General features: G+C 34.8%; 1 protein-coding gene across 4 annotated transcripts; it reads right to left on the bottom strand.

Annotated features, from left to right (window-relative positions):
• Positions 1–14,238: 14,238 nt before the first annotated feature.
• Positions 14,239–55,820, bottom strand: LOC145660664 (NAD-dependent protein deacylase sirtuin-5, mitochondrial-like). Of its 4 annotated transcripts, none has more exons than XM_081725985.1 (6): positions 55,563–55,820; positions 43,670–44,015; positions 42,055–42,269; positions 34,059–34,201; positions 26,942–27,092; positions 14,239–17,692 (listed from the first exon to the last, which is right to left on the bottom strand). In XM_081725985.1, exons 1-6 carry the CDS (start codon positions 55,580–55,582, stop codon positions 17,638–17,640), a joined length of 930 nt encoding a protein of 309 aa, XP_081582111.1. In that variant the 5' UTR covers positions 55,583–55,820; the 3' UTR covers positions 14,239–17,637. The 4 variants fall into 4 exon arrangements, with proteins under 4 accessions (XP_081582111.1, XP_081582112.1, XP_081582110.1 ...); XM_081725986.1 differs by having other exon boundaries at positions 55,570–55,817; XM_081725984.1 differs by having other exon boundaries at positions 43,670–44,052; positions 55,563–55,816.
• Positions 55,821–72,089: the final 16,269 nt, after the last annotated feature.

Genomic DNA, 72,089 nt, shown 5'->3' with positions numbered 1-72,089 from the left:
CTTTTGCTAATAATGTAGCAAAAGGTTTCCAACCGGCAACTGAAATATTTTTCTTACGACATCTAACAAAATCGGATATCAAATCCACTATATTTGCACCTGGAATTAATTTATTATTAATATTCACATTTCCATTATCATCCCATTGAATATTAGGATTTTGTTTCAATTTACGTAATAAAGGTCTTGCTCTACGTTTACGAATTTCAGGGAGAGTAGATATTATTTCATCCTCCTCCTCCTCCTCCTCTTCTTCTTCCTCCTCCTCTTTATCAATAGTAGTAGTAGTAGTAGTTGCTGTTGTAACTGCTGCCGGTTTTTGAATTATATTTAAATATTTTTGTAAAACCTCTCTATATCGTACCCATTTTTCTTCTGCATTTAAACTTTTATTATTTAAAATTTCTTTCATTTCATCATCAAGATTAGATATCGTTTGATAATGATGTAATTTTTCTGGTGAGATTAAAATAAGTTTTTGTGCGTTTTGCATAATTACTTAATTAAACTTGATAATATACCTCCTAAAATAGGTGCAAGCAATGCAGTAAGAAAACCACCTTTTTGTATAATTATTCGTTTTTTCTTTTGTTTTAATGACGGACCTTTTTTCACCAAATATCTCAGTTCCTTTTTATATTTTTTAAATTTATTTATCTCTGTTTTATTTAACGGAACATTTCCCTGTAATACGTTATAGGAACATTCGCAAATAGAGCGAAATCAGGATCTGCATTTTGTAAAATTGCCTTACGTGCTTTCGGTTTTGACTTTGCTAAAAGTTCTAACAAATGTGCATTTTCCTTACTAATCATTTTTTACGGCTATTATAGCACAAATAGTTGTTAGAATATAAACCATATTGCAATTATTTTTTTACAGGCACATAAACATAATTAAAAGAATCTGTTGGAAAGATATTTGTTCGAACTCGCTGCTCATCAGGAGTATTTTTTAAATCAAAAAGTAAATAACCATGTGTAATTCGAGTTGCATCTTGATATGCTTCTTGAATAAATTTTGTATTACCTGGATACAATTGTCGTGCCAGATAATTAATTTGAGCTTGGTCTCTAGGATTTTTAAAACAAACAATATAATGACAATTTAACGAAATATCCCGCATTCCCTTTTGTTGACGAAAAATATTCTGTTATAAATATTACACTTATATTTCTATGATGGCTACCCTTAGTAAAAATGTCTACAATCCGATGGTCACACTCACGCATTAAATCATCAATAGTTACAAAATGTGGACCCTCGTGTGCTTGAAATTCATTATTTTGAGGTAAACCTTCTTTAAACGTGCAGCCTGAAAGAGTATCATACAACGGCTGCCATTCACCATAACACCATACAATATTTTTAAATAACTTACTATAATGGTCAAGAAATGTTTTAACAAAATATGATTTTCCACAGCCTGTAGGACCTGCTACCATACATGTAAAAGGAATTTTCCACTCCATATTACAGATATATCACATTTATTTTAAATAACGTTTTTAAATATTTTGCTTTATTTTCTCCTTTACATAAAAACACAGCGTTTGTTGAAGAACAAATTTGATTTAATATACCTTTTACTTGTGATACTGATAGACCTCGTGATGATGATAATTTAACTAAGTAACGAAAATTTACAGTGTTGCTAGAATTTAAAATATAAAATTCACCTTTTGAAATTATAAAATCTACAAGAAATACTCGTGACGACATGCTTCAATTATAAATTCTTGACTTTTTTTTTTACAATAGAGTATGCTTTAAATCAATCCAAGAATTTTCACTTTTTGGCAGACCTAACCATTTCACATAGGCCTTATTATTTTTCTTTCGCAAAACTGTTTCAATTAAATATGTTTTTGGAAATGTCGTTACTTGTAATTCGTGTCCGTAAAATCTTCCTTCAATAGGTTTATTATTTGAGTCTACTAAGTGATATGTTGGAGGATTAGTGAAGAAAACTTTAGCAATTCGAAAAATTTCTGTACTCTAATTGCGTGTAAAACCTCTATCAAAACCAGGACGCTTAAGTTTACTAATTCTTACATATTCACCTACCTTAAATTTACTTTTTCTTTTTATCACAGAAAACTTTTTGCAATAGATGTTTGTCAATAGATGTTTTTCATTTTCTTTTTAATAGCGTCGATAGGTTTCATTTTAATAGTGGAATGAATAGTATTCCGGCAGAATGCCAATCCATTTATAATTTCCCTGCAGTGTAAATTGTCTCCACATTAAATTACGTAATGTTCTATTAAATCTTTCAATAATACTTGTTTTCACATCACTGTACATGGAATAATGTTTAATGTTATTTTGGTTCATCACCCTTCAGAAACTTTGAATTATAAAATTCTCGACCCCTGTCAGTTTGTAAAAATTTGGGGCTTTTGTTTGCTTTCCTCAGTACTGTTATAAATGCTTGTGTAATTTCTTTCCCAGTTTTATTTTTCACAGGAATAGCCCAAGCATATTTAGAGAATGTGTCTATCACAGTTAATAAATATTTGAAATTTCGATTAATGTTTGCTAGACCTTTCAATTTTCCACGATTCATTTCAACTAAATCAGCTTGCCATAGATCACGAATTCCTTTAGTTATAACGGGTATTCGAGGATAGTTTCGTCTTGCACCTTTATATAATTTTGCAACTATTTGTTCTTGAACTAATTGTGACATATTTTTGTTTACCAATACTATTACACTAATATATACAAAAACTAAAATATAATATTTACAATATACAAATCCCACATGTTAAATCTTTATTATGATACCCCCAAGGAACAATGTGTGTTACAATTTAAAATTTTTCTTCTATCATCATACGGATCTAACGCTAATTTTGTTACCTGATTTGTTGTTAAATTGTGATATTTACTTTTAAATTCAAATTGAGTTTTATGAATCGTTTCGTTTTGAAATAGACATGATTTATAATCGTCAAACGTGATTTGTTCTTTAACTACATTTTTATTGAGCCCTTTACATTTTTTCAATTCTTTATTTTCAACAGTTTTTATTGCATAATTTTTTGATCGTAAACCAACATATTCAATGATGGGAAGTCCACTTAGTTCATCTTTCATTTTACCCAAAACGTGCTTATTTTTTGTCCTATATAAAACATGATTTTCAGAATAATTTGAGGTATCAAAATACTCATTCATGTCTTTTATATCTTTATAAATATCGTCGGATTTAATGTAGTAAATAAAAGAGTCAGTATCCATGTAAGTAATACTAATCTTATCTCCATATCGAGGTTTCATTACATTATAATGGAATTCATACATTGCTAATTTTGATAATTCTAAAACTGTAGCTCCTACATAGATCGGTTTATTTAGAGATACAGATTTTTTTAACATATGGAATAATGCAAGATTGTCTCCTAATTTTACCCAATTTTAAAACTGATCTTGCGCTGCTAATTTTTTACACTTTTTTCATTATTAATTAATCTTATATCAATGCGTTTTCGTACATTCTCCATTGTCTTTCCGTATACAGAATTATTTAATAACATATAGAAATCTTTTTCAAATTCAATTGTAGCATTTGCACGACGCTTAATATTTTCTTCTATATAAGATGCAAGCCATTTAGATTGACGAAACCATAATATTTTATGTACCTTTACCAATATTAAACCTTGTTTTAGATAAAATTGTAATACTCTATAATGCAAGATATAATTCGATTTCGATTTAAGTGTTAATAGTAATTTTGAGTATTTACCATTCGGTGGAATTTCGTTAGTGGGAGCACACGGAAAATCAGAATGGTATTCGTGTAAATAATTTGAACACTCTAAGTCCACTTCTAGAAAAAAAAACATTCACTATCAGTGGACCAATTAATAATTTTATTCTTGTCTTGCCAATCGTCAATTTTGTCTTCCCACCGAAAACCACCATCTGGTAAATAATCAATCATTGATAGTCCGTACAGATTGTTCATGTCAATATACAATAAATAGGATTTTTCTTTTTCCGCATCAAAATCATGTACGTAGGGATTATTACCTTTGGCATACCTTAATACAGCTTGTGTGATGCCTCCACGAATCGATTTTTCTACAAACATATACATATTGATATCTGATAAGAGTTCAAGTTCAACTTTTGTTTTATATAACATGGCTTGCCATGCCAAACAAGGTGCAGTAAAACAATTAATTCGGTCAATACTAAAAGCATTTAAACACGTCTTTCGAAAATTTTCCAATACATCTGCTGTGAAAAGTACATCACATTTTAAATACAAATCATGGTAGTCCCCTAAATTTTGACAATTAAACGTATGCCAAATCTCTTGTGCATATTGATAGTCGGTCTGGGAAATTTGTGTTCCGTTCAATTTGCCATTAAACGCCTCTTTTCCAGGTAATTCAGTTTCTTTAAATGTATCTAAATTTGTTGTGTTCATAAGGATAAATTCCCTTACGGAGAATTAAAGGAAACTTATCGTGTGAAAAATTTTGCTATGTATACGAATTGCTCAGGTTTTAATTTTGACACCAAATTTTCGAGACTGTACGAAAGAAATTTACATAAGTCCACAAAACGCAACTCAATAGGTCTACCGTTAAAATGTTTGGAGAATGTAATGTACTTCTCAGTACTTTCAGCAATTACAGATATATTGCCAGGTGTGCAACCTAGTTCTTTCACGAATAAATGTGCATCATATGCAGGTAAATTATGAAAGAATACAGGGATAAAATTACTCTGACGTTTAATTTGCAAATTACAATTATTGCACACCGTGGCAATATATATCCCAGTTAAATGGTTATGATGTTTCACTTTTCTATTGTTACTCATATATTTACTATCGCAAACAGAGCATTCAGTGGATAGTTTATACTCCTGTAACTGAGAGTTACTTAATGGTATTATTGGTTTTTGTTGATCTAATATATTTATTTTTTTAATTCCTTCTCCATAGCAGACATAAAATTAATCGATACATTTTCACCACGATAAATAACTAGACCTGAATTTATATATTTGTTACTCCAACACACAATTTAACTAAAACTGCATGGTATATGTTCCTGAATTTGTTTTGTATTGGATCCAATTTGTTTATTTATCAGTTTTAATAAACTTTCGAAATCTGCAACAATTATGACATCATTTTCTAATAATGATTTTAGCTTACAAAATTTTAAAACATCTCCTTGTTTCGGCATGTTAATTTTGGTTGGAGTGTGTTCTTTACATAATTTCTCATGTTCATCTAATTTTGATTTGTTATAAAAAGATACTAAACATCGTCTCCAAATAAATGCTTGATGAGTACCTAATTGATGTCTAACTAAACCATTTAAATTTGTAATTAAACAATAATGAGAGTTTAAATACAATAAATCAATATGTACCTACAGATGTGTTTTCGCTTATACGTAACGGAAAAATTGTTTCATTATCATAATTAATACCATATATATTAATAGATTTTTGTTCCTTAGTAAATACTGAATTATACATATGTTCAAATTTGTTTATGTTTGCTACTTCAACGGGGAATTTTATATATTCGTTTTTTCAAATAACGGTAATAAAGTATTAATATATTGTATGTAATTATTTACACGATGTGGATGATCTTTTACAGGATGCAATGCAGCTAGAATACAATACATGAAACATCTATCATAGTTATTTTGAATATTTAAAACATTTTTAGATAAAATCCATTGAGGCAATTTTATATTACTTTTCAATAAGGCTGAGATTTTTGATAACACAATAATGACTAATGAAATTTTCTTCACAATACAATAAATCAATATGTTTAGCTACAGATGTGTTTTCGCTTATACGTAACGGAAAAAATGTTTCATTATCATAATCAATGCCATATGTATTAATAGAAATTTATTCCTTAGTAAAGACTGAATTATACATATGTTCAAATTTGCTTATGTTTGATACTTCAACGGGGAATTTTATATTCGTTTTTTTCAAATAACGGTAATAAAGTATTAATATATTGTATGTAATTATTTACACGCAGTGGATTATCTTTTGCAGGATGCAATGCAGCTAGAATGCAATACATAAAACATCTATTATCGTTATTTTGAATATTTAAAACACATTTTTTAGATAAAATCCATTGAGGCAATTTTATATAAGATGATGCCGCCAATGGATCATATTTACTAATTTTAATTTCTAAGAGATGGTTAGGTAGAGAACATAGAGACCGCCCTGATTTCTTAATTGCTGTTTTCTTGTTCAACTAAAATTTTATTAAATAGTTTTTCAATTATAGCATTCACATCTGTACTCGGTAAAATGATTTCGTTACCATTATTTACAAAGAATCTACATATTTCTAAATCTACTGGTTTTACAAAAGTTGTAGCCAAAGAAAAAATTACTTTAAAAGATGTATTATTTTGTTCCTGTTTTAATATATCTAAAGTCTTTTCTTTTATTATTTAAAAAGCAACCACTATCCTCATTTAAAACACTATCACATTTTAAAATTATTTTTTTCAAATTATTATTAAATAGAGTATCAGTTGGTAAATTGATAGTATTCGGTTTAACCTTTTTCATACCTAATTTTGCCATGACTATGATACGTTCAAAAGTGTGTTTTTAAAAATAGCACAACGTTACTATAATACGTCCAGAAGTGAGGTTTTATAATATATTATCGTTATACAGAACTGAGGTAGCACAACGTTACTATAATATGTTCAGAAGTGAGTTTTTATGATATTATCGTTATAAGATGTCTTACCTATAGACAACTAAGAAAGGCACACTGATACACAGAAAAGAAATTCAGAGCTTCACCGATAAGAAGTTTACTCTTTAAACACCAACAAGCAACTGATTAAAAAAGAGCTTCTCGGTCAGTCTTTTATACCTTTGTAATTGCATTGCGCAATATTGCGCAATAGGAATGATGTCATCGAGTCACGATCGGGGTTTGAATGACAAGATAGATCGCGAGCGATCAACACAAACCTTTGAGATTACATTGCGTAATATTGCGCAATAGGGATGATGTCACCGATCATGTAAATCCTAGAAAACAACTAGCAGCCTTGCGTCTCCAATTCCTAATTCATACCGCGAGCGATCAAATTATGTCAGCACTTTTTCATCGAAAAAAAAACATACACGAGGCTGTAGTCACTAGCACAATGTTTTTAAAATCCGGATGAATGACGTAATGAGAATTATCCACATATGGCGGAAGTTATTATGTAACTGATAAAACACGGAAACAGTTGATAAAAAGCTAATGAATATTGTCTGCCCGTAAAAGAAAATAATTTCTGTTATGTTCAAATAGAGGTTAGAACAAGTTCACCCCTAAAAGAATCTTTGCTATAGGGGTTGGAACGAGTACACCCCTGCTATTTTAGTCTTATGTAATTTCTGCTATGTTGAAAACGAACTGTTGGTAGTGTTTGCTATTTGTTGTTAAAATAGAGAACAAATACACCCCTAAAATGTTTCGTAGTCTTTGCTATGTTTAAATAGGGGTGTGCTCGTAGTCTCAGTGTAATTATTCTCAGCTAAGTTCGAATAGGGGTCGGAGTAGTTTTTGCTATGTGTTCGTGTATTCTCTGCTAAGTTCGAATAGGGGTTGAAAAATATGCTCATAAAAGAGAACGAGTTCACCCTTAAAATGGATTATGTTCAAATAGGGGTGGAAAAATAGGCCAACTGCTATGTATTCTTTTGCTATGTTAAAATGGAATAGAAAACGAGTACACCACTGCTATGTTACGTAGTCTTATGCTATGTTCAATTAGGGGTGGAACGCTCTGGTATGTTAAAATAGGGTTTGGAAAAGTGCTCATAAAAGAGAACGAATACACCCCCGTAGTGTTATGTCTGCTATGTGTTATGTGCTATATTTGGGGGTTGAAAAACCCCTGCTATGTTCGTTATGTTAAAATATGCTCTTAAAAGAGAACGAGTCCACCCCTAAAATGGACTATGTTCAAATAGTGTGGAAAGTTAGGCCAACTGCTATGTTACATAGGTATTCATTGTCTGCTAAAATAGGGGTTGATAAAAGAGAACGAGTACACCCCTGCTATGTTTCGTAGTCTCTGCTATGGGGTGGAAAAAGTGATCATAAAAGGGAACGAGTTCACCCCTGCTATGTTACGTAGTCTTATGTTCAGCTATGTGTTCGTAGTCTCTGCTAAGGGGTTGAAAAAGTGATCATAAAAGGGAACGAATACACCACCTTAAAATGTACTCATCAAAGAGAACGAGTACACCTCCTAAAAAGTGCTCATAAAAGGGAACAAATACACGCCTAAAATGGAGGTCGTAAAAGACCGTGGGTCGACGGTTCAAGGTGTTCGATTTCCCAGGGGCTCCTGAGTTGAGCAAGTATGGTCCAGGTCTGGCTCAGGTCTGGCCCAGATCGATCCATTTTCTACTACTATGATTCACTATACGAAGTTGGATTACTATAAGAAGTTTGGCTCCGTGAACCGCAATTCGACTCCCTTTCAGGAGAGTCATTTCAGACTTCGCTTGAGAGGCGCAAGAGCACCACCGATATAAGACTTTTACGTTTTGCAGTAGTATGTTAGTAGGTAATCAATTAAAGTATATGTATTCCTCAAACTCTTGGAGGGGCAATTGCCCCCTAAATGACGCCTCTGCTCCCTTTCGCCTCAGCATAGAAGGTCGGACGACTTCATCGCAAGGGAGCAGCATGTGAGCTCAAGCGAGATGGTGTGTCGCTACTTTTATCATCATCGAGAGAGTTGTTTGCTACACCGAAGTTACCTCTTTGATTCCAGGATTAGTGTTTAATTGAATCATTCGAAGGGGAAGCAAGCCCGGAGCTCCAGCAAATATACGAGTCTTAAATAGTGTGTCGCTACTTTCACCTCTGTCAATGTTGGTTTGCTATCCCAAAGTTCGACCCTTTGGCTCCTAAACTAAAGAATGTTCCATTCGCAACATACAAATCGTACAAATGAAAGCTTTATGATATGCACTTTATTTCATTTGAACTTCGTTCAAGAACGGACGGAAGGGTGAAGAAAGAATGGATTGTGATAACGTGGCATAATATCGTCGCGTAGGAAAATAGGAAATTGTAGTCTAGCTGGATGGATTGAATTATGAGAATAAAACAATTAGATGAGAAAGTAATAACTAAGAAAGATCTTTGGGTTGTTGCTAGTTTATAGCAGAATGTGGGCGTGAGTGGGTATTAGATTTGATTAATAGAACGTTCGGTTTTAGTAGGATGAGTGGTTGATTTAGACACGTTCTGATAGTTTTAAGAGGTGTGGCAGCTCTTGCGCGAAGTCATTCGACTGGCCCACGGTTTTAGTTGATGGTTTGCCGTTAGCGATGGTTTGCTAGACCATAGAAAGTGTGTGTACTGTAGAACCATCCTTTGGCCTCCTAAACCAGAGTTTGTCTCCCTCTTAGGTCACGGGATTGGTGACTGGGATAATTCATCGTAAGGATGAGCGATCCTCGAGCTGGACCGAGTTTGAGGTAACGAACTGCAACTAAGTAACTTTATAATCTATGAAAAAGCCCGGAGATTTAACGCCGCGTTCACAAAAGCTCTCCGTTGATTTCTATCCTTAACCAACTGGATCCAGTTTCTATTTTGTATTTCTATTTCTGCGAGATTCGCCTTAATATTATTCTCCCAACCAACGGCACCGGCTTCCCGAAGTTTATGTGGGTGCATATCAATGACGGGACGTATTACCTTATATGTTTTCAGGGGTCTCGATGATTGATTGGTTTATTTTTAGTTAAAATCTTTTATGAACACTGTTACAAAGAAACTGTGATGTGATAAAGAAAAAAATGCAGGTAGTATAAGGATAAGTTGGGATTACCGTAGCTTAGTCGGTAACACGGCAGACTTAAACGCAAGAGAAACGGGTTCAAACCCGAGTCCGAACTAAAATTCTTGTGGGCGCGGCGCACCCACAAGATTATTTGTATGGGTGCCGGAGCCCCGGAGCACCCACGTAGTCGGTGCACATGTTCCCAGCTGCGTCTAGGTCTTCCTAATGGTCGTTTCCCGATTGGATTTCCAGTTTAAATTTTGAAAGCGTTCCTACTTCCTTCCATTCTAGCTACATGACCGCCCACCTGCGCCTCCTAGACTTGATGACCCTAACATTTGGTAAACGGTATAAATTATGCAGTTCCTCGTTATGAAGTTTCCACCATTCCCTTTTCCCGTTCTTCTTGGGACCGAATAATCGTATCAGGATTTTATTCTTAAATACTTTCCACAGAGTCGTTTTAACGTATGATTAACGTCATACTAAAGGCCTGATTACTGCAGGAAATATGTTAGTCGAACTCTTTGGCATAACACTAATCACGCGTCAAAACGAAAATGAAATGAAATGAAATCTTTGAGTTTTACGTCCCACAGTTATGCCGGTTAGGCTAAAGGAGACGGGCGTCAAAACGACTCTCCATAAGGCCCTTTCAGTCTCCTTTCTTTCCTCAGAGTAAGCAACCATGTTTCCCAACCATACAGCACAACAGCATTATTATCGTTTTATATATTTTAAGCTTTACATTTTTCCACAGAATTCGGAACGACAAGAGATTTTGAACTGAACAATATCTCTCAAAAATTCCCTGCTTTCAATCGACATTTAATTTTTTCGTGCATATGGTTTTGGTCTGTTAATATTGATTCTAGATATTTGAAAGTATCCACTTTGTCGAAAGTATTATTTGATATTTTGAAGTAACATTTGATATTTTTACATCATAATTTGCAGCATTACGATCCCAGCCAACTTCCGTTTATTTAGATTTATCTGTATTTACCCATGTACCTGCAAGCGTTAAATAAGACCTCTGCATTTCTTCTATTGTTCTCCCATTATCTCCTATCAGATCTACATCATCAGCATACGCTATAACCTGGTGAAGACCATTCAGCTCTAGGCCCTGGTTGCTATCCTTAATTTTCCTTATAGCGTACTCCAGAACAAAGTTGAATAATAATGGCGACAGCACATCTCGTTTCAGGCCATTCTCGACGTGAAAGCTCATGGACAAAAATTTCTCTACTCGGACTTTACTTTGGGATTCATTCTTAATTAATCAAACTAGTTTCTGAGGTATTCCAAATTCTACAAGAATGTCGTGTGTTTCCTCTTAACCGAGCCGTAGACGTTTCTGAAATCAATAAATAACTGGAGTATTGTACTCCCATTTCTTTTTGAGTGTTTGCCGAATGGTAAATACCTGGTCGATAGTTAATCGGTCTCACCTAAATTCACACAGATAATAACCAATCATTTCATCTCCGCATCGGATTAATCTTGCTAATAGAATGTTTGAGAGATATCTCGATAATTATTACAATCAGTTTTGTAGCGCCTTTCTTATGAACTGGAACAATTATTGTTTTTTCCACTCTTGTTCAATTTGAGGAAATTGGCGTGTATTTCGCTCCACAATTTTACCCCTCCAACTAAAATTAACTCCGCGGGAATTTTGCCTACACCCTGGGACTTTGTGTTTAATTTCTTTATAGCGATTTCTATTTCTGTTCGGTTAGGCTCTGAAATATATGGTTCTGCTGTGTGCGTTTTCCTTTCTTCACAAACATTAGTTTTGGTTCAGTAAACAAATCATCAAAGAAATCTTTCCATCTATTCAAGATGCTATCAATACCACTGAGAATTGTTCCGTCGGCCTTCTTTAATATACACGCTTGGGCTTAATAGCCTTTCTTAAATTCATTGTTGCTCTTATACATGTCCCAAATGTTTTTGTTTTTATTATTAACTTCAAGTTAATTAATTTTAGCTTTCAAAAAATTGCGTTTCTGTGTTTTAAAAGTTTTGATGTTAACGAAATTTTGTGTAGTTATATCTTTCGAACTACACGCTGACGGTAACGCTGTTTTGCTTGTTTTCTCTCTTCTCTTCTAGTTTAGTGCATTCCTTGTCAAACCAGGGGTTGTTCCTGCGTATTTCCGCGGGCCTGGTTTTTCCTTTGCTGAACTTTTTATGCTATCCCTAATTTTAACCCAAGTATCCTCAACACTAGTGCAATCCGAACCTTCTAAAACCGAGAATCTATTCAACACTACACTCTCCTGACTCTCCTCTAATTTCTTTACATTAAACCTCACAGTCTTTAGATGCTGAATATTTCCTTTATTCAACGATAATCTCTCTTTTATTATCGCTGCTATCAGGTAGTGATCAGTGTCACAGTCAGTTCCTCTGAACGACCGAACGTCAATTATGCTAGATGTCTTCTTCTATCTATTAAAACATGATCTACTTGATTACGTGTTTCTCCATCTTGTGAGGTACAAGTATATGTACGTCGTGATGTGTGATTTCTGTATTGTTCACGATAAGGTTTTCGGATATTGCAAAGTTCACGAGGCTAACACCATTGCCGTTACTTTCCTTATGCAGACTTTTATTCCCTATAATCGGTTTGAAAATATCCTCTTGTCTTATCTTCACATTAAAGTATCCTAATAGAATTTTCATATCGTCGCATGAGAACCAGAGGAACATCACTCCATTTTTATAAGTTTACAGGCGAGAGGACAAAAATACTACTTTCTTAGAAAGATGTGTTTTTAATAAGATGGTAATTGAGCTACGTTACAACACATGATCGACAAGGAGAACAGGTAGCGTTACGTTCCATTTTAGTCCAGTCAATAAAGGCAAAAATAGGCTTTTGTCGGGACTAATTAGTAACAAGCTGAAACTGTGCCAGTTATTACAACATCATAAGGGGAGTATTTCCTCAAGAGTCCTATCATAGAAATGTGCGAGCATACCTGGATCAAAATGTCAGTCACTAGATAGGACGCAGGGAATTAATCGAGATTCCTGCACACTTTCCAGACCTTACACCGTTCGATGTTTTCTTGTGGGGCACACTAAATGATGAAGTGTACCGTCGTAAACCACGTAACCTGGACAAACTTTGAGATGAGATTCTTATGGTGTGCCCAGAAATCTCATTGGTCACGACTCATTGGAAGCAGTCGTTACTCGTATTCAGAAATGTACCGATGCTGAATGCTATTTTGAACATTTACTTTAACCACAAAAACTGAAATGGAAACTTTAAGTTCCACCGGTCTCACGATTATACCGGCTAAACTAAAGGAGATGGTGATGAAAGATATGAATAAAATGGTGGAATGAAGAAAGTGGAAGGAGACGGGAGAGCCCAAGAAAGCCCACACACACGATGTTTGTCCCCACAAAGCTCAATTGGCGCGAGCTGGGATCGAACCAGAGACTCCAAGCAACAGAGGTGAACGCTCTACCACTGAGCCACCGCGGCCCTACTTACTTTAACCACCATTTGGAACATTCAGTTTGACCAGAAAGTATATTTATTTTCCAAATTGAACTGTATCCTTACTTGTCTCAGAAATAGTTCAAAGTACATATAATTGTCCATTTTGTAAAGTGACCACAATCTTTAGCAGTTATTTGTATTCATTAGAAAACAATAGTTGAAGTTAATTTCATACTTGCTGACAAAGCCTATAAATACAAGACTTACGTTCTCTTTTATATACATAAGGAGAGAGTATCGGCTTCTATTACTTCTTTCCTCTTAGCTTCATTTGGTGTATGACTAAGATCTGAAATTAACACAAAACTTAGAAAGATTATTGATTACCTGTTATATGTTTTTCCTATGCTTTCTTGGCCACCCTAGATATTTTCTTTATCGTTTGACAATAATATCATAAAAGCATTTACTATTCCATCACCTACTCAACTTACCAGATATAACAGGACTTCTTGTTTCCTTTAGTTTACTGCCTACTTTCACAAACGTAGATACAGTATGAGGCATGAATTCACTGTTTATTGTGGATATTTGAACTATATGTATTCCCACCAGCAATGCAACTCGTCCCTCCTCCACTAAAGGCAGAAAGTTAAGCATATAGCCAGCAGGGAACCTTCAACTGTATCTCTTTTGATGTATAACATGTAACTTTATCCAGGACCAAAGCAATAAGGGGATTTCATAAAGTGGGAAGATATAGCATAAAAAGTGGAAAGACGTACCTTATCCTAAATTGCACAAGGCGAAAGCATACACTTGGTATTTCTTCCAATAGCCTCACCTCGTACAGCATTACTCAAAGCAGTATAGTTTGCTAAACAACTAATTCAAATATATCAGTGTGTTGAGGACAATTATTAACTCGGAACATTATACTCAAATTATTATTATATAAAGTATTTACACTGTACATTCACCTTTTTATACATAACATACATGAGCGTTATGAAATATAACCATCGACTGTCTTGAAGGCTTACCAATGAAATCACTTGATTTTAAAATATGCTATTGTGAATACGATATTGTGCACACGGTGGGATCTTGCATGAAAAGTGAATCAGCATCTTTCGCTTTTATTATGTTGATGGGATACGTTATTTATTAAATCAATCACGTCAGGAACAAATGAACACCCACTTTCATTTTCAAAACTCTGACTTGCGCACATAGCCATGTTTGATATGGAAGTCTGCAAGAAAGTACTCAAAGAAGAAAATGTAAGCTTAATAATTATCGATGGTTTTAGCTCACATTGCACTTACATGGGATCATGATCACAGAGATGATCGAAATATAATGAAAACAGAATGTTTGTTGATCAACAATAATGGAATTTGACTAAGCTTCACATAACCCTAAACCCTTCGCGTTACAGCCTACGAATGGCTACAGAGGACCAGATTCCTTTTCTTTTTTTAAATTGGCAATATTTGATTAGCACATAGCTATTTGTTTGTTATTCGTTGTTTGGGAATTTAGCGTCTCTTTCAGCACGCTATACAAGACATAGGACTACGACTTAACGTAGGATACGAAGTACATGAGCTCCCACCGAAAACCCAGACCTCTCGCTAACCATATAGCCACGACGAATTCAGCATTTACTATTGTAATTAATTACGTCATATATGACTTGAGTGCTTCTTAATTCTTCATTTACTGAGTTATGAGCTGAGTAAATTTGATGTTGTTTCTTTTATTTAAGTTTACACAAGATTTTCTTCACCTTCCTCTTTCAATAATTTTGTGTTTCGAATTTTCCGGGACAACCATGAATTTGAATATATATTAACATGAAATTCACTAACAAGCATTCTCACTGACTGTTCTTCGTTTTACACGAGTTTTAGAAATGTGACAAAACATTAAAATGTTCACTAACTTACCTACGTTAAGACTTCTCTAGGTACATATGACATAACAATTTGAGGTAAAGCTTTACGCTTTTAGAATTTCGACATATCAGGCTTCGTATCAAAACATAAGACAAGGAAAAGCAGTAAAACTCACGGATTGAAAGCGCATTTCTACCGCTCAGTACAACACTTTTGTAAATGTATCAGCTTTTTCTAATAGAACACTTATCTTTCATAATGCTTTTTTAAAAGCCTCATACGCTAATGGGTTAATAAATTTTAGATATTTCTTTACTATAGCTCAGCAATGTGTAACAGTCAGTTTGAAAACACTCTAGGATTCATCCTGGTCGTTCAATGTTCAGACATCGCGGATGATATTACATTTCGTCTGGTATATTCATAAAGCGTTTTAAACTTTACGTATTATGTGAAGGTCATAATAAGTGATAGTAATGAATTCCGCAATAAGAACACAACTATTTCTTAATCCAGTAGTTTTTGATCACCTTAAAATTTGATTCTCTTTCATGTTCATGCTGTATATTTATGCGCTAAAGGAGAAATAAAATATACACGGATTATTTTTTATTTACCAGACAGGTATATTTCACAAAATAAATACCTTTGACACGCATTGTATATGTACGGCATACACCACAAAAACCTTCAATCAACTCTTATTTAACTTTAAGATTCATTAGTATTCAAACTGCACTACAAGTAAGTTAATGAATCGTTTATGTTGCTTAGGAGCTGTCAGTATGTGAAACATGGCTCCACGGAAGACGTTCTGAATCAAAAATTAAATGTCGCAAACATTTATTTCTAGGCAACTTCTCTACTTTCATAACACTTCACAAACAATGCCCACACAAAACGAAACTAGATTAAAATCGTCATAATATTATATAATGGAAAATTATTAATTTAAAAGAAGATTAAAAGATTAGTGTGTGGCGGTTATCCCCTTCGACCCTTCCCACGAACTCCAATTAGTGGATTAAATGTTGGGAACAGCTGGCTTAAGTAAGTTCAAACCTATGTGTGGAATTACCTAAGACACCAGGGAACCATTTTAGTGGTTTTGAAGAAATGCGTTCAGCGCTGGAACGAACGCATTTCCTTGTTGAAACCAAGGAGATGAGAAGACGTTGTGTCTCTGAAGCGTGAACGGAGGAAGAATAGCCGTACATAATAATAATAATAATAATAATAATAATAATAATAATAATAATAAAGCAATATGATAAATTACGGGACTTCACAGAAGAGAAAGACAATGATGTTCTATGAGCTTTTAACCCAAGTGTACGTCTTAGCGATTTTCAACTGTGCTTTAAATGAGGACATTTCGCTTGTTTTCAATTTGGCAGTACTAAAACAATAAGCAACGACCTCTGTATATAATATCTATGATTTCTTCAAGCGGAGTAACACCACAGCATGGCAGAATTGTGTGTTACATAACTACCATCATTTTGATTTTAAAACGTATCGATCCATCGATACTCAATATATTTGGTCTGATTTTACTGTTTCAAAAGTGAACTATGAGTGTGAATTGTATGTTGCTGACATAAGTCTAGCATTTTGTTCCATTAGAAAGCATATTTTCAGAGTATATTCAATCGAACAACTCGCTCTAAATTGATAAACCAACACTATTACTTAATAATGGCATTCGATTCTTAATATTTGTAATTGTATAACAACTTGGATGAAAATTATTCCGCAACAGATTCGAGAATAACAATTAAGTGTAAGGTTGGTGGAGCGGGCTGCAACACTTTACATGTTAGTGGAATTAGTGCGTTTCATTTTCACACAACTTCAACATTAGTGGCGAAGCATGCTGATTACTTTCCATGCAACTTACGTTCAACATTCCGGATTCTCGTAACATTCATACATAACATTACGTATCATTGCACTATATTATGAACTTGCAATAACTTGTCATTAAACTAGCATTCCTGAATTACAGAGAATATTTGCAATATTAATTTCTCGAATGTTCTAGCCAATTCTCATTTATCGAATGTTTATCTTGAACAGCTATTCTGTCAAACTGCACCAATATCTATGATTATTTATTACCAACAATGTATCTATTCACAAACATTTTCACTGTGAATCGTATTTACTTTCAACTAGGACGCACATCTCAAATTTTCGAGTGGATTCTTTTTTCTTTTTTTTTTTTTTTTTTAATTTAAGTTTTTGTTTACCGTTTGCAATTCATTTACTGTATATTAAGCTTAATTCGGTACTCTTAACTTCAGTTCAATGAAGTGTTTAAACTGCCTCTGACTGTCACCAAACCCTGTCACCACATGCGAGCAGTAAGCTATGTATTTGCTTTTTCAGCGTGCGATGCACTGAAGGAAAGCTTTTGAGTTTCTTTCTTCTAAGGAGCTAAAGCCTGTGGGACTGTTGTTCCGCATGGACCTTCGAAGTGAAATCTGTAAATATAAGCAGAGATCATAGTAAGTTAAAGTTCATGCAATGTGTAATATACAGATGAAAGACTACGGAAATCGTTCACTTACTTGTGTAGTAATTTAATTTATTCGAGACGATGAATTTTGCTTGCATGTATGCAACTATGTGCAGGTCCTGTTCGAAAGCTTTAAGCTACAAAAATATTTATTGTATTTTTTGCAATGCCTTTATCCTCTCCAAATGCTGCTATAATATGCTTCAAATACATATCCACTGAAGAAGTTTCGTGTAGAATTCTTATGTCTTACGGAATGTTCAAAATCATACAAAACATTGAGTTATCTTTAGTGACTTTAATTTGTTCTTTTATCCTAGTTTCTAAAGTCCCACTTCGTAAACCTCTGAACTAATCACTTAATCTACGCAGTAATTTTTCCAACCAGCTGATGACTTTTCTAAGTTTTAGAAGGTTTAAATGCTACCTCAAAGCCATCCGTACCTGAGTACTATCTTTTGAAGCCTGGGATAGACTAGGGAATAATGAAAACGGTAATCATTAATCATTCCACCATTACACTTGTTTTGACATTATTGGTAAGGCCAGTTCGTATCTTGTCGGAGCTTGTTCTACCATTGTCCAATATAATCCCTACTGTAATTATTTTTCAAGCTCAAATTACAAATTTCTTCTATTGACTCTTCTTCATTGTTTCCTGTGATGCTACTTTATATACCCTTACGAAGGATTTGCCCAATCATTTGCTTCTACCATATGTATTGATTTTTTATGGATACAGTAGTTATATGCATGGTTTTCTAGGTATATTAAAAATGAAGTTATTGTTATACCTGATAACATTATATGCAAGGTTTTGTTGTTTTGAAATGAGGAGGTGTATCGGAATGGATTTTTTCTCTACATTCCGAAAATCACGTTAAAAATTCCGTACCACTTTTTTTTTTTTTTTTTTTTTAACAAATCGCGAAAATGTGAAAATTAAAAAGAAACATAACTTCTAAATAATATCGATATATGATAGCGTTTGTAACATATGAAAATATGGTCTGGAGGAACAGAATGAATGGTAACGAACAGAGAAACAAACATATTTCAAAACACACACACACCTAGCATTCACCACTAGCCTCCCCTTGAAACTTCCTATTGTTGGATTTTCTTCGGTGCTGTTCTGTACAATCTCTTTGCAACATTCAAGGCCATCATATGTACAATTCACTTTCCTTGGTATTTCTTTCCCATTACTTTAATATCCTGATAGAAGTGCTCCTCGCCATGTTCTTCTATAAAATCACTAATGAAACCAGGAAAGTAATTTAAATGGGCATGAAGAAAGTGAACTTTGACGCTCATATTGCAACCGAGCAGTTTATAGGATTCCAACATCTCGTCGATTAAAATTATGTAACTGACAGCCTTTTCGCTCCCCAACAGATTCTGTACCACATTTCTTGAATGCAGTCCATGCATGCAATTCGCACTCACTCACAGTTTTCTCGAGCATGTTAATTTTCATATTTGTGGGTCTCCAAATATGCCAGCTTTGATTTCCCTCAGACGTAATTGATGAAACCTTAACAGCAAAGCACTGAAAGCATTTATTGCCCTTGTTTAAAGCTGTCACGAATTATTTCGTTATATCTAGTTTTGTGAGTAACGTGTCAACAACATTTTCAGGATCAACCAGTGGAACTGAAACAATGTTCCATACAAATAAGATGACACTCCAACTCACAAGGTGCTGGCTTGTTTTCTTTATTCACAAATACATAACTATTCGTAATGTTGAAATGGACGTAACAACATACATATCCTTTTTATCTTTCGTATGAATTGTTACCGCTTGCCGTCCTATCTTACTAAACGACAAGACACTCCCGAAAATGTTGCAGCAAGAAAATATTTGTCACCTAGTACATTCCGAATCCATGATAAAGGATTATCTAACAATTAGAAAGGATTGAATGTGGTCATGAAATCCTTGGAAATTTGACATGCTTATCTGCACAGAAACACTGGATACAAAGAGCACCACAACTACAGTTCCACTTTCGACCCTGCCTCTGCAACTTCAAGAAGAATCACATCAAACCAGCAGAAAACTGTTACTATGCACTCTGCCCCTCCACTTCTCGAACGCTTTTCTATGCAACAATATGTTGTTGAAAATAAAACCCTGTTATCAACGATTGCATTAAATACTTTTCTTCTGCTAAGCACTCCGCCTCGATTCATTGCATAAATCAAACTGTATTAGCTACCTCTTTTCCTTTCTAGGGCACAGTCACCCTTTGTATTTAGTCTAGGCGTTTAATCATTATGTTTCTAAGATAAGGAGTGAAAATGCTGAACTAAAACATGTAAACAATGTAACACGATCGCGCGTGTAATACACGATAATAAGTGTATATACTCAGGTTATTATTTATTAATTTGGAATTTCTTTTAATAATGTCTTTCAACTCTTTATTACTTTGTATTAGTTATTAGGTTCGCATATTTAGGTATTTACAAAATCGTACTTTCCAGCAACAAATACTATGGCAAAAGCGAGCAGAGAACAACTTATTCCTTGAAAAAATAAAATCGTGTCTCGGAACATTACTTACACAGGTGAAAGAAGTCACTCATTACAAATTCGTAGTTTCGCAATTAAGGAATGCCCCTTATGGTTATTGAAAGATGAGAATTAATTGTTTTACATATATAGTTCACATTAAAGTCTAGTTTAACGTTCCATAAAGAGATAGTACTTACTGAGTTAATGATGTAAAAACGAAAGGGAAGAACGGAAGAACCACGAGGAAACCCGCCCATTCGGTGCCTATTTACCACAAAACATGTATCTCGCGCCCATGGTTTGGACGCAGGAACTTTCGCTCCAAAATAGTTCGACCGACTATGTCCCGAATTCTGTTTTTAAGTTAGTATCAACATGTACTATATTTCAAACCCACAATCTGAAATATGACCGATCACTTGAATCAGTTTTCTTCATCCAATGTAACACATGACAATGATAATGAACGAACTGTCAGTATAAAGGAACCTGCTTGCTTCCCTAGTTTCAAAACCTAAGAATTTTAACGAAAACAAGATATAGAAAAGCAATACAAGAACATGATGGAGATTTTTTTTTCTTTTTTCTAAGTAAAGGTATGAAGATGTCAATATTAAAACAAGAATTGCACATAATAAAACTTCGTTACTTTCATAGTGTAATGGAAACAAATCATTAATATTAGATTACAATAATTTGAATCGCAAATTCTGACTCTTTTATATATATATATATATATATATATATATATATATATATATATATATATATATATATATAATACAGAAATCCAGTCTTTCTTATGTATTTTTGGAAAGGAGTGCACACCCTCAAATCCCCAGAATAGATTTTGTCCTCTCTCAAAAGCTACATTGCAGATACAGAATTTTTTTTATAGTCTTGGCTGAAAAAATATTGTTTTTATACAACTTTGAACATTTCGTATTTGCATTGAAAGAGCATATAAAAATTTGGTTCAAAAAAACGATTAAAGACAGAGAAACTGAAACTTTATTTGAACTCATGTATCATACATATTGTTCGCAAACTGCTTCATTATTTTTAATGTCAGAATAATTTTAAAATAATAAAAAATATTTTTTAATTTATGAGACGAATCATTATAATTAAATCATTACTAATGTATACTAAATATTAAATCGTTACAAATCTATAAATAAATATGTGCTTATACATATATAACATTAAATATTACAATATAAACACAAAATAGAAAGTACACTTTGATGTCTTACACATATCCCATATTTCAAGATTCCGGGTCCGATTAAATTAGTCCGGCTATGCGTATTGATCCAATGCATACGCTTACGTGCAACTTTATAAGCTACTAGCAGCGTTCACCCCGCTTCGCTGCGGTCACCCCGGAACGCAATAAACTTTGTTACTTAGATAATTTTTACTTTTTCGCTTTCAAGTGATATGATAAAAACCATAGAAGATTGCAGTAAATGTTAACATTATATCGCCTGTCATTTATGTTAACCCGCCCCGCTTCGCTGCGGTCACCCCGGAACGCAATAAACTTTGTTACTTAGATAATTTTTACTTTTTCGCTTTCAAATTGCAGTAAATGTTAACATTATAGCGCCTGTCATTTATGTTAACCCGCCGAGTGACACGGTCATGCGGGTTGCATATAAATACGTTTGTTTTTATACCTATGATGAACTAACAAAGGATTTGTACGTTATGGACACTTGAATGGTCAATTATCTCAAGACACTGGTAATTAAAAATTAAAGTGATATGATAAAAACCATCTAGGGTCCAAATCCTAATAACCCCCCAAAAATAAAAGAAATTGGTTCAGCCGTATTAGCGTGATGAGGGAACAAAGGATTTGTACGTTCTCTTTTATAATATAGATTTTCGTAAACTCATACACCTCTCTGCGAATTAAAACATATTACAATGAAACAGAGAAAATCAAATACGAGTGATCGTATTCCGAAATCCTTTCATTTGTGTGATAAGCCACCCTCACTTCAAGCACAACAGGAAACTTCGATAAAATCGAAACTGGTGGGAACGAAAAAGAAAAGAGGTTGAAATTATGTGTACATTAAAAGTGAATTTCACATTGGATTATTGATCCAACTATATCTTGTGGATAATTCATCAATACGATATTCCTCTGAAGAAAAGAACGCAAAAGATACTGCGCACAACTACAGAACATAAGTATGCTACTATTGTTAGTGGAAAAGTTTCTAAGTTTTCAGTTGAAAATTAAAAAAAAAAAAATAAGCACTCAACCATATTTGAAATAATCTTAAAATTTTCATTTCAAATGTCTTTAAAATATCTTTCTTAGCGAATAGAAGTTCCCTGACTCTTACTTAACAGAATTCCTTAACTATTCTCAACCTTCTCACATTCCTGTATGTGATATACAAGTACATACCTTGGCCATTTCTCGACCTATTGAGTATGAACCTCCAGTCATTTCTGGTGGCGTGGCACATACTTCATATACTTATGTAAAAATCTGACTCCTGAGAGTGCATCCAGTCCAGAACGGATGTCTTGAGAACTTCACTGTCGTTGAAACGCTTCGATGCAAGTTACTTTTTCAGATGAAGAGAAAGAAATAAATCGCTGGGGGCAAGACCGGGGTTGGAAGGGGGATAACTGAATAAGTTCCATCGAAATCTTTGAATTGTCTCAACAGTACAAGAAGCTGTGTGTGGGCAGGCGTTTTTACGGATCAGAAGAATTCCAGAGCGTACCATTCCTCTTCGCTGATTCTGGACGGCACGTCGCAAATTATTCAGTATTTGACAACATATATCTGCTGTAATTGTTCGTCCTGGTTCCAAGAATCCCACAAAAATCACACCCTTTTGATCTCAAAACACAGTTGCCATGATTTTGTGAACTGACTGAGTTTGTTTGAATTCCTTCGTTTTCGGAGAACTCGAGTGTCGGTACTGCATTGACTGCTCCTTCGACTCCTTCGACTTATGATATCCAGGTTTCATCACCTGTTACTATATGAGAAAAGAAGTCATCCCCATTCTTTCCCCCAACAGGCAAAAAAAAAAAAAAAAAATCACGTGCAGCTGTCATTCTTTCCTCTCTGTGAGCGTGTCAGCATTTCTGGCACCTACTTCGCACTCGTTTGTGATAACGCTTGTCAGTCACAATTCGATGCACTAATTCCGCAGAGACTTCTGGTAACTCTTTGACGAGTTCACGTTATTGTGAACCGGCGACTGGATCGCATTTTCTCGTTCACACGTTCCATCAGATCGTCCGTTTGAACATTAAGCCTTTCGCTACGCTCATCGTCATGGACGTTTGAACGTCCTTTCCGAAACTCTCTGCACCATGGTCTGGCCTTCCCTTCATTCATTACTGTCGGTCCGTAAATGGCACACAGTTTCCGATGGATGTCAACTGAATTTTGTCCTTTGGCGTTCAGAAACCGTATGACAGATCTTACTTCACGTTTGGCGGGATTTTGTTTGGCAGCCACTTTATCTTACTACTACTCGCACATCCGCAACTAAACGGACGATTCTATCTCTGTTGCGTCTCGTATTACAAGTAGAACCTTGAAATTTCGTACAAATAATCTCCTTGTAGCCTAGGCTGCAGACAAGAGAGGATTTTGCGAGATGCAACCTCTAAATAGGGAAAAGAGAGGCTTCAAAGTTTTTTTTTTTTTTCTTTTTCTCTTCAAATCTTCAAAATCAGTGGGCGTACAACGTTAGAATTTTGTGTAACCAGTGGCGGCGGTTGGACGTTAAAAGTGGGGGGGCAAGACATAATCTGAACAATTGTATATCAATGTTAGATTTCCTGGTTGTTTCTAACACTGATTAAAGGTTGTATAACCAATAGGACACTATCTTTTTTCACTTAAAATACCGTATATCGTATTTTTATTTTATTAAGTAAATTCATAAGAGCAATACAGGTAGGTACTAGCCCGCCCTTTATACTCTTAAACAACGAAAGTGTAAAAAGAGATTTGAGTTCTTGCTCATAAACATCTTAAAATTCTGTCTGGAAAGTTGTGTGATCAGATTATTGAATAAATTTGCAAAACAATTAAATAGAAGGGATAATATTAATCATAGTAATGAATAATGACGCTTGTTTTGCAGAAGTTATATTGAAACTGGGAATTACTGAACAACTTATACTTTTAATTCCACACATGCCATTAAGTGAATGATTTTACTCTTAGAAAATGAAATACAGTAAGCATATATGATACTTAAAGAAATATGAAATTGCAATATTAATTGCTTTGAATTGCAATTAAAACGCAATTCCTGTAGCTTTCTTAACTCCACGGGAAGGCAAAACCAATACGTACGCAACGGCAAATATTATATGGCATCATTTTTTCTTATGAAACAGTAATACATACAAAACCTTTACCAGGGTGTCCACCTTCTGGAAAATAAGTGAAAGTCAGAGTAAGGTCAGGGAAGTAAAATGTATAAGGTGAAGTCAGTGAAATAGCAGATTGGTCAGGAAAAGTCAGGGAAAAATCGATTTAGGTCCATTGTTCAATTATTGAATTTATGAAATAGGGTCGATTTCTTTACTGTTACTGGATGCAAAATGTGGTGTTCTCAATGATGACATTGAGGGAGTCAGTATTCTCTGATATAGTTGTTGAAACTAATTTTCTGTGAGAAACACACTTAAGCATCCTGGCATATTTGCTCAAAAGGGTAGACGCTGTTCTAGAAGAATTGCATGGTGCCAAGAGGATATCTGGACAAGTGGCTGAGAACGCGAAGAAATTGTATCTCCAGCTCACAGTGAAAGCTCAGACTGAAGATTTTAAGGAACACTCGAATGACTTCATAGCCAATGACAGAGATGGTATTGGACTTGATGAGTGTCTTAGTCTTAGGAAATGGAAAGAATTTCCTTGACTTATGGTCAGTTATGAAATTGTGTTTTATCTTCTTTCACGAAAACGCATTTTTTTAAAGTGGTTTCACAATAAATAAAATTCTCATTGTTGACAACTTACAAGAAGAATCTCTGGTGGCTCATCAATGGATCATATATGATTCTGTGATGAGAATAGGTAGATTATCAGGATTATTAATGACAAGAGGTATGATAAATTCAGTGAGAAGTTCAATGAGACAATATTAGGTGTATCTGGAAAAGAAAAGAGAAATAAATGCTGGAGATGAGAGAAACAGAATATTCAGCAACAACTAAAGGAGCTGGAGGAAAAAGAAAATTAAACTGCGGAGACAACAAGAAGGATATTCAGATCAATGAGAGGAAAACTGCGAGAAAGGATGAAAACATACTTTTGCTGGTGCAGTCGTTAAATGCAACCCATTTAGAAATTTGTGTTACATTTTTTTTTTTTTTTTTTTTTTTTTTTTTTATATAATCACTAAAATCATGTATGAACTGTTTATTGCAACAGACAATATTATAATGCTGTGTAATTGGTATTACAATGTGTAAGCGTATAATGTGTAATTTTTTTTCATATCTTAAGTACTCTGTATACTGCACACTTTCGTTTGTAACTTTGCATTTTGTGTAATATGTAAGCCTAATCAATATGGGCCTAATGCACGTGTTTGTAAATTTACGTTCGTTTGGAAAGAAAATTGAAAAAAAAAAAAAAGAAACAGAAGGGGAAGAGAACAAGGCCAACTATGGGGAGTGTGGAGGCTGAGGTTTCTTTTTTCTATATTTTTATTATTCAAGAGTCAGGGAAATCTGGAACTTTCATGGAAAGTCACGGAAAGTCAGAGATCTTCTCTCCAAATTGTGTGGACGACCTTTTTACATTTCCAAATGAAACTATATAAATTAGGGCGTCACTTCAAAAAAGTGAAGGGGCAACTGCCCCCTCTTGCCCCCCCCCCCCTAATCGCCGCCCATGCATGTACCCATAGATACATGGGAAACAATAAGATGAAGTTGTATGAAAAGTGATCTCTAAGGGTGAGGAGGAGGGAAAGAGCACTTACTTAACTTCACTGAAATCAAATTTGTATCAAAAAGTATTTTAAAACCAGAAAATAATGTACATATATCTTGCAAATATTTTTCTTGAACCTTCTTCTTCCTCTGTGAATAACATTATTCTGCCTTTTATCGATTTGATTTGATTTTCAGTTTAACGTCCCTTTCAGCAGTGAGGCTATATGAGGCGTGGACCTACTGATTAACGTGGAATCCGAATCACATGAGCTCCCGCTAGGAATCGAAAACGGGCCTCCCACGCTAAAGACATGTACGCTAACTGCTTAGTCAAGAGGGAGTTCGCCTCTTACTGATGTATGTTAGAGGACAAATATTAAAATTCAAAAACAAAGGTATCTTAACATCCTTTTATTAATTTTTTAATGCAAACTGTTTCAAGACTTAGCAACGCAGAGGAATCGACCACACCGATCAAACCGTGAAAAAAGCCTTCAAACAATCTGTGTTAAAAAAATTAATACTGAGATATTAAGGTAACATGTCTTTTTAAATATTGAGTATTTTGCTCTTTCTATACTACTTTACTGAAGACTTTCCGTCAATAAATCATTCATCCTCCTATAGGGTTTGTGTAATTTTAGAGATTCGAATTTTGATACCAATGAACTGTTCAGCTTCATTCGAACGCTCCTCTTTTAATTTAAACTTAGCTCTAATCTAAAATATACACATGAGCATTACCCAAATTCGGAAGTTGCAGGGGTTTCTTCCAAATTAAACTCTGCTACTGGAACACCACGAGCGGCCACCTGCGGAGCGAACATAGCTGCTGGATAAACAACAGAAGAGGTGCCAAGTACCATACACATATCACATGCATCTAATTCCTTATCTGAAAACAAACAGAATAACATAGTGAAAACAAGTGTCTTCCATATGTTCTGCTAGAAACAGAATATATTAATGAATATGAATAATACAGCATCAAGCTTCATTGATTTAAAAACCTCCAGACATACTTAAATTAAGCACCTTACATGCGAATATCAAAGACAGACAATAAAAGATAAAAATGTTGTATGTAAACAAAATATAATGCTTGTTAGCTAAATGAGAAATGACAGGACTCTCCTTGCTCCAAATTCTCTATTGATGAGAATACAATGAAAATACAAAGACTAAAAAGTCGGATTTGGAAAAAAAAAAAAATACGATGTTGTCCACCACAATCTCGGGTTATGGTACAGTCCATATGGTCTTAATAGTTGAGAACTGACTTCAAGAGTGAAGATATGGTCGGACATTTATACTATTTAAATAGTTTGTTTAAATTTATGGTGCGTAGTGAAAAAAAAAAAAAAAAAAAAAAACTTAAATGTATGTATAAAATAATAATAAATATACTCCATAGTTTCCATAGTTCTGGATAATCACAATAACATTTTAAAACATTTTTCTGACCAGAACAAAATGAATTATTTAATAACTATACAATTTTTGTTACAGTTTCAAGCACCTAACGTCCTCTTCATCAGACATTGAGAAAAGACAGATGGCAGCAAATCTTATATCTTCCTCAGCCGTTAGTTACCATATTCATTTATATCTATATATATCATATTGATATAAATGAATATGTTAACGGCTGAGGAAGATATAAGATTTGCTGTCATCTGTCTTTTCTCAATGTCTGATGAAGAGGACGTTAGGTGCTTGAAACTGTAACAAAAATTGTATAGTTATTAAATAATTCATTTTGTTCTGGTCAGAAAAATATTTTAAAATAAAATAATAATAATAATAATAATAATAATAATAATAATAATAATAATAATAATAATAATAATAATAATAATAATAATAATAAAAGAAATATGTACATTAAAAAGACCGGATACACACAAAAAAAAAAAAATACGGACATAGCTTCATCATGGGCATATAGTTAGCATATGCATCTAGAACAGAACAACGTGAATTCGATCCCAAATGGGTTCTCACGTAATTCAGGTTCCACGTTAAGCTCTAAGTCTACGTCTCATACAGCCTTACTGCTGAAATGCAATGTTAAATTCCAAATCAACCAACCAAAATGAAGACAATCATTTTAAAAATATTTTAAGAATATACGTCTGATGCAGTAAAAGCGGTATAAAAAATAGATAAAAAAAAAAGTAAACTTAACAAGATTACTTGTAATATCCTGACGCCTTACTTTTGGATCCAGAAAAGTAGACAACATTCATTTGCTCCACTAATCTGTGATTCTTATTTTTACATGATACGGCCAATGCTTACAGAACAGAAGAAATTCTATATGAACAGATATATATATATATATATAATACTTCCCAGTTAACTTTCTCCTCCGTTCAGATTTTTATAATAGAAATTCGACCTAACAATCGATAATTCAAGACATTCTGTTACTTTCATAATCAGTTGTAAATAACTGATCTTTGAAAATGTCTCATGAGTGCGTTACATATACACAGAATGTTGAAAGATCAAGAGGTTTCGAGTATTGTCCAATGCAACAGAATCTAATTATTCTAACTGAATATTTCCAAGATGTTTTTTCTTTTTTCATAATGACAAATCCCAGTACAGTATCTTGAATCCTTTCAAATAAATTTATTCCCCACTATTCTTTACGGAAACTTCCCTTCACCCCTGGCATCACACTCCATGGTAACTTGTTGTCAGCCAGACGACTTGCTACCTGGATTATGTATGGTCAATATATCTACTTCCATCTAATTTCTTCCGTTATTTCTGGCTTTCTAGACCTTTGACCTCTTAAGTCACTGTCAGGTGTATCCTCTGATAGGTGAAAGTGGGGTTAAAAGTTATAAGGACCCGCCGTAGTAAAGATTGGGGCCAGCCCACGGGAAGTGTTCTGAAGTTGGAAAACACTCACCTACAAAGAGTATGTTGTTAACAACCAGACTGTTTCCATGAATAAGAAGATACTTTCATAATATAATTTAGTAGCAGCGTACGTTAATTTACGAACTCGCTGTTGAAGTCTCTGTATTCAAATAGTTTCCCATTGCCATATTACTAACGCCTTCACAAAATCTACAATACGGCAATTACTTCAGCATTCTTCGAGAAATTTAAGCAAGCTATCACAATTAGTTTTGAAGTAGAACATAGTTACTAACAAATGTCAATTATCATAAAATAATAAATACATTAGAAATATATATATATATATATATATATATATATATATATATATATATATATATATATACATCAAAACATTACATTTTGTCACTTTCACTCTCCCCATAACACGGTAACACCTGTCCATATTGGTCAACATCAGTTACATTGAGAAGTGACCAACTTACAGAAAACAAGTATTTTAAAGCAAAAACTATTATAGATTGTAATATTATTCAATCTAAACAAATTAATAGAAATGCTGTGCAAACAAAAGATTAGATAGCAACATAACTTTATCTATTACCATAATTTATTACCAAAGCACGCTATTTATACAGAAAAAAAATCATATTTCCGTTATGCCAGAACGCTTCTCTTTGGATCTCACGTATTGTTGATTAAATATGTTGGTGATAAATGTCCCCTCAAAAAGCCGACATTCCGTTTTAGGTGTCTTTCAACCTCTCAATAACACACATCAAGTTACTACGGACCACATAAATATTACTAGAAACTAAACGCAAAATTGGCGACAAAGATAACATATATACTTCGATATTTTTATTGTCCCTGTAAATAAAGCATTCAATGGGCTTTTGAAGTGCAATGCCAGCAAAACTAAGGGACTTTAGAAGTAACCTTTATCCACCGATTTATGTTTTAATGTCTATTTCAATAGTACTAGCACGGTACTATCAGTTTTGCTACACCCATATCCTGTTTCTCAGGAGAAATAGAAGTATTGTTCAGTTCAGAACATTTAAAAAAGAAAGAAAGAAAAAAAAAGGGAAACGAACTTGATCTGGATAGTACTTGTAGTATTTGGCTACAGTACGAGTTAGAAAATGAAGTATGAAAATGAATAATGTGAAATCGTTTTTTTTCTTTCTTTCTTTTTCATAAGAATAAAAGTTCACTTCGTGAATTGTGTAGTGCCGATTCCCTTTTTCAAAGATAGGAAAACATTGAAACAATCAGTTTGTTATGGATATACAAACAGCTACATTCACCTTGTTAATAAGTGTTGATCTATGAGCAGTAGGATGAAAGGGGAGGGAGAAGTGTACTCATTCTGCCTCATATCAATGCGATTCTGAGGTTGATCCAGCCTCCCTCTAGTGAATACCTGGACATTCTGGGGGATAAAGACGCCGAAGAGTTGTGTTAACTCATTTATCACCTCCTCGCGTGCCAACCTCACGGAAGTGTGCAGCCTGTAACTGCACCTGTGCTTCAGGGTACAGTCGATATTTATTTTGTCCAAAGATTAATAATTACGATGTCAGCTCCCTTCATTGAAGTGCTAGACTGCCTATCGGAAAACTGAAGCACAGTAAGGCCCAGTGTGGCCATTCGCGATGACGTTCGCGAAAAACGATGATAAACGCAGGTTCTTTTGATGTTGACCCTTACGTAAAGGAAACGTCAGAAATTGTTCCGGTAAGTGGCAATTTACCATAATATATGTAGTTCATAGTCTATGACGTACCTCAGTAATTGACATAAATAATTTACTATATAACAATAAATTAACTATTATTACTTTATTATATCTGAATATATTTTTAAAGAACACAATTTGGAAACAGTGCATTGATACAACAAATTAATCATATATGCATTTTACTTTACAGCTCTATAGAAGAAATGCAAGGCAGAATTCCAGTACAGCGGTCCACCAATTTTGGTAAGTATTCCAAGGTATTCCAGACAGGTAAGTATTTTCTTAAACAGTTTTAGTAGAAAATAGTTATTAGATTAAGTTAGTTTAATCATAGAATTGTTGATTATAGTAGTAGTAGTAGTAGTAGTAATAATAACTTTAAAATAGGTTTAGGTTAGGTTATTTTCCTTTTCCAGAAGTTAGTATTTTGTATTTATTTATATTGTAATACAGTAAACATTAGAAAATAATACTCTTCCATATATAACACTAATACTTAGTTGATACAAATTCTTGTGATGGAGTGTAATTTAAGAAGTAGAGTCCGAAGCTCTCTTTGGAAGTTAGGTTAGGTTTGAGCGAAAAGGAAGATATGCTTGATAACCTCTATAAATCAGCACTGAATATAGTAAGATACTTATTTTGTATTTGTATATTGATTCTTTTAAAACATGTTAAGTAAGGTATTTTAATTTTCTTTACAGCTTCCGAACAAAATGTAGCTGATTCCTCTCCATACACCATGTTCCAAATATAGTACTCATTTTCACCACGATACATTATATAAACTGTATTTTTGTAACCTATGTTGCAATTTTTATAATAATGAAGTAATTTTCATTTTCGGTTAAATGTGTTTCAAAATTCTGCCATTGAATCCCAACGCAGTGTTATCAGGCAGTTTTAGAGCAGAGATCGCTTTAGCCAATCAGATATTCTCGGAGCATGATTTTAAACAGAATACTCCAAGCATATGTGCATCCAATTGTTCTTTCAGTATTTTTTGCGTTTATTTTCAACAATACGTTTATTTGTTGTAAATATCATTACATTCTACATTTTTAATTTATATTATGTAACAATACTCTCCATATTGTAAGACGAAGAAATTGTATTCATGTTTTCAAAACATATTATAAATACACAATTATATAAACATTGTGGCGCAACACTTAAATATTATTTATAATCGCCACGTACTCTTCATAATTCTTAGCTGCAATCGCAACCTAACATATTCTTCATAATATACATATTTTATTGAAATTACAATTTTGATATGGAAGAGGAAGGATGTCAACAGCATTGTATTATTTTTCTTAAATTGAAGGTATGTTACAATAATATGCAATTGTGGAATTCATCAAGCTATCAATATGCAAAATTATTTGTTAAGATGTTCATACATATTCTCTGATTCAATCACTCATTACTTACTAACCATGCTTCCTTATCAATTAAATTTGTATATCTAGAGCATTCAGAAAAGATCTGTGAGATTACCGAAATTCTGAAAAGTCAATTTAACTAGAATTTAGAAGGCAGTAATATGTCTTAGATCTTCACGACATTCATTAGTGGCATTATATTATGGGAAGAATGGACCTTCCCATATAATATTATTACTGCTGCATCATTATTTTCTATTCACGCCTTTAAACACAAATATTCCAAAAATGGCTATTTAAAGTTTAAGATTTACCTGTTTGCTTTCCACACTTATTATGCAGTTTTAAAATTACCAGGTCTAAACTTAGCTTCAGTAAAGGTTTTGTATTTTTTTTTATTTTTTATTTTTTATTTTTTTTATTTTTTTATTTTTTTTTTTTTAAGATTAACTATATCTTGTTTCTGTTTATTTTAAGAAGTCATCAAACTTTTCTTCCTAATCAGTAATCTGGAACCTCTTTCTTATTCAATCAACTAACATCGGATAATCGAAATTTAAAAATTAAATGTAATAATATAAACTTCTTTTCTGTAGTATAGATTTGTGCTCATTAAATAAATCGCTGATCGCACAGAAAATTAAACTATTTAAAATAATTACAAAATTACTACTTGAATGAAAATGAAACAAAACAGATTGATTATTTCTAGAACGAAAATAAACAAATACTGTAACGCTGTACAAGCGGGGTGTTACAAGCCTTACATCCAACCCAGCTCTTGAGCCATCTATGGCATGTTCCACATAGGAAAGCGACCTTTACTTTAATATCAATCCGATAGTCATTTGTTATTGTCTTCCTGCTATGGTCTCAGAGAAATACAGCTTCAAACACGTGAAGGAAGCAGTCTCAGAGGAACAGAGTATTCCTAGTTTAATAAATCTACCTAAAATAGACTGTCAAATTATGCAGCGTATGGTATGAAAGAAAGGCCTAATGATGCCGATCTGTTCATGCACTTACCGACAATAGACATAAAAGTAATAAATAGTACCATCGCCTTCTGTATTTTAGGAGAAGCAACTTTCAATAAACAAGTTTTCCTTCTTCACCCCTTGGTTTAGTTCACCTTCGAAATAAAAGATGTTCTGAAACTATTTCAAAACTCAGGAATACAACGTATACTATCGAGAATTGTTACGTACACAACACATACAGAACTGAACTAATATTACCAACACAGAAATAATTTGCTTCCGTATAACCAAGTTCCACGATAGACAAGTAACCAATTTAGAAAGTGATAATTAACGCAGTCTCATGGGAGAATGTAGGTTCTACAAAAATGAGAGACCATGTTAGGCCACTGGCCAACTTAGAGAGAGAGCCAAATAAACAAATTTTAAAATATATGTTTGTGCCATGTTGGTGTTTTTGGTCTGTCCAATACTTATACAATAATAGTAACATTTTGTAATTTGTGCGTCCCACTAACTAAATTTCCTTACATTACACATCACTGAAATACCTACCTAACCAGAGGTATCGCTAACTGGGTTATGTGGTTCTACTTCCTTCCTTTCGTTATTTCCAACATTTCGAAAATACATTTTGTTACGTTTCAAAGCACGTAGGTTTCCGAGCATTTAATGCCGGATTAATGTCGAAAATTCTGTGCACCCACCAGGAACCCAGGTCGAGACAGTAAGTCAGAAAATGCAGAAACATAACTTCACTAGTGGTCTTAAACGGATATTTTTTTGTACATAAAGCATTTTGTTATTTTCTGACAATGATATGCATTCCGAAACTTTTATGAAAAGTAGTATTATTATTTTCAAGCATGTACCTGCACGATTCAACACATCTGGATCTAGAGATTCACCAAACCACACAACATGTGGACGCAGTAATCCTTTGCATTCAGGCTTTTTACAACGAGGCAGGTCTTCTTCGGGTATTTTCGCCTCGTCAGTGGAAGGATCAGGGGCTCTGTAAGGCAAGTTACTTAATTGTAAACAACTAAAATTGTTATACTCTTAGTCACCATGTACAATACAAAGATAATTCTAGCAAATAACGACACTTGCTACATCACTGAAATTGATACCAAATGCATTGAAATGATGAAGTATATCTTGTATTTTCGACTATATAAGAAAACACTTTTTGAGACTACTTATATACGTAGTGGCAGTTTTTTTTCAGAAGGGAACATTACAGAAACAGAATATTAAGGAGTATACAATAATGCAAATCCATGGAAGCTCTCAGTATCTAACATTGGTAAAGATAATGTGTAAAATAAAGCATTTGAAGAGGTAATTAGTGATTGTTTAAAAAATAATTCAATAGTATATAAATAAATAAACATGGTCAAAGTTATCATGATGATGGATTTCACTCCATGATTCAAAATGTTGCAAAGGCCATGGAAGTTCGCAATTAACAAGGACCGTCAGATTATTATTTGTTTTGGTCTCTGTAAAGCTCCTTGAATGGTGTTAAGTTAGTTTCAAAAGGGGCTTGTGAAATCTACGTGTCACAAGTTTCTAACCAGAAACCACAAACGTTCTATAGTTACGGAATTGCGATGTTCCAGGAAAAAATGGCAGAAAGTCATCGAAACAAAATGTGCATATGTGGATTCAAAGTGCTTATTTTCAAATCATAATAAATATATTCTTAATTTTGACTTCCAAATTCTCAATACCTTTTAGACAACCTCATAGTAATGATTGAAAATCTGATCACTTTGCAATTAAAAAAAGAGAGAGAGAGAGAGAGGAAAAACTTTTCAAATACAGTATAAATAAAGCGAAGTATACAAAAGAAAAACTTTACAGTCCATCTTGAGTTTTTTTTTTTTTTTAATTTCGATAAATAAAATTTTATTTTATTGTTTATATTTTGAATTACATATATATTGAGGCACCAAAATCTTTTAAGTGGTTAGGGTCTCTGAAGGTCTTAATCCACAGCCCTGGTCAGAACGTTCGCAACCATATAATTTTGCTATTAACATTTGCCACGAACTAATGGTTCCACAGCAAATAAATAATTAAATATATTTACAGGGTGGGCTATATATCTTGATACCACCACCACCACCAGTAACTTTTAAACAAATGAACAAAACACACTGAAATTTTGTCCCATACAAAATATCGACAAGGAACATTATTTGGCATTCCAACAAGTTAACAAGTGTTGGCAACTCAACATAAAGTTCTATCTTTTTCAAATGGCACTACGTCACGGTTGAGCGAAAACTTACAATGTTACATTTCTTATTCGGTGCTGCAAACTAAGGACACTTACAGTATCACAAACATTCAAATTTTGATGCTCTTTATAGCGGTAACGACGCAAATGAGACGGACGGGATAATGCACATCGAAAGTACTTTAGTTATCTAATACTATGAACATGATATCATGGTTTTCGCATGAATACAAAGGAAGTTACATGAAATTGAAAATTTGTCTGTTTTAAAAAGCTTTTATTAAAAACTGCTTGCATAAAAGTGCCTCATCCAATTGCACAGATGGCTTTCAATACATATAAAGCTTACAGTGGCGTTTACAGCAATTTGATATCTCAAACCGTTCTGGAGATATGGTAAAAACTGTTAAAATTTACAACACTGTTACTTATGTAATTTCGAAAACTTGTATTTACATCTACGAAAAAGTATTGCTGCAATGTTACAAAAGCAAAGTAATCTACAAAATGTTTTTTAAGTCCCACAAATATACCATTTTAAGCAATATATCAAATTTTATCAGTTTTTCTATATCCCCCGAATGTATTGAGATATCAAACTGCTGTAAACGGGGTTATAATCTTCATGTCTTTCGAAAACTATATATGTATTTGGATGTGATGCTTGCCTAAACACTTTTTCGAAATAATGTCTTTGGAAAGTCAAACTTTCAATTCTCTGTAACTTTGTTTTACTTGTTCGAAATGCGTCATTTGATGACCGTAGTATTCGATATTAAGATACTTCGGATGTGCATTACACCACTCGTCTCATGTGCATTATTACAGTTCTAGAACCCTCCAAAATTACGTTGTTTTCCAAAGTTTGGGTTACGGTAGCGTCCTTAGCTTGCAGCACTGCATGACAAGTAAGTTTAAGTTTTATATGTAGATTCGAAACATGTAATAACCTGACGTAGTGCCATGAAAAAATAAAACTTTGTTTTGAGTTGACAACACTGTTAACTTTAAGGTATCTTAGAGTATGCCAAAATATATGTCTCCATGCTGATTTTGGCATGATACAAAACTTGAACGTTTTCTGCAGGGTTGGCAAAAACATGGTTTTTATTGAAAAACCAAAAAAACAGTTTTTTTTTTGTTTAAACCTTTTTTTTTTTTTTTTGTTTTGTTTTGTTTTGTTTAAATAATTTGCTCTATATATTCATATCATATATGGACAGAAATAAGTTTGTTTCGCCTTGATGTTCTTATGCAACAACCGGGTTATGCTGGAAGGGGTCACATAAGCTTAAAGCGGAATAAAAACCGCTTCTCGAGTTACATCCGAGAGAAATTGTCCTCCATTTGAACTCGGAACCAGGACTAATTGGCCAAAAATGCTATACGTCTGCCGACTCACTCACGAAGGAATCCTGATAAAAATACGTTGTACTGATCTTTACATGCTTGTTAATATAGCTGTCAAAGAGTCATTTCTGAAGGACAAAAAGAAAGAGTTGCACAAGCGAAACCATTACACAGAATTACATATGGACAATTTCAAAGTACTACGGAGTACAGAAGAACTAATTTAGTTCAAGTTAGTTAACAACAACTTTTATTGGTCCAAATTAAAGAAATACAACGACTTAATTTGCATATCAGTAAGAAAAGTGAATAAAGATACGAATTATTCGAGTCCACTTTGGCTTAGACTCATTTATAAATAAATAGATACCAAAGATACTTCTCATTTCACTAAATGCCTCTCGTGGGGTCTGTATGACTCCACCTTCCCCCCCCCACACACACACACAAAGTATGACATTTCGATGTATTTTATCAATAGTAAACATTGAAACGAAACGATATTTAGAATTTTTCTTTGATTGCAACTACATCATAATAACAACTACAAAAAAATTACAAAACAAACATTTATAAATTTATATAAAAAAGTTGCACTTGTAGTATAACCTTTTTGAGTAATGAATGGGGAATTTAGCTCGAATTAATACGAATAATATACGGGAGTGAAACGTGATAACCCACAAATGTGTGTTCATCAAGATTTTACAAACACTTGCACTTTTACGAACATTTTTCGTTTTTTGATTTAAACCAGTTGGTTTTTTTGAAAAAACCAGCTGGTTTAAACCAGCCAACCCTGGTTTTCTGTGTATAAGTTTGAAAGTTACAAGGGTATATCAAGATAAATGGTCAACCCTGTATATATATATATATATATTATATATATATATATATATATATATATATATATATATACAGGGGTTGGACGACAAAAAAAATCTAAAACGTTTGCAAAAGTGTGAAAATCATATCTAGTATCGTGTGGGGCCTCCTTTTGCGTCCAAAACAGCTTGGATCCGACGTAGAATGGACGTATATAGCTCCTGAATCGTGGTGTGTGGAACTTTGTACCATTGTTCCTCCAAAACATGCTCCAGTTTCTTAAGGGATGCTGGTGGAGGGTAATGAGACCAAACACGCCTTTCTAACTCAGACCACAATGGCTCAATGATGTTCAGATCTGGTGATTGTGGGACCCAGGGAAAGTGTGATAGCTCCTGGTTATGCTCCTCAAACCATGCTTTCACCGTTTTTGCAGCGTGACAGGGTGCCAAATCATCTTGGTAGTTGCCATCACCATCAGGGAACAATATTTGGGCCATGGGTAGAACCTGGTCCTCCAAAAGGGGCTCATACGTCTTAGCATTCAACATTCCATGCAGGGCTATGGAGGGACCTGCAGAAAACCACGATATCACTGCCCATACTGTAACAGAACCATCCCCATGCTTTACAGTTGGGAGCAGAGTCTGTATCATAGGCCTGCGACGGCGTTCTCCATACGTAAACACGACCGATTGTTGAAAACAAGGTGAAGGTCGATTCATCGGAAACATTACGTGTTTCCACTGCTCATGAGTCCACGCCTTGTGGTTCTTGCACCACTGGATACGCCTCTTCGCGTTTTACTGCTGTGACCAGGGGTTTGGCGATAGCGGCCCTGCCATAAATTTTCATTTTATGAAGTTCCCGTCGCACTGTTTTCGATTAAACCGGGTTCTGTAGGCCGGAATTGAGTTCAGACGTAATTTTCATTGCACTGGTCTTCTTTTTAGTTGCTACAATCCGTTTTAATGCCCTCCGAACCCTATCTGATAGGACTGTCTTTCGACCACTGTTGTGCTTTGCAGACGTCGTTTGCCCATGAATTATGAATGCCCTAATGACATTGGACACAATGCCTTTCGATACCCCCATAATGTTCGCCACTGTTGCCACTGAAGCTCCAACCAGACGGGCACCAACGATCACGCCTCTTTGGAAGTCTGTCAAGTCGCCCATTTTACCGCACCACTTTCACACCACGACACTCACAGGTGAACTGGTTACTGCTGACGGGAGAGGACGGTTCACATGACACATTGAAAACAAAAAACGATCGGCAACCGCAACACGTGTTGTACAGTGGAGGGCCAAACTTACGTGTCCTGTATGAAGTGCTTTAAATTTTTTGTCCAACTCCTGTATATATATATATATATATATATATATATATATATATATATATACAGAGTGAGTCGAAAGTCCTTGGACACCTGCATAAGTTTGAAAATCGACCGGAAAAGTAAAAAGTGATGATGGGAACAGAGGTTTGATGAGGGGCCGCAACGTTTGGAGTGTGTCATTCATGGCCGCCATCTTGAAATCCGCCATTTTGGATTCAAGTCAATTTTTTTAAAAGGGAAGGGGGTGTATGACACATCAAATAACACTAGCTTGAGCTCAGGAATTTAGTGGTGTAATTTGTTTTTTTTTTTTTTTTTTCTATCTTGTACAGTTTAGAAGTTATTAATGTTCAAAAATGGGAAATTACCTTGATACTGAATGCTACAACACATGTTCTACGTGTTGTCCATCCCGTGCAATGTACAACTGTAGTCGCCGCAACCACTCTGACTGCACACGGAGGAGAATGTCTCCTGAAATTTGGTCACAGGCTTGGATGCATTCCTCCAGGTGTCTCAAATCACAGATTGTCTCAACACACACTATCTGCTTAAGATGTCCCCATAGATAAAAATCAAGAAGCGTTAAGTCAGGGGATCTGGGCGGCCACTCCACGGGACCACGGCGACCAATCCACTTCGCTGGCAGTTGTTCATCCAACCATTCACGGACACCAAGTCCATAGTGTGGAGGGGCTCCATCGTGTTGAAAATAAGATGGGAAAATGCCGTCAGCGTTCAGTGTGGCAGGGAACACAAGGTCCTGCAGCAGCATCAGATACTGTGGTGCAGTTAAGGTGTTGTAAATGAAAAATGGCCCAATGATGCGGGTGTCCCATATGCCACACCACACCATCACCTTCGCTGGACTATGTTCTCGACTCGGGTCAACCCAGTTCGGATTTGCGTCACACCAGTATCGACAATTATGTCGATTAACCTCCCTGTTCAAAGTGAAATACGCCTCGTCACTGAACAATATGCCCTTGGCAAACGCAGGATCCAGTTCGTGTTGTTCAGAAGCCCACATGCAGAACTCCAACCGGCGATCAAGGTCATCCTCGTTCACTTTATGTTGCATGTGCAGCTTGTAAGGATGCCACTGATTGGCGTGCAATATCCGGACAACGGAGGATTGGCTTATTGCACATGCTAGGGACACACGACGGGTACTTCGTTTAGGACTTTTCACAAATGACGCAACAACCGCCGTTGCAGTTTCCTCATTGGTGGCAGTCTTTGGTCGCCCACTACGTGCCCTATCTTGAACAGAGTCCGTCTCCCGGAATTTGGTGATCACCTGAGCCACTGTGCTGTGCGATACCGGTTCTCTGTCTGGGTGCCGTCTGTTGTAGTCAGCTGCTATTGTTCGGTAGCTGCGTTCCCCTGATATAAGGATGATTTCGATCTTCTGTTCACGTGTCAGACCCATTTTAGATCACCTGGAACAAAGAGAAAACTGGGTCAGTATCAAGGTAATTTCCCACTTTTGAACATTAATAACTTCTAAACTGTACAAGATAGAAAAAAGCAAATTACACCACTTAATTCCTGAGCTCAAGCTAATGTTATTTGATGTGTCATGCCCCCCCCTTCCTATTTAAAAAAATTGACTTGAATCCACAATAGCGGATTTCAAGATGGCGGCCATGAATGACATACACTCCAAAAGTTGCGGCCTCTCATTAAACCTCTGTTCCCGTCATCACTTTTTACTTTTCCTGTCGATTTTCAAACTTATGCAGGTGTCCAAGGACTTTTGACTCACCCTGTATATATATATATATATATATATATATATATATATATATATATATATATATAGTGCGTTCCACGAATAACACTAAGTCCCGTCTCCTGAAGAAACCAAGGCAGAAAGAAACATGAAACCTTCAAGGGACATAAAAGACAATATTATGCTGATATGGAGAACTCCCCCTGAAGTGCGCTAAAGGGGGTTACGGGGGTAACTACAAAATTTTAAATAGCAACCCCCACCGTGTGGTATCTCGTCTGAAAGGTAATCATGTGTAGAGACCAATTTTGGAAACTACATGTCGCTAGCATATCCCTATCCATCATGGCTGCCATCCATAAGTCCATCCATCTGGGAAAAATGGGAAGGAGTAGTTTAATCTTAGAAATTATTTTTTGGACGATTTTCTCAAAATGACCCACGGGATTTTAATATTTTATAAATAAATAATTTATTAATAACCTTACAATATGGCATATCTCATTTGTCCTGTGAAAATGTACAAGGGATAGTTTATTCTTGAGGTTGACTTTTTTCAGGACGATTTTCTCAAAAATGACTCATATGATTTCGTTCATATTCCATAAATAAATATTTCGTTAATAACTTGATAATATGTCATAACTCATTTGGCCTGAAAAAATATATGAGAAGTAGTTTATTCTTGGGAATGTTTTTTTTTTTTCGGACGATTTTTTCAGAAACGAGCTAGGCGATATTGTTCATATTACATAAATAAATATTTCATTAATAACCTCACAATATTGTGTAATAACTCATTTGTCCTGCGAAGAAGTACGAAAGAGGTAGTTAATTCTTGACAATCAGGTCTTCTCTAAAACGATTCAGGCGATTTTGTTTGTTTCATTATATATATATATATATATATATATATATATATATATATATATATATATGTATGTATGGGGTGAGTGTTGGGCAGTTTTGTGAAATACTACTACTGCGATTTTATTATTTCTTAGACAAATATTTCATTAATAACCTTAACACATGGCATAAGTCAATTTTCTTATAGAAAAATCTACAACAGGTAGTTTACCTGTTGGAGTAAGTTTTCTACTGGCGAAAACGCCTTAAAACTTTCTTCGCATTTCACAAGAAAATGTTTCATTATTAACTGCAATAGTACAACATGATTTAGTTTAAGGAATTGGAGAGAGAAAAGTTAGTGCGGTGGACCGTAGCTTTTATCTGTTTCATTGTTTTTTCAATGATATTAATTTTATTGTTGTGCTTATTTCGCTTCTATTACTGTTTTATATTACAGTTGGAAATGGTAGCACACCTTTATCTGAAACTTTATATAATAAAGAAAGCTAAATTACCCTTTTCCAGCCAAAGCAGGACATATTGGACTGTCTCTATTCTCCGCAACGTCTCCACACTTCATACATCTGGTATGGAATAGTGATCCATGCAGCTCAATGACATTTTGAGATCCCGCTCTTTGATGCAATTGATCAATATTTTGAGTGATTACAACGACGTTCTTCCCTTCTGATTTAGCTCGTTTTTCAAATTCTGCTATAGCTTTATGAGCCTACAAGAAAATGTTTTAATTGATATTATTATCATCAATGGAAAACTAACCTTTACACTATGCACAAAAGTACGGATGAATTGAACTTAACTTTTTGATTGTTCAAAACTTCAATTCTGATTTAATTCAGCGGTATAGAAGCAAAACCAGCTAAATCTATTTTTCAATTTTGTCAGGAAACGAAACAGAAGTGACTCCCTTATGTTTCAGTTTTTTTTTTTTTTTTTTTTTTTTTTTTTTTTTTTTTTTTTTTTTTTTTTTTTTTTTTTTAGTGGTCACTACTTAATGCAGATGAGTGAAATCTATCACTGAAGAAAAACAATTCTGAAACATAAGGGAGTCACTTTCTTTTCGTTTCCTGACAAAATTGAAAAATAGATTTAGCAAATTTTGCTTCTATACCCCTGAATTATAAGCTTCCTTGATAATTTTTTTCAAAAATGATCGTCTTCCTAACATACTCGCTTCTATTACTACTTCTGGAATATTTATAAAAGATCTTTTATGAAGGGCTACGTTACAGATACTCACACGCCACAAAAATATGTATTGTACAAAACAGACTGACTATGTCTGCTATTTTAATACGAGTACAGAGACGTTACCTTGTTCCTAAAGAGCATCTCTGAATAATTTAATTGCCCTCCCCGCTGATCTAGTAGCTGGCCCATGCGTCTTTTATGTACGGCAGCCCCGGATTCGATTCCCGGTGAGAGACCACAAACAATTTAATTTCTCGATCATTCATTTTCATTAATCACCAGTCTCCTTTAGTATAAACGTGGTACGTTAAATTTAAAATATTAATAATTAATTACTGATAGACACTAACAGAAGTTTATCTAATAATCTCTTTCGAGAGAGAGAGAGTAATTAAAGTGAAAACCGGCATTTGACGAAAACTAGATTATAACTACTTCTGATAAGACACTTCGTATATCATCAACAATTAGCTTCAATATTTAGATAATATCTGTTAAATTAGGAAAAGATAAGAGATAGTGAATTAAATTTTATAAAGGTAATTGCTCCACTTCTGTAAACTTTTCGTTAAGAAGTTCAATATTCCTCACGAATATATAAGAGAGCTCTTTCTGGCTTAATATCTGATATTGCCGCCTTTAGCGCAAAAGTTGAATTCTCGCTGTAAGTACTTTACAGTTCATAATTATACTCTCGATCTCAAAATATATTCAATACGAAATGTGTTTGCCACGAGGAAGTATACTAGATAAAAAGTGAAGTATGAAAACAACATCCACATTTTAAACTATATATTTCTAAAAAACCAATACGTTTTTACTACTGTTATCAAACCACACCTAACAGATTTAGAAACAATATATTGATGCAAAAACGTACATAGATTTAAGTTAAATAAATCACTTCAGGTAACTTACATCGTTGGGTTGTTTAGTTAACACAAGTTCTCGCCTGTAGTGATAGAACTCCCACACAAGGGATGGATCTCTTTTAAAGGCGCCCGGTGTAGCAAGATCCTGAGAGACATAAGTTCTCCAAAATCCTCCAGCGCCACGAAAAGTAGGGATTCCAGACTCCGCTGACACTCCGGCTCCAGTAAGGATGAGAACGTGACGCGATTTCTTCAAAGCCTCTCTAAAGGCAGCCATATCTGAACTCGGTTGCTTCCTGGTGGTCATGTTGGTCCACAAGTTGGTTATGTAGTTTGATGAAAACAATCCAGTTGGTGCTATTACAGAAACTGCGAACAACGCTCCTTTCCTACTGCAGATGAATGATCTTGTTAGCATGACCAATTAGACTAAAATATAAAAGAATATTATCTTATAAGAACATCTACACTTTACCCAATATCGCCAAGTGTTTACCTTCTTCAGAATTTAATAATGATACAGAAATAACTAATGCAACCAAGTCCCTAACGAAGACTGCTAAATATCTGAGTACTCTAAAAGCAAAAATTTCCAATTGTGCCATTTTTCTTCGTTGTTACATGTTAGAATTTAATAGTACTTTTTCCTGATTACTCTCCTTACTAGTTACAATAGTAACTACTGATTCAATTCGAATATAGTTTTACCACCTGTGCTACTAAGTAGTTTTATTTTAATCAGAAAGTTCCAGTATGCACTAACACCTTTCGTCCATGACTTCTACATACTGCTAAGCTGGATACATGTGTCAAGTGTATTCATATTTTTGATAAAACTATAAACTGTGCATCGTACTTTACAAAGAAGCCTATTTCGTTACAGTTTTAAGCAGTGGTGTTATTCTAATTTCTCTCTCTCTCTCTCTCTCTATATATATATATATATATATATATATATATATATATATGGTGTCCCACCAGGAAAAGGCCATATTTTGAGGAATGAGAGTATGGAAAATGACAAGCAATCGTTCGAGATATCAATGAAAAGACCACTCTATTTCATACACATTGCATCGAAGACTCATATCTCCAGAAATAATGAAGATATCTGGGTCACTAGGCATTAGATACGTCTCACATTCATTATACTCACAGATCCCAGTATTCCGGGCAAAATCCCAGAATTCATATTGAAATTTCTGTCTGCCCATCGAATTGAAACAATTCAAAGTTGCTTGTTTTCACAACCGGAAAATACAGAAATGTTTTCGCAAATTTGTTTGGTTTCTTTCTTTCACTCTTGGCTAGATTATATATATATATATATATATGTGTGTGTGTGTGTTTTTTATATGTCTGGGTATAACAAACAGTTCTGCGAACTCGAAATATTTTAAACGGTTCTAGCGAATCGGCTGAATAGCACCACTGATTTTAAGAAGCAAGTTTTTTTTTTATTATTTATTTATTTATTTATTTCTTATTTAAAATGGCGGAGTTAAGGCATAACCTTTTCTTCCACTCAACCATTTACATTTTTCTTTACAGTCGGATCTTTTTTTTTTATTATTATTATTATTATTTAACGACGAGAATAAAAATGACATACAGTTAGGCACGTTGAAGAGTTACCGACATACATAACAATACAGAAAATAAAACATGAAAAATGAAAATGAAACTTATTACATATAAAATAAACACTAAAACAAACAAGAGACATGCTAAAGATATGTTAAACTATACAAGGAGAAACAAATACGTCAATCTTAATTATATATAACATAAAATATATTCCTATGATTCACTATCTAAAGATAAAATAATGCATCTACTTAAGTGATTGTCTATAATGTATACATTCATACACATGTATCAGAAGGGAATAGAAAAGAAAATGAGAAGAAATAGAAAGGGAGAGAAGAAAAAAAACGACTGCATGGTAACGCCAGGGATAGTTTCATGTGTAACATTTTTTTTTTTTTCTTACTGAAGACCTACATTAGAAAGATATTCTTTAAGCCGTCGTTTAAAAGTCAACACTGAACCAGAGTTTCTGATGCTTTCAGGGGTGTCATTCCAAGCTTTGGTGACAAATAGTGTGAAAGATTTGGAAAAGAAATTAGATTTGTGCGTTTGAACGGCGAGTGTTGTATTTCCTTTAGAACGGGTATTTAGTGGGTGAGTATCGCCGAGAAATTTAAATTTAGAGGATAGATAAGTAGGTTTCTTACTATTAATTATTTTATATAAAAGTGTTAGAGAATGAAAGCGGCGGCGGGTATTTAGATTGCACCATCCTAGTTTCTGATAACAATGGGAGATGTGGTCGAAGCGCTTTTTATTAAATATGAATCGAACGCAGGCATTCTGAATGCGCTGCAAACGTTTTTCCAGATCTTCGGTTAAATCAACATATGCTGCATCACAATAATCTAAATGAGAGATTACTAATGACTGAACCAGGGACGCTCTAATGGATTCCGGAAGAAGGTTTTTTAAACGCTGAAGAGAATGGGGGGAGCCGTAAGCTTTCTTGCATACTCTATTAATATGGTCTGTCCAATTTAGGAATTTATCGATCTGGAGTCCTAGGCTATTGACGCTATCGCTTACAGGAATGGCTACATTGTTTACAAGAACATTCGGTAGGCTTGTAATATTGATTGTGGAGAGTAGTTTACGAGAACCAACCATGATATATTTTGATTTGGTTGGGTTTACTTGCAGTCCATTTTTACATGCCCATGTGCAGATACTTTCAATGTCACTGTTTAAGTGGTCAATCGCAGTGGTTAAATTTAGGGGATTAGTGGTTAAATAGCATTGTATATCATCTGCATATAAGTGATATTTACAATGGGTGATGTGCTCAGGTAAATCGTTGATGTATAAGGAAAACAGAAGAAGTCTAGGACGCTGCCCTGCGGGACTCCACATGGAACAAGTTTCGTATTGGAACATATGTTAATTAGTGACAACTTTTTGTTTTCTATTTGATAAATAGGAGCTAAATCAAGATAAAGTTGACTGGGAAAAGTTGTAGAAGGAAGACAGTTTGGCAATCAGTATGTCATGGTCTATAGTTTGGAAAGCTTTAGAAAAATCTAGTAGGGATAACAGTGTAACTTGGCGTTCATCCATAGCGGCACGAATATCATCAGTGATATTTACTAGAGCAGTGCAAGTGCTATGCTGAGATCTGAAACCTGACTGAAACGGATTTAAGATGTTATTTTTTTCGAGGAACTTAGTTAATTGGTCATGTATTATATGCTCTATTGCTTTGGAGAGTGCAGGGAGTATACGAATAGGGCGAAGATCTTCCGCTTTTGTTGGATTTTTGGTTTTAGGCAATGGGCGAACGTAAGAGAGTTTCCAAATTGATGGAAATTCTCCGGTTATGATGGAACTATTAAAAATATGCACAATGACATCTACAATGAACGGTAATATTTTTTTAATAAGAATGATTGGCAAGTCGTCAGCTCCTGAAGCAGGTGATTTGATTTTGTTTATTGCCTTCATGACTTCCGGAGCAGTGACGAGGTGAAGGTTAAATATATTTTTTACAGGGCTCGTTTTTTTAATATTCTTCAAAGTATTGATTTTATCTGGTGTGATATCTGGTGTATAACATAGCTGCTCATTTATGGTGTCTATATGAAGTTCTGGAAGTTTATCGATTTTGGCTTTGACACCAATACCAAGGAACTTCAGTTTTTGCCATAGCTCTCGTGGTTGGGTCGTATGGCTCAGGAGACTTCTAGCAAATTCGATTTTCGCCTTACAAACTTCTTGATTACAACGGTTTCGTAATTTTCTATATTCTTCCTGCATTAATGAGATATTTGATTTTTGTTTTAAAGCCGCTCTGTAACGTCTGTGAGCAGAGTCTCGAAGAGCCATGAGCGCGAGTATATCATCGTTAATCCAAGGATTGGGGGGTCTACGCACTCTTTTCCTTCTCAAAGGGGCATGCTTATTATATAATTGCTGCACAAAACTATTAAAAAGTGTTACTTTTTGATCCAGAGTGGGAGCACAGTAAACTAAGTACCACGGCACGAGATTTGTGTCTTCGTATAACGCGTTGTCATTTATTTGTTTTAGGTTCCTTTTATTACCACTTGCGGAACGTATTTTGGACATTTTATGTTATAAGTTAGATAAAGAAGGTCATGTCGGCTTATACCTGGCACGGATACTTGACCTACATTTGTTACTTTACAAGTATCGGAGACTATTATATGGTCAATTAACGATTCGTTCGTCTCAGTTCTATGAGTAGGCTGTAACGTACAAAAAGAAAGATTTAGAGAATTAATATAGCTTTTATATCGCAGCACCTCGGATTTAGACGTCAAAAGATCATAGTTCATGTCTCCCATAATTATGATGTTACTGTACTGGGGGATAACTTGGGAGATGGCTTCTTCAAAATTTTCAAAGTTTGTATTAGGTGGGCGATAAACGGAGATCAATAGAATATGTTTATTTTGTATATTCAGATCGAGCATGAGGTATTCTGCAGAAGCGGAATATAAACTGGGGGATTGATCTAGTATTTTCACTTTAACGTCTTCTCTAACATATACCAACATTATTATTATAATAACAACATTATTATTACTATAACTTACTATAAATTACAATAACATTATTATTATTATAGATAGGTTTCACATGTAGTCAAGAGGCTTTACACAAGAGTTTAGTTTAGCAATTTCCAGAAGTCATCGTCAAAGGTGTCAGCGCACATTGAAACTGTCTGAATTAAAAAAAAAAACTACTTCGTGATACAGGGTAAGATTCTATTTTTTGGGTTATTTATCATGTATCCTACAGCATCTACCACTAATTATACTAATTCAATTATCCATGTTAGATTATTGACGTTTCAATTCAAATTAGGTCAAGGCAGTATTTTAAAATTCTATACTAGCTCTTTCTTCAAGTCAAAAATACAATAGGAACAGAATTTATCTGTACACATAAATTCGGCAGAGCGCGATTTCCGTCTTTAAGCTGTTAGCAAAGTGCTTGTTGTTCGCACAGAGACAGAATTAACAAAAAATATTTGGAAGTTATACAAACTTTTTCTTTTAGGATACTCACAGACTAAAAATCGAATTTAAAAAAGGCACTAACGCTCTCTCCTCAAACAAATTTTCCCAGTCGAAACCACTAATTCGCTTCATCTTCCACGAAAGGTATTAATCAACTCAAGTCGTTAGGGAAAAAAGGTTAGCAGTCTCGAACTCTTCCTAAATACCGTTTTTAAACCATAAGATGCATATCAATTAACAAGGATTATTAACAAAAATTTTTGGGCCTCCAGAAGTGACTTCTTCAAAGTCAATCCTAAATCATTTCTTCGCGCTTGAAAATGGAAGATTGCCCCACTTTTGTGCATACTCCCCCTCCATAGCAACGAATTTTACCAAAGTCATCACGACTCTTCATATTTATACACACTAAATTACTGAATATTTGTGTGGCTATTCTGGAGGAAATGTATCTAACGAAATTAATGCAGCAAGCTGAAGACTTGTGTTCGATTCTGGTATATATATCATAAAAAATTAAATCTTTTCAATATCTTGCCCCACTGTTCATCAATTTTAAGTCCTGCATTTCAATTCATTCGCTGTAGCTTAGTTTTCTACCGGACCACGGAGGGAAAGGGATTTATGATGTTTAGTTTTACTTTTACCAACTCTTGTTATGATTGGCTGAGACCGTTCTGATCAGCCAATCAACATTAAGAACCAGTTTCTGGGATCCTGTTATATTTAGATGCAACTTCCACTTGTTTCTGGTGTCTAATGAAGCCAATATGTTCAGTTAGTTGGCGAAACTGTCACACAGCTATTATTTTAAAATAAAACGTTGCTTTGCTCAATGAGTTGCATTTCTAGTTCGAGTTATTTGAGATGCTAAAGCTAATATGAACCGAATTAACAAAAAATTGGCTACTTACCAATGAATCCTCCCTTGGAAAGCCTAAACACTTTTTACACATTTCGGAACTCACAGCTGGTTCCTTCCTCAGTGGCAAGGTGAAACGGATTATAAACGGAAAGGAGACAAAAGGACTAAAACAAGGAATGCATACCACTAAATAAAAGTAACGTACAGAGTAGATCCTGAGGTTAGCAGAGCGAAGTGCAGAAGGAGTGCACTGAATTAGAGAAAGCGCGGTGTCTACGTTACGTCACTATTGGCAGATTCAAAGTAGGCATCAAAGGTAGGTACCCAAGCTCTATCAATGCTGCCAGTATCAAGGTTCAATGCAGGTTTGTAATGATGCCTACTTTGAATCTGGCAATTGTGACGGAACATAGACACCGCGCTTTCTTTAATTCAGTCCAATCCTTTTGCACTTCGCTCTGCTTACCTCACGATCTACTCTGCACGTTACTTTTATTTAGTTGTATGTATTTCTTGTTTTACTCCTTTTCACCTCGCCACTAAGGAAGGAACCAGCTGTGAGTTCTGAAACCTCAAAAAAGTATTTAAACTTTCCAAGGGAGGATTCATTGGTAAGTAACCAATTTTTTATTAATTTGGATCATCCTCCTATGCGCCCATATAATTCTAATACGAAACAGTTTGTTTTTGTTATTCTGTTTCTATTTTTTGCTAACCTGTATAAGTTCTTCACCGCAACCCTCACCCCACCCTGCTGTTTAGAGTTTGTCATACATTTCATCCCAGGCTTCCACTTCTGTTCTGGCCACTGCCCTCTTCAATCGCCTGGAAGCTATATTTATCCTCTACTGTTTTAGAAGCATCTCACTGCTTCTTTGCTTCTCTCTTTGCCTTAATAATTCTTTCACTTACTCGTTCCAACAATTTTTTTTTTCCCTGAAGTTTCCTGACACTTTCCTGAAGTTCTACCCAAAGTCTTTTCTGCGGCCACTACTATGTTTCTACTCTTTATGCTTCATCATTTTTGTGCATCCTCTTCTTGCAGATTTACTCTTTCCATAATACTTTCTTTGACCTATCTCCCTAATTTTACCTCTTCCGGTCTCCATTATCAAATTTTCGGCTCTCCATTTCGCGGCATCCTATTGTTAAACTTGCGAACTTAAACTCTACCTTATGGAGCTCCTCCGTGGCTAAGTGGTTAGCGTACGCGCCTTTGGCGTGAGAGACCCGGATTCGATTCCCGGCGGGAGCTCATGTGGTTCGGATTCCACGTTAATCAGTAGGTCCACGTCTCATATAGCCTCGCTGCTGAACGGGACGTTAAACCCAAACTCAACTCAACTCATCATTAAACTCTACCTTCACCATTCTAGTTTACCGGGCCACGTTTCTACTGTTTATTGTTTATCACGTTGTAGCTTTTAATTTGCTTGAGATATTGTCTTCAGCATAAAATGTAATCGATTTGACTTCCTTTTCTACTACTCTTTGTAAGTCACGAGCTGCTCCTTTCTCTTCTGAAAATATGTATTGCAAATTGGCAAATCGAATGCCGTCGCAAAGTATATCATGCTTTCTCCTACACCAAATCCCTTCCAAGTTTCTATCGATAATCCCATTCAAATCACCACACACAATGACTCTTTCCTCTATCGGGATGAAGCGGAGTTCCTTGTCACTCGTGGAGCATACGCGCATACTACATTGATTGTTTTTCCCTGCATACTTCGATATCATCAGTCTGTCGTTTCTTCTACTCACATTTTCCACACTATTTTTCAGATCACTAGAATGAACAACCCCCACGTCATTTCTTCCTTGTCGATCTACTTCACTATACAGCAACTTGGAACCCTCCCAGCTCTCTTGCGAAAATCAAGGATGTGTAAACGGTGAAAATACACTGACTGTGTATGTGAAACACGGCGGATCTGAATGAATTGTTTGTAAATGAAAAAAATAAATAAGGAAAGAGTAAAATAGCTTTCCAAATATTGGAAAAGCGAATGGTTGTGTACGTGTACATGACCAGATTTTTTAAAACTTCATTCATTGAAGTTTAGCGTCCCTTTTCAATGCTACTTACAGTTTAAAGTAATGTTTTCAGTGCTCTTCTACTAATAATCGAAAGCAGGACCTCGTGAAAAGTATTTTGGGAGGGGTATCTCTGATTTTTATTTGTTTTTCCAAAAATCCCTAATTTTTATTTTTGAGGAGCTTGGAGTTTATGAAAAACGAAATGAAATCCCACATTTATGGCGGCTAGGATAAAGAAAATGGTGATGATGAGAAATGAAAGAAATGGTGGAATGAAGACAGTGGGAGGAAGCGGCAGAACCCCGAAAAAACCCACGCATACGGTGTTTGTCCACCACAAAGTGTACTTGGCACGAGCTGGGATCGAACCAAGGACCCCCATGCACAAGTGGTGAACGCTCTACTACTGTGCCACAGCGGCCCTTTCAAATTTATAAGTACAGATATAACTAATAGTTCGTTTCGTTTGTATATTCAGCAATAATCTTCCGGATACACTAATCTTGAAGATCATTTTTACTGATAATCAGTGGCGAATTTAGAAAAGTATTTCGGAGGGGTTTCTCTGATTAATGTTTGGTTTTTGTAAAAGTCTCTTAATTTTTATTTGCTTGTTATTTGGGAAGAGCTTGAATTTTAAAGTAAAGGCATAACTAATATTTCGTTTATTTTAGAAATTCCGTAATTTCGGGAGACACGCTTCAGTCCAAAAGACACCCCCCATTCTAATCCCCTTACCAAATGTGTCATTGCTAGTAATTAGTAAACAACGATTTAATCGCCTAGAACTCACAATACATATTACCATTCACTGTAAAAATGGCAGGCTGAAGAAATGCCAGGCGGAAAAAACAGCAGGAAGGAAAAATGGCAGAAAGGAAAAACAATATGTAAATACGTTGTACGTAGCATACACACGTAAGATAACATTTTCAAATATTTAACTCCAATTACCTCCTGCATGTAATAGTTGAAGAATTTCTAGCCTTGTAGACAAATTATTAATACTGGAATATTCGAAAAAAAAAAAAACATTATGCTATACAAATTGTCAAACGAATATTCTGGTACTTTTATTTCATTTTCTATTATTCCTGGATCGATGTTTACTGTATACATAACATAATTTACGTGAAACAACAGTAAACAAAATAAGTTATTTTTTTATAATGTAAATCGCGTAGTCAAATTCCCAATACTATATGCAGAATAACTTATATGCAACAATAATAACTACACTATTTGGGTCTATAGAATTTTGTATTGTCTAATTTCGTATAATGCAAATCCACAGTTAGCTTCGTTGTACTATAGCCTCGTAAATTACTCGTACATACAACAACAATAACCACCTTGTACTCTGTCATGTTTAAAATCTCAATTGTGAGCGACTGTACGTAAGAAGTCTTCAAGTCAATGTCATCTAAACACAAATTCCTCAGCCTGTTCTGCAAATCAACATACACTCGCTTTGGCTTCTTTTTCGGCACTTGCCCCCTTTCATACTACAGGATCACTGCTCCGCAGTCCTGTTGCAGGCACTCAACCAACTTACATATTGTTGTGTGGTTGTACCCAGTAAGTCGGGAAAACTTATTGTTCCAACCCTCGCATAAATTATCTGTGAGTGAGTTCTCTCCAAGAGTACACTGATGCACATTCCAATTTTGTGGAAGAAACCGTGGCGGAATGCGTCCTACTCTCCGAGTTTCTTCACTTCCTAATCTCCTGTATGAACCGGATACATATATTGAATGAGCTCTTCTGCATTTTTTTTTTTTTTTTTTTTTTTTTTTTTTTTTTTTTTTTTTTTTTTTTTTTTTTTTTTAGTATTCCATGTCTTGCAAGACATCTTCACATGGAAGAAAGGCCAGCGAATCAATTTAGTTGCAGAATATAGAATTTTACGATAAGTATTTTGTCGTAGATGTAAGAAACATAATTGCATAGAAACATCATGTCCAAGCTTATTTCGAACTGTGTTGTAAACTGTTACCTCAAAGTCACATACAACCGTTGAAGCAATACATAAGCAACCGTTATAACTATTTCTCCTACGGGGCCCTTATTACATATAACTGAGTAAATAATCGAGATGCTATTGTAATAAACAAAACGGTACTTCAGAAAGGACAGCCGGCTAAATGCCTTATGAAAATGCTTTCTTACGTGTATATGTTGCATGTTTTCTTATTGTTTTCCCATCCTGCCATCTTTAACGCTCTAAAAATGACCCTGCCATTTTTTCCGCGCACCCATAACGTAAAAATCACAAATATGTGGACACCCCAACTCCCGAACACTTCTAAGGTTACCTGCCATGACAAAACATACTGACGTCAGGTACTTCACAACACTTTGTATACTATTCTTAATGACAAATGCATACTAAACACCGGCGGGAGCTCATGTGGGTCGGATTCCACGTTAATCAGTAGGTCTACGTCTCATATAGCCTCGCTGCTGAACGGGAGGTTAAACTCAAAAACAAACAAACAAAATCCATACTAAACAGACCTTTAAATTTTCATTAATACGTTTCTAGAGACACGCATCTCACAGCTAAAAACACAACGTGTTTCCTATATTTACACATGGTCTATAAAATATTATTACAAACTTGTTCTATAAATTTTACAAATATGTGGATCCGTACAGTAAATCTGCACCGTACATAATAGAATATCACACACAGATCAACATTAGGCGTTATACAAAATAATTGTTGAAAGATTATAATCCTTTCACTAATTTCCTCCTTATCATCCTCCAAAAGATTACCGTCAGCGATATAATAAAACTCCCTTAGCGTAGATGAAATTTAAGGGGGCCACCACAAATAATTTCTGAAAAAGCAGAATTCTCTCATGATTTGCGTATAAATACAGTGTCGACACATATACTATTTCTAGTATAAAACACACAAACCAATTTGTCCTAGGTGGCCAGAAAATGCACATTCGCTATATAATCGTGTCATGCCAAAACGGAGCTAGTGGTCCCACGAAGGTGCGTCCTAAAGAGCAGGCGCATCAGCGACGGTGTGTACACGGGTAAGCAGAATTTGTGACCCATATGGTTTTTCGCTGTGATGCGAGTTACTATAGCACTTGTAATGCTTTCACAATAGTACTACTATACTTGTAAACATAAAATACAGCTTTTGTACATTGTACAGAAATATTCCGCTGGCGAAAAATAAAACATACCGGTAACTAATACAGTCATCTTGTATATACACTCACATATTTTAACCATTTTAAAGCATTTGTTGTATTGTTACACTAGTAACCCTACACATGGAAACACATCTAAGAATTTATATATATATATATATATTGTTCTAACCCCGACAGAAATTTGTTCCGGGTAAACATTACAAAACTGATCCTCCAGTTGTTCACCGATAAATAAAACCGCTTTGAAAAGGTATAGTGGAAAAGGGTAGGGTCGGATTAGTTTAAAGTTAGGGAAGTGTGGACCTATTTTGTTAAAATCAAGAGTGTAATTTCTCGTCGGGTATTGTAAAGATAACCATATACTCCTTCTAATCAAACCTTTCCATGCAGACTATTGATTTTTACCTGTATATTGTGCAAAATATAATGTGCCTAAACTTGACCAGCACCAAATATTTGGGACCGGTAATAGAATATGTAATCATTTCCAAGGCACACCGGTTTGCAAGCATATTATCAATTTGTACGCAATAGTTTCGGAATGTGCCAGAATAATAACACTACGGAACGTCCTATGGTATCGTTTAGAGCCATAAAAATGAAAGAACAGTACTTTATTAAATTGACGAACTATTCATCATCTGCACGGAAAATAACGTAAAGCTATATTGTTTCCACCACAAAGCGTAATGTTTTAACAGGTTCCAATATTCTCACTACACGGAAGTATCTAACTAAAAAGTTAAGCTACCTCGATACTAACAAAATAATTAATTTAATTACCAATTACCTGGAATACCCATATAGGGCTTTTATGTAAACATTCCAATCAAATGACTAGGCAATTACGCCCACCGATAGTCTCATATTTCTTCGATGCTCAGGTGTTAAGCAGGATATCTTTTTTATTTAATTAGATATAAATCTTTTTCTTCTTCTTTGATAACCTCTTGCCTCATTGAAATCCCGATCTCCCGAAAATTAAATTCGGTAACTTCAAAACAGAAAGTTGGGGTCAAGTTTAGTGTTTCGCCTCCAGTTTCATACGTACAAAAAAGCAGTAAAAACATTAAAATGCACACTTTTACTATACGGATCCATAGTATAAGTAGTAGAGTAGAGTGAAAAAATCGAATTTCGGGATTTTGAAATTGGCTAGTGTGCAAAAGTTGTCATTCGATCCCTACAAAAGCCACAAAACATTTCATCAAAATCAGATATCTTCTGCCTTCCCAACGACCTTGAAAATTGGCAAAAATCGATTTTTTTTTTTTTTACATTTTTACTATAATTTTTAGAAAATCGAATTTAACAAATTTGAAATCGGCTAGTGTGCAAAAGTTGTAATTCGGCTTTTACATAATCTGCAAAAAATTTCATCGAAATCAGAAAATATCTTCTCAGTAGCGCAGCTAGAATTTTTGTCTGGAGGGGCCATCTCCAATGAATGAAAAATTTTATTCACACACACACACACACACACACACACACACACACGAATGTTTTCATCTTTGTTGTTCATGATTTCTCTTTTAAAGTGAAAATGTAAGAATTTACTATTTCAAACAACCAGGATACGTTAATACAAATGATTTCTAATAGGGCCTATAAGTAAGTAGTTATTTTATCACGTCGTTTAAAATATGTGTGGCTGGTTAATTTAAGTGGAAGCAGAGAAATACACTTTTACAGGTAAAGAAAATAACATATTTTCATGCCTCTACTTAAAAGAGGATCTTTCTATTCTTGTGAGCAGCAGCAAACTCATCAAATCAAGAACTTCTTCCAGATCTAACGGTTTAGCAATTTTCCTCAATATAAAACAATCCTAAGCTTTTTACCGTATCATCAGTCATTGAATTGCCTTTAATCTTTTCAAACATGAAAATGACCTCTCACATGTAGCACTAGAAACTGGTATAGTGACAGAGGTGACATTTAGCTTATAGGTTTCTAATGGGGCGTTTACACTTAGTCGATTTGCGTTCGATTCAGTTGAATTGACGTCACTTTCAACTTAATCGACCGTGTAAACGGGACTTCAACTTGATCGCTTGTTGATCGAAGGAGACTAATCAAATTGCAACTGAATTGAAAGACGTTCTATTTTCTGTGGTTGAAATAATTTAAGACATCCATCGATCTGATTCGGCCTGGTTGCTTCGATTTACTGGTAAATGCAGCGAGTCGATTTAGTCGTGCGACTAAATCGACCAAGTGTAAACGCCCCATAAGAGTGCATTTTTGTAGACACAAAAAGATCAATGAAATTGATCAAAAAATCAACTTTGGTCTTCTCTCGTCTTTGGTTTTCTTTCTAATTGTGTTTCGGAGGATTTTGAGTTCACATTTGAATATTTCCAGATCACTTTCACAATGCTGGACCATAGGCTCCACAATGTTGTAATTTAGAAAGTTTTCACTCTTTGAATGTAGAGTGATGATTGATGTAATGATTTTATGATGCAAAGCAGTTATCCATCTGTGATTGCCTTACCAATAGTAGGCAGAAAAATATCTCTTAGTATATTATCTTTAGAACATTCGTTTTCTGCCTCCAATGAAGAAAGAGATTCCTCCAAAATGAATTTGTGATATTTCGATTATGAATGTCTAGTACGTTTCCACGAGGAACTCATATAGTTTATCTGTTTCCGGCTCTGGAATTTCAAGACCACTTTCTTTGCATTATCTACAAACATTCTTCATAAATTTGTTCGAATCTTTTTCGTTGAGAGTCGTTCTCCAGATCTCATCTTCGACAGCGTTTGAACTAGTGAATCTACAAGAATGAAACCTTCCGACGTGCCTGCATCTACTTGAGATAAGGCGAACCTCAAAGTTATAGCATGACAGCATCTTCTCAAATTTTACCAGCGCGAAAACAGTCTCTCTTGTACAAATTACACTAATTTGCCGGATGGAATGATGGAAGTAAATAAATATCACAAGTTCCAGATTTGGTTTCATACTACATAAGAATATAAATAGTTGTTTGGTATATAAACTGTATTAATAATAATAATAATAATAATAATAATAATAATAATAATAATAATAATAATAATAATAATAATAAAGTAAAAAGTGATGGACAAGGACAAATGTTCTTAAGAGACAAACGTCGCACAGAAACAGGACCTGAACTCTAACAGGACACTGATTTGCCGTCCCAGCCCACTTTAAATTTTAAGCCTTGCTCGTGAAGCTTAAGTTTCACTTTAAAGTAAATCGTCAATAATTATCATGTATCCTTAATATTTCAGAAAAATGTTCCGATTTCACACTCTGGAAATATGGTAGCCTAATCAGTGACGAAACTAGACATTTGGCGCCAGGGCATCTACACCAATAATCAAACAGATTAGTTTGGTGGCGCCGGGGCAAGTGCTCCGTTGCAGCCTCTTGTTTTGATGTGGCCGTAGTCCAATTATTTTTGGTTACTTTTACCCTTAAACTCTAAAACTGAGAAATGAATTTGCCTTTAATTCATTAAAATGATAAAGTGAACACACTTTGAAGCAAAAAGAGAAAATGTTTTTCTTTCCCTAATATAAACAGTGTCAGAACAGACATTTTAATGCTAACTCCTTACAGCAAAAGAAGTATATTGGCCCTTTTCTTTCGTTTGTTTACCTTCATTAGTTTTTTTTTTTTAATTTGACGTGAATTCAAATACACAAACACTTCATACCCACATCGAATGGCCAAAGCTCAGTGGTAGAACATTAGGAAGATCGTGTGATGGATCCCTCCTGGGTAAATATTTCGACTGAGGAATTTACCAAGATTCTTCCTCTGTGTCACGAGGGAAATTTGTATGGTCCTATTGACTGATTTCTCTCATTTTTATCCCTTAAGTCCACAGATCCCTTGAGCCCTTAAAATAAATTCAAATATAGTTGAAGTAACTTAACGTTACTATCCTATAGTCGATGCTAAATTAATATTGTTAGTTTTGAGATTACATTTGAAAGAGGGGTATTAATTAGTATATCCTATTGAAAATTCATGTCACCATTGATTTACTGTTCTGCATAATTCCTACAATGTAATTTTCTCAGAAATGCACATTTTGACAAAGAACAAATATAAATCTGTGATAGAAGTGGGTATTCACTGACTGATCTTACTGAATGGAATATCTGTGGACTAGTATCCCTCTGATTACTAAACATCAGATAACGAGGTGATACAACCTGGTCACGGGAGTAACTGCCACTTTTACTTAAAATAACATTACTGCCGCAACCAGTGTAATATTTTACTACGGCGCATGCTATTTGTAAGTAAGCATCTCTTATTTTAGTATGACTTTCAACATCGAAGCGAACGAGAATGCCGACTGATTTTACTTTTTTTCTGGTTCTTTGTCGAAAACAAAGAAGAAAACCAGATAAGAGACAGAGGTTAAAACGAACGTTCAGATGGTCAGGTCAATGAATGCACCTTACAGAGTTTGATGAATTAGACTTTACTGTACTACAAACAAAAACAAACGTGGAGCTCTTTAATACTTGGAACGCAGACTATTGCAACATACGGTATTCTGCAGTTGGTAACTCTATTGTCGAGAGATGTTTCGGGAGTAGTTTCATTTGTGGCCACTACCAACTCAATGTTTGTTGACCTATAACGTATCAGCCTGTGTGTGGGGTCATTAGGGAGGCCAAGAATTCGAGCAAGGGGGCCAGGCCCCCCATTCCCTCCCTTGGCTCCGCCATTACTTCTGCCTCCCCAACGACCTTGAAAATTGCCAAATTTCTCTCTTTTTTCAATGTCAAATTTCGTTTTAAGATATAATATTGGTGGAGGAGAAATATTTCTTCAGGAAACATGTTTTCAGGTATAACTTATTCTGTGCTTACATCTTTCTTTTGTTGTAAGAGGATTATCAGAAGAAATATAGATGGCAGTGTTGGGAATAATAATTTTGTATTCTGTTCTAGATTCAAGGAAGAAAAATATTACAAGATAAATAGTCAGTAACTGAAATATAGTAAGCTAAGGACAAAAGCAAACAATAGTCACATAAGGAGGCAGTCAGAAAAGAAAGAAAAATGATAAAAAGAAAAGACCCACTATTAATACTATTTTTCCTTCAAAACTTAAATGGGTACATGATTGTCAATAACATGAAGGTGTGGTGAGCGATTTTACTTAGTAACCACAATTTTAGTGGGAACGATTAAAGAATTGTTTGTATTGCGACTGCTCCTATTAATGAGGAAATTTGCTTGTGTCTTTGTGGTAGTCTTATTATTCTGTTCATGCATGGCAGGCCCATCGTCTGCAATTACAACTAGAGCTACTGCTGTCTGCCCTATGTTTGGTTCGCCTTCTGAGTTGAATGAAAACATACTACCAACTTACGGAGATGTCGCGAAACACTGTGAATTCCTGCGTTTCACCAAGAAAATACGAAAAAAGGAACCAACTTTTAGTGAAATCTCAGAAGCTACTGCTGTGAAATTAGAGGAAATTTGGAGAAGAGACTCGATTCCTGTTCTTTCAAGAAGATGGTGTTCGATTTCCATAAAAAGTACAAAAACTTACTGAAGCCGTAAGTAGGTGGGTGGCACCTGAAACCCGGTAGCTGAAAAATGACTCTTTTTTCAGGGGCTAGGCCTACTTAGATCAAGGACTCAATTTTCCTGTGTCGCACTATACGTCATGACCCATATCATTCAACCATGGAAAATCGAACACCCCGAAAAGTCGTTCTCTTTTATGACCCCATTTTAGGGTGTATTCGTTCCCTTTTACGACCAGTTTTTATGGGTGTACTCGTTCCCTTTTATGAGTACTTTTTCAACCCCTATTTTAACATAGCAGAAATTACATAAAACTATCAACATAGCAGACAATGAATTCATTTTCCAACAACTATGTATCACAGTAAAGGCTACTAACATAACAGACAATAATGAGGGTGTATTCATTCTCTTTTTTCAACCCCTATTTTAACATAGCACAAATTACATAAGGCAATGAACACATGATCCAATCAAATATTACACAGAGACTACGAACATAGCAGAGCTAATAAAATACTATGAACACATTTTTCAATCCGTATGTAACATAGCAGAACTTACATAAGACTACGAAGATGTAGCAGACTTAATAAAAGAGTTTGATTAATTTCTTCCACCCCTATTTTAACATAGTAAAAATTACATAAGACAATGAACACAGAGACTACGAACGCATATTTTAGCAGCACTCCTATGTAACTTAGCAAATTCTACTACCATACAAGAGAATAACGTGGGTGTACTCGTTCCCTTTTATCAAGCCCTATGTAACATAGCATAGAATACTTAACAATGTGAATACAGAGACTACGAACGCATATTTTAGCAGGACTCCTACGTAACATAGCAAAGACTACAAACGCATCTATGGCATACCGCAAACCTTATATATAGTCGAGACGTTCTATTGGTCCCCAACCGGCTTCCTTTGTACTCAAGCAGAGAATTTACCCTAACCGCCCTCATAAATAACACTCCAAATAAGCCATAAACAGCACATGTTCGGTGTCGAAGTAATACGTTGTTGCCATCGCTAAACTTTTATTATCAATGTATACATTATATAATAATAATAATAATAATAATAATAATAATAATAATAATAATAATAATAAAACACAACAATCACTAAAAGAATTCAGTATAATATTATGCACAGGGGCGGTCAAGGACGGACTTCTGGAAGTGGCAAAGTAGAATGTATTTTTCTCTCATCGGGCTTTTGCGGCACTGCCTTGCGGAGGAGGGGGGAAGGACAGGGGCGAACCACTTAACATGTTTGGTTCGTACAAGCGTTATCGTTATGTAAGTTATATAATATTAACAATATGCTATATTTAAGAGTAATATAAGCACATATCATGAAACTAATGATTGATTTCTTTTTTCTCTTCATTACAACATATCCAAATTGAATTCAAATTAAATGAAATATTTCAGTTTAACGTCCCACAATTATGCCCTTCAAGCTAAAGGGAATGGAAGGAGGAGAATGCACTGAAAACCAAAGTAAAGAAAAACTAGATAAATCTTTCTGCGAAGACTACTGAAGAATCAGTAATCAAGAGGGTGAAAATTGCAACATCGCTTTCTTTCTTAGCAGGTCAACTTGCAGGCCACCCTCAACTGGAAGAACATGTTGAATTATCCCTCCCATGTAACAAAGAAACATGCGGTTTCCTTCAATGGTGTTCTGCTTCCTTTGTAGCCGCCTGGGGATGATTTGAACGATTTTACTATAACATAGTAGATATTACACAAGGAAGGCTACATAGCATTAGACTATGGGTACATTTTCCAACCCTATTTAATATACCAGAAATTTGACCAGGTATGGTACACTGTTTTTATTACACATTTTTAGGGATGCACTCGTTCTCTTTTATGAACACTTTTTTCAACCCCTATTTTAACACAGGACAAATTACACAGAGATTACGAATACCTATTTTTGCAACCCTCTATGTATAAAAGAGTATGGCCTATTTTTAACCACTATTTAACATAGCACAGATTACAACCCCTATTTAATACAGCAAAGAATATGAACCCATAGCAGGAATGTACTCGTTCCCTTCTATCAACACCTATGTAACATAGCAGAAATTACCCAAGCATTCGTCTAGAAAGTAAAAAATTTAAACCCGAATAAATCTTAAACGAAGTCACATATTGAGGTGCTGTTTCCAAATTTAGTAATAGATCATCAACTACACATGTCCCAAAAGTACCGACTATCGAGGTCAAAGGTAGTGCTCTCAACATGTCGGGTTGAAGACCGACCCGACCCGACCTGACCCTACAACCAAACCCGAATAACCGACCCGTTTGAGAGCACTATGGTCACGACACTGGGTGAACGCCAAAATGCACTCATATTGGGAATTAAACCCGGACCACGTGTACCGAAGTCTTACACGTTAACCACTAGCTAGATCAAGCGGGGGATTTGTATATGCATCTTAATGAATATTTGGCACTTTTGAGGTTTGGATATTTCTTTTTATAACCGATGCCAATGTCCGACGTGAGAGAAATTTATTTTTTTCTTGTTTTAGTTCTATGTGACGAAATTCTTATTCAAGGTTAGTGTTCTCACCTGCTCGGACGGCAGGGGGTCTTCTCGGAAGGCAGTAGCAAGAGTCTCTTGGCGGAGACAAAAGGAAATCGTTTAACTACAATGATAATGGTTGAGGAAACGGGAGAACACCTGTGATTTTTTCCAACCCCTCAGCTTTCATTCCAAAATAGGTTCTTATTATTCCGGGACCCGCGCCACTTTGATTTTTCTTTCTCGGTAATTAAAACGTATTTTACAGTATATATAGTTGCAAGTAAGAAGATACATAATATGAATTTTGTAATTTAAAATTTAAAAATACAGTATAATAATTAATTATAAAGTACTAATTTTATTTTATAACCGCTACCAGGTTATAGAAGGATTTTTTGTGGACACTCTGTATATTTCGTAAAGACAGTGATTATTATTTTCAATTTGTACTTTATTCTGCAACGCACATAAGTTCTTTCTTTGGTGGGAATTGCTTCTTTCCCACACAATTGGACAAAGAAGTCTTTCATCGTTTTTTCATATATATATTTAAAACATTGCTTTTGCTGAGAACATTTCAGTTTGTGACTAACCATTTCAGTGTTTCTCCCTGACTCATTATATACACAGTATATATTCTGCAGTTATTTGGAACTGAATTAAGTGTTTTCTTTAATCGCTTATGGAAACATTATAATAGATTAGAGAAATACGGGCTGACAAGATGTTCAGCAACCAAAGTGGCACCATCCTCACAATTTTCGCAGTTCGTTATCTGTACTTTCTCACGCCAGTGTTATCGCCGTGTCTAGTGCATTATAGGCAGTTAACTAAAATTGACATAAATTATTTTCCGTATTCTGTTTGTATGTGCATACAGGTGAGTTAACTGACTGATTTCCGAAATGAACTGCCAACACTTTTCTGTTGACCATTGCAACCCGTACCTTGAGCATGGGTGCTCGAGGAGTTTGACTCCAGGTCTGGAAGCCGTAACTACGCGCATCGCGTCGAGCTTTAGATACGACTTATTGTGAAGGGGTACAAGCTATTTAGCCGGTGAAGGACGATTTCTTACGGCTAGCCCCAACTAGTGAAATCCCAGGTCCGCAGACCTTGTGCATTTAAAATGTTATATACGCGCCCGCCAACAGCAGTATTCTACTTTGGAGAATTTCTTGTTTAATTTGCTGAAGAATCACCTCTACGTTTTAGGACGATTCAGCGTAACAACTGGATTCATCGTGGGACAATCCAGACAACTTTTCCCTAGTGCTAATTCCCCAAGTGTGTCAATGGTGTGAGGGAAGCATTTACAGTGATATCTGAATCATAATCATATATATATATATAAAGGGCTATATTGCCTGAAAAGGGCAAAGTGTGATTTCAGCGACGAAAATTATTATATTTACCCAGTGTTCAGTGTTGTGTCCATTCCTCTTTGCTATTTTTTTTAGTGTTCTAATAAATAAGTATAGTGTTATTTAATCCAGTGTGTTTTCGTTGTTTGTATGAGTGATGTTTGTGTGCGTTATGGTCTGGATGACCGTCTGATCGTCCGTGAGGTTTTCGAGACGAGACACCCGAACCTCTCGGCGCCTAATGCTCATATTATTGAGACCGACGAGCGATTTGGAAACAGTTTGTAACCCCTTCTTGGAGAGGTTCTTCATCGTCCTGTCCAGGTAAGTTAAAGTATCAGGAAGATACCTATTGGTAGTACCACGAGCCACGAACAGCGACTTGAACTCCAGGCGGTTACAAATAAATGACAGCCCGAACATGGACCACGAACTGAGGACGGTTACAATTTCATCACTATCAGCCCAACAAATGAAATTCAAATAATTCGCACCCTGGGTCTTGGTCATCAATACTACATCTTATTTTTTGTCTTGCACAGTCAAGTCTTGGTCCTGCATTTCGTAGTCTTGGTGGTCTTTCATGCTATACAAGAGCCAAGAATGTTCGCCTCATCGGTACAAATGAAGACCAAGTGAGATTTTGATTATGGTCTTTCATACTATATGGAAAGCAAGAAAATACGCTTATCACTACTTGGTGCTCACCAAAATAAGGCCAAGAGCAAGATTAGTATGTACTTCGTCTTGCATGTCCAATCTTTATCTTATTCTTGTATCGATGTTCTTGGGTTTGGTGAAATAAAATGAAATATTCAGTTTAAGGTTCCTCTATTCTACACCGAGGCTAAGGGTCATGGTGGCCATGAGAAATGATTGAAATGGTGGAATGATGAAAGTGGGAGGAAACAAGAGAACCCAGAGAAAACCCACTACACGGCGTTTCTCCACCACAAAACCCACTTAGCACAAGCTGGGATCGAACCATGGACACCATGCACCAGAGATGAATTCTCCACCACTGCGCCACCGCGGACCTGCTTGGGCTTGGTCGTCCATACCCAATCCTTCTTTTGGCCTTGGTTAAACAACTTCTAGTTTTGTTCTAAATCCAGACTCCATATTGGCGTAGATATTAATATTACAGTCGATTGGTAAAATCAATCTTCCACATTTAAAAATTAAAGTACACACAAGTACAAAAATAAGCATTTACCATAAAAACACTAGCTGCAAGTGTTCATAATAGATTTATGGCTTCTATAAAATCAATTGAAAATTGCTATTTTTAATTAGTGAAAAACAGCAGCTTTCGAATCCAGCCGAGTTTAAGCTCAACCTAAACTCAGTTGACCAAAGTGAACTGACCCGACTGACCCGACCCGACAACCCGACCCGACTAGCCTGACCCGACAACCCGCCTCGAAGCTGACCCGACCCAAGTTGGCCCGACACGTTTGAGAGCACTAGTCAAAGGTCAAATGTTTAAACCTTGATAACACGTAAATGAAGCAACATATTGAGACGCTGTTTGCACATTTAGTAACAGGTCATCTAGCACTACATGTCCCAAAAGTACTAAACATCGAGGCCAAAGATAAAATATTTAAACTCTAATAACTTGAAAACGGGGCGACATATTGAGGTGCTGTTTCCACATTTAGTAACAGGTCATCAATTACTACATGTCCCAAAAGTAGTGACCATAGAGAATAAAGGTTAAATATTTAAACCCGAATAACTTATAAACGGAGCAAAGTATTGAGGTGCTGTTTCCAAATTTCGTAATAAGACATCAAGCACCACGTGTCCCAAAACTATTGACTTTAAGGTCAAAGGTCAAATATTTAAACGTAAAAAAACTTGTAAATAACGTAACGTATTGAGGTGCCGTTTCCACATTTAGTAAAAGGTCATTAATTATTAAATGTCCCAAAAGTATTGACTTTAGCGATCAAAGGTCAAATATTTAAGCTCGAATAACTCGTACACGAACCAACATATTGAGGTCCTGTTTCCACAGATAGTAATAGGTCATCAAGTACTACATGTTCCAAAAGTACTGGTCATCAAGGTCAAAGGTCAAAACTTAAAACCCGAATAATTCGTAAACAGAACGACGGATAAATTTATGTGACCTATTCAATTTTGTACCAATCAGAAAAATGCAAAGAAGGTCCATTTCAATTATCTGAGAATTTCTGTAGCCTTTGTACTACTCCAATAAACTAAAGAATAAATTAGGATGTAACATTCTTATACTATTTTGTACTATTTAAATAAACAAAGGAATAAATTTTATTGACCAGAGAAAGTGAAAAAGGACTATTTTAACTAGCAGAGAATTTATGTACCATTTTGTGCCATTTAAAGAAATGAATAAATAAATTCTGGGGTCCTATTTCCTTTTGTACCAAGCAGAAAAAACAGAAGAATGAATAAATTTCGTTGGTTTCTTTACTTTTGTATTGACGAGAAAAAAGCGAAGAAGGTCCTTTTTAACTATCTCAGAATTTATGTACCTTTTGCATTACTCAAATAAATTTGTATTTACCAGAAAAGTGAAAAAGAGCCATTTTAACTAGCTCATTATTTTATCTTTTTCTACCATTTAAACAAGAATAAATTTATACTAACCAGAAAAGGCGAAAAAGGATCATTTTAACTAACTGAGCAATTTATACCCTTTTATGTTATTCAAATAAACGAAGGAATAAATTTAAGTGCTCTATTTTATTTTTGAACCAATCAGAAGAGAAGAAAAGAAGGTCCATTTTAACTAGCTCAGCATTTTGTGCCATTTAAAAAATGAATAAATAAATCCGGGTGTTCTATTTCCTTTAGTACCAACGAGAAGGAAGCGAAGAAGGATCATTTTTGACTGGCTTAGAATTTTAAACCTTTTGTAATATTTAAACAAACGAAGTGATAAATTTGTGTGACCTATTTAGTTTTGTACCAGACAGAAATACCATTTTAACTAATAATTTTTGCGCTACACAAATAAACAGAGGAATGAATTTGTACTAGCCAGAAAAAGCTAAGAAAGACTATTTTAAATAGCTGAGGATTGTATACCTTTTTGTACTATGTAAACAAACGGAGGAATGAATTTGTGTAACCTATTCAATTTTGAACCAAGAAGAAAAAAGTGAAGAATTGTCATTTTAAGTAGCTCTGCATGTTATACCTTTTTGTGCTACTCAAGCAAACGAAGCAATAAATTTGAGTGGCAAATTTTCTTTGGTATCAACGGTAAAAAAGCGAAGAAGGACCATTTTAACTAGCTCAGCATTTTATACCTTTTCGTGCTATTCAAATAAACGAAAGGTTAAATTTGAGTGTTCTATTCAACTTTGCACCAAGCAGAAAAAATTGAAGGTTGAATAAATTTTGTTGGCTTCTTTACTTTTGTATTAACGATTAAGAAACAAAGACGGTCCATTTTAAATAGCTTAGTATTTATATACAGTTTGTACTAATCAAATAAAGAAAGAAATACATTTGGGTGGTCTATTTTATTTTTGTACCAACCAGAAAAAACAAAGAACCATTTTAACTAACTGAGAATTTTGTATCATATTCTACTTCTCAAATAAACGTAGGAATAAATTTGAGTGACCTATTCAATTTTGTACCAACGAGAAATGCCATTTTAAGTAACTCATCATTTTATACCTTTTTGTACTATTTAAATAAACTAAGGGATAAGTTTATACTAACCAGAAAAAGCGAAGAGGGCCCATTTTAACTAACTCCGAATTTTATATCATTTTGTAGTACTCAAATAAACGAAGAATTAAATTTGTGACCTATTCAGTTTTGTAGCAACCAGAAAAGGAAAGGAAGTACCATTTTGTACTAATCAAATAAACGAAGAAATAGAATTGGGTGGCCCATTTGGTTTTTTACCAACCACGAAAAAAAGCGAAGAAGCCCCATTTTAACTAGCTCAGCATTTTATATCGTTCTGGGGTATTCAAATAAACGAAAGAATAGATTTGAGTGGTATATTTATTTGTGGTGCTAGATTTTGTATATTTTTGTGTCACCCAGAGAAAGAGTCACTTTAAAGTAGTATTGCTAAATAATTTTTTATCTCTCTAGTCATGTAAAAGAAATACATTATATAAGCAGCTTTTGCCTAATGAAATTACACTAAAACACAATGTTAATTGTCGTTTGCCTTCAAAACTAGTAAGGTGCGCTATGTTCTATAAAAACCAATTTGCACTCAATAAACTGTACCTTAGGAACCTCACTATGCTAACAATACAAATGTTAGGTATCGCATTCGTAACGTTTCTTTTTTAATTATTTTGTCTAAAGTGTATTAATATTGAGAAGCCTAAATATTTGCAGCAACACAGAGTTTTGAGAGTTGAATAAAACTATTCACAGCTAATAATTCAGCACTTTTTATAGATGGTGGGCAACATGGAACTTTGAAAACTTTTCTCTTCCTTGGCGAGCTGATTTTTAGTTTGATATCTCTTTTTGGCCTGGTTTTCCTTCTACCTTATCGTCTATCAGCACTGTGATCCAAAATGGACAAGCATGCTGTTTCTTCTTTTTTATTATTGTCATGATTCGTCGTCCTTCATCAGTTTTCTTTAGTACGTCTTCGTCTTTTAATAACGCTAATTACTATGGAGTGTGTTATACAGAAATAGGTTAAAATTCAATGTATGACTCAACTCTCTTCTATAACCAATGGCAGCTTTGGTTGGTTAAATCTTACGTTCCAATATGTAGTTAGTGACCTTGAAACTTTGACTTTAGCCTCGCCCTTATTATTTTGTCAAACTATACTAAATGTAAGACTTAATTCGCTAAACGCACGTCCATTAACCACATAACTATGTGACTTACTTAGTGATGGGAGTGGTAATTAAAATTCATTTAGCAATGTTACTTTAAAGTGACCCTTTCTTTGGGTGAAACAAAAATGTACAAAATCTAGCACCACAATTAAATAGACCACTCAAATCTATTCTTTCGTTTATTTAAATCCCCAGAAAGGTATAAAATGCTGAGCTAGTTAAAATTGGCCTTCGTTTTTTTCGTGGACGGTACAACCCTAAATGGGCCACCCAATTTTATTCCTTCGTTTATTTGATTAGTACAAAATGGTACTTCCTTTCTTCTTCCGCTTGCTACAAAACTGAATAGGTCACACAAATTTATTCCTTCGTTTATTTGAGTACTACAAAATGATATATAATTCGGAGTTAATTAAAATGGTCCTTCTTCGCTTTTTCTGGTTTGTACAAACTTATTCTTTCGTTTATTTGAATAGCACAAAACGTATAAAATGCTGAGTTAGATAAAATGGCATTTCTCGTAAGTACAAAGTTGAATAGGTCACTTAAATTTATTCCTTCGTTTATTTGAGAAGTAGAATATGGTACAAAATTCTCAGTTAGTTAAAATGGTCCTTAGTTTTTTCTAGCTGGTACAAAAATAAAATAGACAACCCAAATTTATTCCTTCGTTTATTTAATTAGTACAAAATGTACATAAATACTAAGCTATTTAAAAATGAACCGTCCTTGTTTCTTAATCGTTAATACAACAGTAAAGGAGCGAACAAAATTTATTCAACATTAATTTTTTTCTGCTTGGTGCAAAATTGAACAGGACACTCAAATTTAACCTTTTGTTTATTTGAATAGCACAAAAAGGTATAAAATGCTGAGCTAGTTAAAATGGACCTTCTTTGCTTAAACCACTCAATTCTATTCCTTCGTTTATTTGAATAGCACAAAAAGATATAAAATGCTGAGTTAGCTAAAATGGTTCTTCTTCGCTTTTTCTTGTTTCTACAAATCTCTTCCTTTGTTTATTTAAATATTACAAAGTGATATAAATTACTCAGCTAGTTAAACTGGTCCTTCGGTTTCTTTTCTCGTTGGTACAAAAGTAAATACGCCACTCAAATTTTATTCCTTAGTTTATTTGTGTAGTACAAAACGTATAAAATACTGAGCTAGTTAAAATGATCCTTCTTTGCTTTTTTACCGCTGATACAAAAGTAAATAAGCCACTCAAATTTATTGCTACGTTTCTTAGGGTAGCACAAAAAGGTATAACTTGCTGAGCTAGTTAAAATGACAATTCTTCATTTTTTCTTCTTGGTTCAAGATTGAATAGGCTACACAAATTTATCCCTTCGTTTGTTTACATAGTACAAAAAGGTATACAATCCTCAGCTATTTAAAATGGTCTTTCTTCGCTTTTTCTGGCTAGTAAAAATTCATTCCTCTGTTTATTTGTGTAGTGCAAAAAATATTAGTCAGTTAAAATGGTATTTCTGTTTAGTACAAAACTAAATAGGTCACACAAATTTATCACTTCGTTTGTTTAAATAATACAAAAGATTTAAAATTCTAAGTCATTCAAAAATGATCCTTCTTCGCTTCCTTCTCGTTGGTACTAAAGAAAATAGAACACCCGAATTTATTTATTCATCTCTTTGAATGGCACAAAATGCTGAGCTAGTTAAAATGGACCTTATTTGCTTCTCTTCTGATTGGTTCAAAAATAAAATAGAGCACTCAAATTTATTCCTTCGTTTATTTGAATAACATAAAAGGGTATAAATTGCTGAGTTAGTTAAAATGATCCTTTTTCGCCTTTTCTGGTTAGTATAAATTTATTCTTGTTTAAATGGTAGAAAAAGATAAAATAATGAGCTAGTTAAAATGGCTCTTTTTCACTTTTCTGGTAAATACAAATTTATTTGAGTAATGCAAAAGGTACATAAATTCTGAGATAGTTAAAAAGGACCTTCTTCGCTTTTTTTCTCGTTAATACAAAAGTAAAGAAACCAACGAAATTTATTCATTCTTCTGTTTTTTTTGCTTGGTACAAAAGGAAATAGGACCCCAGAATTTATTTATTCATTTCTTTAAATGGCACAAAATGGTACATAAATTCTCTGCTAGTTAAAATAGTCCTTTTTCGCTTTCTCTGGTCCTATTCCTATTCCAAGTACAAATTTCTTCCTTTGTTTATTTAAATGGTACAAAATGAAATAAAAAAGAACACCCAAATTTAGGCTTTAGTTTATTGGAGTAGTACAAAAGCTACAGAAATTCTGAGATAGTTAAAATGGACCCTCTTCGCTTTTTCTGATTGGTACAAAATTGAATAGGTCACATAAATTTATCCGTCGTTCTGTTTACGAATTATTCGGGTTTAAAATTTTGACCTTTGACCTCGATGAACAGTGCTTTTGGAACACATAGCACTTAATGACCTATTACTAAATGTGGAAACAGCACCTCAATATGTTGCTTCGTTTATGAGTTATTCGGGTTTAAAAATTGACCTTTGACCTCGATGGTCAATACTTTTGGAGCGTGTAATAGTTGATGACATATTACTAAATGTTCAAAGAGCACCTCAAAAAGTTCTTCCGTTTTTGAGTTATTCGGGTTTAAATATTTGATCTTTAGCCTCGATGTTCAGTAGTTTTGGAACTTGTAGTACTTGATGACCTGTTACTAAATATGGAAACAGCACCTCACTATGTGGCTCCGTTTACCAGTTTTTCTGGTTTAAATATTTGACCTTTGACCTCGATGGTCAATACTTTTGGAGCGTGTAGTAGTTGACGACCTGTTACTAAATGTGGAAACAGCACCTCAATATGTCGCCCCGTTTTCAAGTTATTAGAGTTTAAATATTTTATCTTTGGCCTCGATGTTTAGTACTTTTGGGACATGTAGTGCTAGATGACCTGTTACTAAATGTGCAAACAGCACCACAAGATGTTGCTTCATTTACGTGTTATTAGGGTTCAAACATCTGATCTTTGACCTTGATAGTCAGCACTTTTGGGACATGTAGT

Source organism: Thermobia domestica, chromosome 9 (assembly GCF_964235325.1).
Source record: "Thermobia domestica chromosome 9, izTheDome1.hap1.1, whole genome shotgun sequence".
NCBI lineage: Eukaryota > Metazoa > Arthropoda > Insecta > Zygentoma > Lepismatidae > Thermobia > Thermobia domestica.
Note: the sequence above shows the minus strand (reverse complement) of the source record. Positions and strands in the feature narration are given on the sequence as shown.

Coding starts and splice junctions, on each gene's coding strand:
- LOC145660664 (XM_081725984.1), bottom strand. CDS start 44,041: ATGCTAACAAGATCATTCATCTGCAGTAGGAAAGGAGCGTTGTTCGCA. Junction 42,270..43,669: donor TAACTAAACAACCCAACGAT/GTAAGTTACCTG, acceptor ATTTTCTTGTAG/GCTCATAAAGCTATAGCAGA. Junction 34,202..42,054: donor CCTGCTTTGGCTGGAAAAGG/GTAATTTAGCTT, acceptor CTTGCCTTACAG/AGCCCCTGATCCTTCCACTG.